Raw genomic sequence first — 72,089 nt, forward strand, 5'->3', positions numbered from 1 at the left:
CTTTCCTCAAATACCATCTATTTTGTGATTTTTTTTTTTAAGATTTATTTGACAGAGAGAAATCACAAGTAGATGGAGAGGCAGGCAGAGAGAGAGAGAGGGAAGCAGGCTCCCTGCCGAGCAGAGAGCCCGATGCAGGACTCTATCCCAGGACCCTGAGATCATGACCTGAGCCGAAGGCAGCGGCTTAACCCACTGAGCCACCCAGGCGCCCCATATTTTGTGATTTAAAAATATTTATAAAGCCCTAATTTGAAAATATATGAAACTCTGAAAATAATCACAGATTTTAAAAACTGACTTAAAACGTGAATTTCAAGCTGTATTTTCCACTGGAGACACATGATGGCAGCATTTTAGCTGCCTAACGGCTGTATTGCAACTCCTTTGTCAACATCCTGTGGATATGCTTATAAATTTGTGCATGTGCTTTGTGAGGACTACTGTAATATTATTTTAAAATTAATAGTATGCTAGTGTTAAAATTCTCTGCTATAACTTTGAAACAAATTTAGAGGTGCTAAAATTATTTATATATTGTGTTTTTATTATTCACTTTGTTATGGACTAAATCCATATTCATATGTTGATATTCTTCAGAATACGATTGTATTCGAAGATAATGTCTTTAAAGAGGTAATTGAGTTAGAATGAGGTTTTTAGGGTTGGCGCAAATCTAAAATGATGCGTGCTTATAAGAGGAGATTAGGACACAGACAAGTACAGAGGAAGACCATGTAAAGACAGAAGTAAACAATCAACGATTAGCCCTGGAGAGAGGCCCCAGGAGAAATCAACCCTGCTGACTCAAACCTTGATCTTGGACTACTAGACTCCAAATCTGTGAGAAAACAAGTTTCTGTCGTTTAAGCCACCCAGTGTATGGTACTTTGTTATGGCAGCCCTAGCACACCAATAAGCCTTTTGGATGTTTTAAAATACATGCATACAATAGACATAAATATGATAGTTGTGGATTGATAGAATATGTAAGGCTGTAATCTCCCTATTATAGTTATTTTTAAGGGGAAATTATTTTTGATTTATGTGAGTTTTTAATCCACGAACTCCTCAGAAATCCTTGCTTCAAGTAAAATGTCACCGTCTCAAAACCTGCGCATTTGCTTCTACTGATCATTAATGTAGCAGATCATATGTTTTTACTCATTTACCCTTGCTCAGCAGAATTTAATGGAATGGCTAAGGGTGCAGATTCTGGAGCCAGATTGCTTGGGCTCAAAGCCCACTTCATCACTAACTGTGTAGCTCCAGGCAGTTACTTAAAAAACCACATTTTCCTCAGATGTCTGTACAGAAATAGTTACAAGAGTACCTATCTTAGAGGGCTCTGTAAACAGGATTTAAAAAGTTGATAGACTGAAAGTGTGTAGAGCGGTACTGGGAACATAGTAAATGTAATTATGCTGTTCCTAATTCCTCTGCTTGGTTAGGCTCTAGTTATCTCTTTGAGAAAAACTTTTTATCCTTCAAGGACCAGAGGAAAATATATCTCTACTTTAAAATTTTAGAGACTCAAACTCCCCTTCTTCCCAAACTGAAAATGAAATAAACTTGTGCTGCTAAAGATGTTGCAGAGAGTTGAGCTTTGGTTTCAAATACAGATTTTTCTACTTAACTATTATATAATTTCAGACAACTTACTTAATTTCTTTGAATTTCTGTATCAAGTACAGTACCCTTAGGAATTCTCAGTGGTTATTTTTCTAATGAATACATATTACATCTGTAGGTTTGGGAATGTAGCATCAACTACATAAGATACAGCAGTGTTCCCAAAGGGTGGGACTTATGAAAATACCAAGATGCTTTTAGATGAGAATAGCCAATCATAAAGAGAAAATTCACCTTTTCTTTTTTTCTTTTTAATATTTTATTTATTTATTTGAGGTAGAGAGAGAACACAAGCCAGGTGCAGTAGGAGATGGAGAAGCAGGCTCCCTGCAGGGCAAGGAGCCCAACAAACTGGGGCTGGATACCAGGACCCTGGGGATCATGACCTGAGGAGAAGGTAGATAGATGCTTAATTGACTATGTCACCCAGTTGCCCCAAGAAAATTCTCCTTTCAATTTTATTTCAATACTACTAATTAGGTCAAGGAGAGAAACCTTTGTTTACTGCTATGTTTTTAACATAACATTTTTAATGTTTCTCTAATGTCTGCTGATCTACATTTGTTTGTTCTTGTTTTTTGCTTCTTCGTTTTGAGAAAGAGCATGCCCACAAGTAAGAGTCACGAGTTAGGGGAGAGGACCAGGGCCAGAGGGAGACAGAGACTCCTAAGCAGGCTCCAAGCCAGACATCTGACTGGAACACACCACCCGATTATGAAACCCCCACCCCAGTTGCTCAACTGACTGAGCACTCAGGAGTCCTGCTAATCTATATGTTTAATGAAGAGAGATTCAGAGCCTTTACTAGGTGAGATCTTAGCACTGAATCAATTTTTTAAACGAATTACACTTATTTTTACGGTTTTATTTTAATTCATGGCAGGTCACAATGCTTTTTTATTTATGGTAATGATACAAAATTTTTTTAAATAAATTAAGTATAAAAGGTAATTTGATTTAAGGAAAATATTAAGTATATAATAGCAGTATATATAGTGAAAGCAAAGAGAATAACATTCAAATTCTTGCACTTTGCAACTGATTTATATGCAACTGCTATGAATTATTGTGTTCATTATAATTCAAGGTAGCTGTTAAATTTACTCTTTAACAAAGGTGGTAGCAATTACTGTTGTATCAAGTATTGTTTTGATTTATAGTACTCCAACAATGAACTAGAACCAATACAACGGTGAACATCAACGCAGCTGTTGTCTCATTCCCCTGCACCAAACTTCAGATATTCCAGAAAAGCCCAAAAGAGAGAGTGGGAGACAGACACTGAACGTGCTACAGAGGTCTCATGATCTCTTATCATCACCCACGTTACTTGGCCAAAGACTTGCCCTCCGCAAGGTCAGTATTTGTTGAAACCGTAATTTGAAAATAATGGGAGACTTATGGCAGTTCAGGGTGTAACTCTTTTCCACCTTTTGTTCTGGTCCAAACTTTCCCAGGATACATTATTGGAATCAACTTTACCGCCCGTTTCCTTACAGAGGCAGTAAAATATTAGCCACATCAGTAACAGCAGGGGGAGTTTATTTCGACTTTCAAATTTTAAAATATTTGCTCTATTATTCTGGTATTTGGTAGGAACCTGAATCTCTACACGCTTTCAGACTACAACAAACACTAGGGCAGCGCTCGCCCCCACGTGACTTCCAAACCGCCTCTCGCGGAAGCGCGCTGACGTCATCCGGCCGTGCGACCTGCGGACGCCGACCCGCGGCGCTGCGTCTCGGGTGTCGCGCCGCCGGAAGCTCTAGTCGGGCCACGGCGGCCACAGTACTTTTTCTTCTCCCGCGGCGTAACGCTGGTTGCGTCTTTCTCTCTGGGCTCTTAGCGGCGGGCGTCTTTGCAAACTTGGGGCGCAGGCCATGGCGTCGAACGGTCCCGAGACCCTGTCCTGACGCCTCCGTAGCGCGGAGGGATGTGGACTCCTGTGGGTCGTGGCAGGTGGCACGGTCGCGCGCTCACGGTGTGGGCCGCCGCAGCTGCACATCGGGGGCTCCTGGAGCCTCGTCCCACGCCCACCCGTGAGGCTGCTGCCAAGTCCAGGACTCTCGACCGGCTCTACAGCTCTGCCGACCGCAAGGTGACCCCCATGAGTCTCTGATTAACCGTGTTTTAAAACTAGGGGGGGACGTTCCTTGCAAAAATGTAGGCTGGAGGGGCTTCCTAGACGGCGTGTGAATGCGGGTTGAGATTGCGTGGGGGAGGTAGAGCTAAGAGCGCGCCTCGCTCTCGGGTTTCTGGAGGCTCCACCGCTCCCCACGGTGACCTTGGGCAAGTCACTTCCCGAGTTCACTGCCTTGTAATGTCAGTAACTAATTTATTGGTTATGCGAGGCACTGATGCAGGGGTTTTGCGTGTTTTGAATTCTCCTACAAGCCTGCTGAAGAGGCTAGTGTAACCTCCATTTTCCTGCAGCTTACTAGCTCTGTGGCCTGGGGAAGCTACTTGAACGTCCTGTAACTTTTTTTCAGTGGTAAATGAATGAGATAAGAATAAAAGAATGGCTCTTCCTGAGGATGGTAACTACGTAAGGAATAAGACTTTTTAGTCCGATATCTAGAATGGAAGACGTGCTGGGTATGCTTTAGCTTCTGTTTCTTAGTTGATTTTAAGTGATCCAAAGCAAACTTTGTTTTCTGAGTGTTCGTTCTTGTGGTGGAGAAGGTGAGGAATTCAGCAACTTTTAAAAAAAGACACTGTTTATTTACTAGGAAAAGATACAGTTTAGGCAGGGAAGTAGAGTAATTGAACACAAGTTAGGAGTACCTGGAAAAAAACAAGACTTAAAGTATGATAATGCCCTCTTCTAACATGCTTGTGGAATGTAAAATGGATTTATCTTGCAATTCCAAGTTCTTAAAAGTGGTACAGTCCTGTGTATCTTTTTAATCGAATGGCAATCTTAAGGGCAGTGTGGGAAATACACCGGGCAAACAAATCAGGTTTAGTTTTTAATCAGAATTTCTTTCAAATGTAAGTTGCACTTTCATTGTTTGCTTTGTATTGGAACATTTATGAAAAGAAAACGTAAAGCCCCTGAGTATTCTGTATTTCATTATAGTTTTACTTTTTTTTTTCTTTTTAAGATTTTACTTATTATTTGACAGACACAGTGAGAGAGGGAACACAAGCTGGGGGAGTGGGAGAGGAATAAGCCGGCTTCCTGCTGAGCAGGGAGCCCAATGCCCAGCGCAGAGGCTGTTCCCAGGACCGCAGGACCCCAGGATCATTACATGACTGGAAGGCAGTCACTTAACAATTGAGCCACCCAGAAGCCCCAAGAATTTTACTTTTTTAATGCTGATTATAAGATGGATTTGCTTGAAAAAATAAAACGTTTAGAGTACCCAAAAAGATGGCATATTCTACTTGAATAACCATTTTTAGCAGTTTGCAATGAGTCTACATAAAACATTAAAGAAGATGTATATAACTAAAAATCGGGAGTTACATTTTAAAATATTTTAAAATTTTGAATGATAAGAGGATTTTTCCTTTTTTTTTTTTTGCTATCTTTTTTTCCCTCTCCAAAGAAGTTGCTAAATAGCATAATTGTATCTGATTAAACTTTTGAAGATTCTATTAGGAGCACAGATTTTAAAATAGATTTGACTGCTGACTAAATGTGTGATGACAAAGAATTTCCTTTTTTTCTTAAAACTTTTCTGTCGTTTTTTTTTGTTTGTTTGTTTGTTTGTTTGTTTTTGCTTCAAACAGTTTTATTAGACCAGGCACTCTAAGGCTGATCAGGAATTCTAGGTATCTTGTGTTCTTCTTTCATGAAAATAAATTCATTTCCTCATTGGCCCTCTAAGTGGTGGAAATATTTATAAAGGACTCTTCTTTAGCTTGGTTGTCACCTTGACTGTGAAACTGATACATTTGATAAGTGTGGTTTTAATCATTTGCTTGTAATTAGAGTTTAGCCATAAACCTTTTTATTGTCATAGGAATGTTATAACATGAAATGGTTTAGACTAAAGGAATAATCTTTGAATTAATATTCTTTTTTCATATAATGCAAAATGTATACTCATAAATGTTTTATTTTTCTTCCCTTTCTAGGAAAAAATTGACCTATCTAGATTCTCTGTTGAAAATATTAGAAATTTCAGTATAATTGCACATGTGGATCATGGCAAAAGTACTTTAGCTGACAGGCTCTTGGAACTAACAGGTATTTTCATTTTATGTTATATAGTTAATTGATGGCCATGAGTAATTAATCATCATTTTTACTATGATTTTTAAAATTTTGGTTTTAATTTTATATGTAATATTGTGTCTTTAAAAGCCCGTTGAAGTATCAATAAGTATTTCTCTTTATAGGCACAATTGATAAAACAAAAAATAATAAGCAGGTTCTTGATAAATTGCAAGTGGAACGAGAAAGAGGAATCACTGTTAAAGCCCAGACAGCATCTCTTTTCTATAATTGTGAAGGAAAGCAGTACCTTTTAAATCTCATTGATACACCAGTAAGTTTAATATTTTATCTCTCTTGTTAAGTCAGCCTTGTATGAATAGTGGGGAAAAATCCTTGTTCAGTTTTTGAACTGAACATAAACACTTTGCTCTTTGTTTTCTCAGTGTTCTTATGTTTGAGTAATTGTTTCACAAGTAGAGGCTAAAAAAAGAAATGACTAACTTTTTATCAAGGGGAGTCAGTAGATTTGCCATAATGCTCCTCCCTAAAAATATTACAGCTAACTTTAGAAATATCAATATTTTTTGTTTTGCAGGGCCATGTTGATTTTAGTTATGAAGTATCCAGATCACTCTCTGCTTGCCAGGGTGTTTTACTTGTGGTTGATGCAAACGAGGTAGGTACTTTTAATTTCATGTGGTGTGATACGCTCTAGGTTATTTCAGGATATTTTCCTTAAAATGTATTTTGGAAATAGAATTTTTGTGTTTGAAAATAATAAGATTTATTGTATTATTTAAGCCAAAGCACATGATTTAGTCCTGGTACTTTGAATTTTATTGCGCTAAAGCAGTCTGTGAAATTGACTAGTTCATATTTTAAACACTTTAAGCTGATCAGATGAATGAAGGGAATGTTGAAGTATATTATATTTACATTCATCCTACCAAATACTTGTTTTTTAGTAGTTCTTTATTGGGGGTTTTAATATTAATTTTTAGCAGAACTTGAAAATGAATCTATTTTGGAGGTTATTTTGGGTGATTTTAAGGTAATAATGTTTTAAGTTTAAAGAAACATGTCAGTAACATTACCAGGTTCTTGTTTGGTATAAAGAGAACCATAAAAACATATTTGTTGATGATGTAAGACCTATTATGTACTATTAAACTAAGCTTTTGATATAATTCAGTTTCTCACAAACTTTTCATTTAAAACCCAACATAATTGTTGTGTTAAACCTTTCTTGTTCCTGTCAGGGAAAGTTTATATCTAGCTTATACACATAGTACAGGGTTTTATAAACCATATCGTATGACTGTGCCTTTAGTAGGCTTTCATGACCTTGAGGTTCATGTTTCACTTTTTTTTTGTCTCCAGTAATGCTCCCCAAAGTGAAAGGAATTTTCACAAGGATTTAGCCAGATTCATAGATAGGACAGCTAGAAATTATTCTTGAAATCCAGTTGAAAGAACTAAGGTACAAAGGTTTTATCACTGTAAGATTACAGATCTAGTTAGCTAATGTGCCAGGACTAAAACACAAGTTTTCTGCAACTGATTATAATAGTATTTCTTGTTAGCCATTTTTCCTTTGTGGAAATACTTTATATATATTCATGGAAGTATAGACATTGTACTTTACTCTGTACCTCTGCTTTTGGTGAAGATGTATGGAGTAGCTTAAATTATAAGTTTTGTGATAAATGGTAGAATGGTCATATCAATATCTTCTGTCTTGATATTTTTAGGGTATTCAAGCGCAAACTGTAGCAAACTTCTTTCTTGCCTTTGAAGCACAGCTGTCGATAATTCCAGTTATAAACAAGGTAATTCTAGGGGTGCCTGGGTGGCTTAATGAGTTAAGCCTCTGCCTTCAGCTCAGGTCACGATCCCAGTGTCCTGTGATCGAGCCCCATATTGGGCTCCCTGCTTGGCGTGAATCCCACTTCCCCTGCTTGTATCCCTCTCTTGCTGTGACTCTCTGTCAAATAAATAAATAAAACCAAAAATAAATAAATAAATAAATAAACAAACAAGGTGATTCTAATGAAACAACAATAATGTTTATTATTTTATTTTCTAAAAGGTGTTTGACTATTTAAGTATACTATTTTTTATATGAGGAATCTTCAATTATATATTAAATGTATTGGTAGGATTTATTTCTTTAAATTGCACATGATAGAAGTGCAACTCAAACTCCTGTATCCTTACACGTAGTTGAGAAGGCTGTCTCCCTGAATTGACATGGAGTGATTGAAGACTGTTTCTTTAGGAAAGAAATATATGCACAGCAGCCAAAAAATTATGTTTATCACTCTAAAACATATATTGGAAAAGAAAAAGCACTTAAGATCTTGGGGAAAACAGTGTAACATATGAAACATAACAGTTAAGTACTAAGCTGAGTACTGTTGGTAAACCTTAGCTTTTATATTTTGAAATTAATAAAGAATCTTAATCTAAAAATCTTCATTATGGGGTGCCTGGGGGGCTCAGATAGTTAAGTGTCTGATTCTTGATCTCAGTTCAGTTGTGAGTTTAAGCCCTGCATTGGGCTCTGCTCAACATGGATCCTACTTTAAAAAACAAACCAAAAAAAAAACTGCATTGCATTCAGTTGAATTTTTTTATAATGGAGTTAAGTTTAAATGAGGCATAGTTGTTTATGGTAAGACAGTTTGTTGTCATAAGTTACATCTAACTTGTAAAATCAGTTTACCTGGTGTTGGTTGATACGTTGTTATTGAACTCTTCTGCCTTGAATTGCCTGCTTCCTAAAATTTTTGCATGCTCTGCTTTGCCTACCCTCTGTTTTTCGGTAGCCATACTTGTTAAAATTATATTGCCTATGAAAAATAGAGGTATCAGTTATCATAGGTATGCTTTTGATTGTCTGAATGCTATTAATATGTAATACATTTTGTTTTTACTGTGTTAAGACATAATGAATTTTTTTCTTAAGGTAGATCTGAAGAATGCTGATCCTGAAAGGGTTGAAAAGCAAATTGAAAAAGTGTTTGATATTCCAAGTGATGAATGTATTAAGGTAAAATACCCTTTTTCTTGAAGACATGCTTTAAAAAATGTCGGGTATTGGCCTAAGTGAAATTTCATAGTATTTGATAGCCCATCGATATATAAAGTTTTCATAGTTTTACAAAGTTCTTTTTACTAATATTTCATTTGATCTTCACCAAAAATCCTTATTACATGGTTAGGACAGATAGGAATTATTTTTACAATCCAGTTGAAAGAACTAAGGCACAAAGGTTTTATCACTTTCTTAAGATTACAGAGCTGGTTAGCTAATGTGCCAGGACTAAAATACAAGTCTTTGCACCTGATTACAGTAGTATTTCTTGTTAGTGTTTTGCCTCTGTGGAAATACTCTCTCTATATATTTATTTATTTAAAGGTCTGTTTATATTTATTTTACGGAGAGAGTATCAAGAGTGGGGGTGGCAGGTGGAGGGAGAGAGAATCCTCAAGTATACTCCCTACTGAGTGCAGAGCCTGACTCAGCGCTCAGTCCCAAGACCTTGAGATCATGACCTAAGCCAAAATCAGGAGTCAGAGGCTTAACTGGCTGTGCCACCCCAGCATGCCTGGAAATACTCTCTTTAAAGAACAGATTCAAATTAATTACAAGGCATTTGTATGTATTAGTTTTGGAATTGACAAAGCTTTTTTTAATAATAGAACTAGATATAGTAATAATCTTAAACAACAGATTTTATTTATATCAAAGTTGATACTACCTTTTTTTTAAAGATTTTCTTTATTCATGACAGACAGAGAGATAGAAGGAGGCAGAGGCAGAAGCAGGCTCCCCGCTGAGCAGAGAGCCCTATATGGGACTTGATCCCAGGACCGTGGGATCATGACCTGAGCCCAAGGCAGATGCTTAACCAACTGAGCCACCCAGGCACCCAAAGTTGATATTACTTCAAATTTGAATTTTTTTATTTACCTTTTAAATGATGACTAGGTGTTGAATAGCCATGGCCAGACTGTGCTGTGCTATGTTGTAAGTGTGTCAGTGCAACAGTATAGCATCAGCTTCCATTTCGGTCTCATTTGATTTTTTGAAAAAGCTAGTTTTAGATGATGAATTATTTTCTTTTGTTTAACACAGTGGAGGATTACATACAACATGGTATTAACTGAAAAACTGTTTTTTTTTCCCTGTGGAGATAGATACACACATAGAGAATTTAATAGTTTTTATTACAAAGAGGGACCTCATTATAAAGCAGTCCTGGAATTGTGGTGTCATAACTTGGGTTATGTTAAAGTATAATGAACTATTCTGATTTTAATACATCTTTACAAAATTTATTCAGATACTTATTTGGAATGTGCCAGCTAGGGGCACAGCTGTGAACAGGCTAGATAAGACTGTGATATCATTGTGTTATGTTTTCCTTAGGGAGGCCGTCATTAAATGAGTAAAGAAAGAAGTAAGTGAGTAAGTGTAGTAATTATTGAATAAGACAGGTATTATCAAGAAAATTCATTTAGCAGATTGTGTTGTTTCAGGTGGAGTATCATACTTAACTATAGAAAAGTAATTTTTTCTCAGATGCTATGATGCAGAGTAACTTAGGGCATCTCTGATGAACTGAGACTAAAGAAATGAATGTTGGGAGAAACTTCCAAGAGGAGGAAGGAGCAAGTGTATAGGCTTGGCATGTTTAGCAAGGTTTGGCATGTTTAAGGAACAGAGCAGAAGCACATTAGATGAGATGGCTTTGTAGGGATAGGCAGGAATCAGGTCATGCTGAGACTCTTGCTGTGCTGACGTTTGAAAATGATTCTATGATAAAGGATTTTAAGGTAAGTGAGGAAAATAAACTGATCTGGTTGCTTTATAGAGAGTTCATTAGAAAACAATAAGAGGTGAGGGGAAATTGGTTTGCTATAATAGCTAAAGTGCTTATACAGGTGGCTAAGTATGTGATGTTGATGTTGGAGAATTCGGCAGATTTGATGTTTATTTGGAGAGATAGGAAATAGATACTTGGATAGGAGAGATTTGGTGTGGGTTACATGTGAGGAAGTGGAATAAAGGGAAGAATCGGGTAGCTTTGGGTTTAAGCAAGTAGCTGCTACTAGATGAGGAGGAGTTGGAAAGGAAATGATATAGGAGAAAATAGAAAGCTTTGCTTTTTCTATTAGACATCCAAGTAGAGATACTGTGTAAATCTTTTTTTTTTTTTAAAGATTTTATTTATTTGACAGAGATCACAAGCAGGCAGAGAGGCAGGCAGAGAGAGAGAGAAGGAAGCAGGCTCCCGGCTGAGCAGAGAGCCCGATGCGGGGCTTGATCCCAGGACCCTGTGATCATGACCTGAGCTGAAGGCAGCGGCCTAACCCACTGAGCCACCCAGGCGCCCCAAGAGATACTGTATAAATCTTTAATTCAGGCATTCATGGAGATAATTGTGGTCAGAGATAGATACTTAGGAGTTGTTAACATGTATGTGGTAAACAAATAGGGTTTCATAGGGAAAAGTGTAGAGAAAAGATCCTAAGAGTCAAACTACATTGTTGTGAATTTGAGGGTGTTACAAGTAAGAACTAGAGAAGGATTTGAGTCGAATTCAGAATAAAAAGTATGGAAGGATTGAGTCTTCAGAGAAGGGGGAATAATTTCCAAATTATAGAAACTGCAAAGAGGTTGTGAGTATAGATACAGATAAATTCATATATTTTGGATAAGGAAGTTTGTGATATTTTCTGTTTCCTTAAAGAAAATAGCAGGCAGAGTCATCAACAAGAGTGAATTGGCCAGAGGGGAAAATGTGTAGATTGAAAAAGAAGGTAGTGTGAAACACCTTACTGAGTGGTAATGTGAATTTACTATGGGTTGCATCTTGGGAAGTTAGGAAGTTTAACTGCACGTTCAGATGTGTGGACATGAATTCAGAGAAACTTTCCAGACCAGTTACTTGATTTTTCTCCAGTAATGTTGAGCCCTTTGTATTATAGGCACAGAAAAGACACTTGCTGGGGCACCTGGGTGCCTCAGTCAGTTAAGTGTTTGACTTTGACTCAGGTCATGATCTTGGGGTCTTAGGATCCAACCCTGTGTTGGGCTCTATTCTCTGCAGGGGGTCTGCTGCTCCCTTTGTCCCTCCTCCTCCCGCTTGTGCTCATTCACTCGCTCTTTCTCAAATTAATAAAGTCTTAAAAAAAAAAGGTAAGACACAGTGTTGGAAGCAGTCACAGTTGAGTTTTACCAACCTTATGATAGGGAGAGAATCGGTAGTGGTTGAACAGTGATTGTAAATAGTGGACCTCGGAGTTTCCGCTGGGAAAGGAAGGGGCATGGGGCTAATAGTGAAAGGAGATAGTCCATTCAGTGGTTTAGAGATGGGAACTTGAAGGATTGTTGCAAAGAAGGTACTGGAGTCTAGAGCAGTGGTTCTCGTTAGGGGGTATTTTTTCCTTGTAGGAAACATTTGGCAATATCTGGAGGTGATTTTTGTTGTTATACTGGGGAGTAGGTGCTATGGTCATCTTGTGGGTAGGTGACATGCCATAGATTCTGTTAAAAATCCCTTAAGACAATTATCAGTCCAAACTGTCCTTAGTGCTGACTTGAGAAACTGATCCGGAGAGAGTTTAAAGGTTAAGAGGTGATGTTTAGGAAATGGGTTTTAAAATCAAGATTTCAGAGATAGTCCAGCTATTAGTTATGACAAAGTTGAGTCATACCTGTGTTTTTTGAGTCTTCAGGCTTGCGCTCTCAGTGCGAGAAAAATAGTAGTAATATCCCTTGTAACTGCATGTGTGTTATCCACATATATTGTTTATTCTCTTTACACAACAATCTTGAGATTTAGGAAAAACATGAATGTTCATTTATTAGATGGGGAACTTGAAGCTCAAATATGTATTGCTCAAGTCATACAGTCCATAGAGTCATAACTGTTACTCAGGTGTTTTTAAACTCTTAAGACCACTGCTCTTTCATTACCGTAATCAGAATGTTTTTGCAGTTTAATCCAAGAACCACAGACTCACCTAACTGTATTGGAAGGACATTTGTCAGTATAGTATATGCTTTGTGCTTCCTTTTATTACTGTCTTCAAATTCATAACTGTTAGAATTCTTTCTTTTTTCTAATTATAAAGCTCAGTCATCTGGATAGAAAAGTAGTCTTTAAATCCTTATTTTTTTAATATACTTTTTATTTTAGATATCTGCTAAACTTGGAACAAATGTTGAAAGAGTTCTTCAGGCAGTCATTGAAAGAATACCACCGTAAGTATTTTGCTATTTTTGTACTTTTTACTTATCTTTAATAGTACAAAGGCCATCAGTCTGATCTCTAATTTTAGATTAGACTATACATGTGGTGAGTGATAATACATTATTTTTAGTTGTACATAGAAATCAAGTCGAGTATAGAAAAAGAAAGCAAACAAGGGTGAATGAGTTCTCTTCTTAATAATCATTGTAATAGGGGTGCCTGAGTGGCTCAGTGGGTTAAAGCCTCTGCCTTTGGCTCAGGTCATGATCTCAGGGTGTTGGGATCCAGCCCCACATCCGGCTCTCTGCTCAGCGGGGAGCCTGTTTCCCCCTCTCTCTGTCTCTTCCTGCCTCTCTGCCAACTTGTGATCTCTGTCTGTCAAATAAATAAATAAAATCTTAAAAAAATAATAATAATCATTGTAATAGGGGCACCTGGATGGCTCAGTGGGTTGAGCCTCTGCCTTTGGCTCGGGTCATGGTCTCGGGTCCTGGGATCAAGCCCATGTTGGGCTCTCTGATCAGCGGGAGCCTGCTTCCCCCTCTCTGTTTGCCTCTCTTCCTACTTGTGATCTCTTTCTCCATCAAATAAATAAATAAAATCTTAAAAAAAAAATCATTGTAATAAAGAGACTTGAATAAATTAGCATTTATTGTGTTTTAATACTGAATAAATGTATTTCATCAGTTTCATAAATCATATTAAAACATTTAAACTCAAGGTTGAAATAAAATTAATATAAAAATAGGCATTATACTTTTTGGGAAGATATTTTTATTTTGGCTGTCACTTATTAGCCTTTCTTAGGTACTAGAATAAATTAAGCATAATAATATTTAAATAATAGTCATTAAGAGTTTAATTAATTATATGTACATTTTCTTTTTACTTATTTTAATAGTCCTAAAGTGCATCGCAAAAATCCCTTCAAAGCTTTGGTGTTTGATTCCACATTTGACCAGTATAGGGGTGTGATAGCCAATGTAGCGTTATTTGATGGAGTGGTTTCCAAAGGAGATAAAATTGTATCTGCACATACTAAAAAGACATATGAAGTTAATGAAGTAGGAGTTCTGAATCCTAATGAGCAGCCAGCACATAAACTGTAAGTAATCTGTAGTAGTAATTAAAATAGATTTGTATGTGTTGCAATTTCTGCTTTTCTCAGCTTGGTATGCTTAGAATGATCCCAGTATTGTAAGTCAGAGAAGAAAAACCCAAACTGATAATTTAATGCACCTAAATATTAAGTGCTCTTGCAAAAGGAATCTCATGTGTGAAGGACAGTATAAATTTGATATATTTTTATTCCTTTTTACTAGTCATAACAAATTTTATGATCTGCTGTATTTGATGAGCCAGTGAAAGAGATGGTTCTGTCACCATCCAAATCATACTGGGTATCAATTTTGATATTTAATTTTTTTGTAGTTAGATTTTTCAACACAAAAGTAGTGAAGACAATTTGGTAATTTTTTCCTTTTGTATGGAATTCATTGTAAAACTTTGTTTAAAATCCATGGCACATGGGGTTAGTAAGGTCATGTGTATTAGAAAAACTGAATTCTGAGTTCACTGACAAATACAGAGTGCCTGCTCCATCAGTACTGAAAGGTACTGATGAAATAAATCATCTGGCACATACCAGGAGCATTCTAAGGTCTTTGTTTCCTCATCTGTAAAAATTAAGGTAGTGGCCATATAGGTCACACTTGATAGTTTAATGCTTGTTTAAAACCAGCACTATTTTGCTCAATACATTTTTTATTTAATAGAGTCATAAAGTCTATTTTAATTTTACTCAAAAGATTTCTGAAGTCTGTATTCCATCATGTAGTGCATACATTGACCATTACTGTATCTTCACTTTAGATTCTGATACCTTATCCTAAATGTAAATTAGTTTATCATGTAGGAAATTTGCTTTAAAAAAAAAAAAAAGAAACTAAGCTAAAACTCTGAAATCTTGGGATATGCTCTTTTCATACAAGAGAAACATCAAATTGGTGCCAGATTTGTTTAGAGTTCACATTTTTCTGCTTGGTTTTAAAAATTTATTTTTTTAGAGCACATTAGTGACACAATTCATTAATAAAATAATGTTTTACACTTCAAGAAGTTATTTTGTGTTTCTGAGCTTAGTTTTACTTTGTTTACATTATATTTGGAAGCTGTTGTTTAATATGCAGAGGTGGGCAGAGACATGAGGAAGGCCATAGACTTGTGTTTTAGAGGTCCTTGATAATGGACTGTAAGGCATGGTATGTTCTTTTGCTGACAGTTTAGTGTTGAGAATTGATACGTAATACTTACTTTGAATTAGATGAGGTTTTCTTTGGAAAATATAATAATTTCCGGGAAGGGTAATTGTGAGTATGCACTTGAAACATTAAAGCAGTAAATATTTCCATATAATAATTTTATTTAGATATGCAGGACAGGTGGGCTATCTGATTGCTGGGATGAAAGATGTCACTGAAGCACAAATAGGAGATACATTATATTTACATAAACAACCAGTGGAGCCCTTGCCTGGGTTTAAATCAGCGAAACCAATGGTATTTGCAGGTGAGGAGCTCACAAATGCAGGATGAGGGCCAATTTATTATGTAAATTGAAATAAGAATTATTAGAAATACTCATTTTAAATAACAGCTAATTCCAAAATATTCTATTTCTTTTAGTTTTTTTGTGTGCTATTTATGTATCAGTTAATTTCGTATGTATAGTGCAACTTGATGTGGGAGATCATTTCCTACATATTTTTTTTATCACTTGTCAGAAAGTATAAGCTCTTAAATGAGTTCTCTGGTATTTAAAGAACATAGATTTTCTTTGTTTCACTAGAGAGTAAATCATTGCATTTGGAATATTTTTTTAGTTAGGATGTTTTCATTACTAATTGTCAGTGGACATTTACTGACTGCCTTTCTGTTAGTTGGACTTTGTTTAATATTGTACAGTACTGGTGTAGACATGGCAGAGGATAGTGTTACCTCTCATATGCACGACTTCACAACCTTTTACTACTCTGTGATGTTAAAGACATTTGGAAAAGGAAGGCTTGGTTGAAGGTCATCAAGTTACTCTGTGCTGGATATCTAGCACTGCTTTTCTCCCTTTCTTTGTGTCACTAGGAAGTGTGAAGTTTGTTTACTCCCACGTTAGGCAGAGTCAGTCATTTGAGTTTTGGAGGATGTGAGAGATGAGGATGATTAATTTTGATCCTGGAAGCTTTGCATATTTATTTTTAGGCAGATTTTCACATGTGATAATTAGACATCGTTGTGTCCTCAGGAATGTACCCTATAGACCAATCTGAATATAATAACCTGAAGAGTGCTGTAGAAAAGTTGACTATCAATGATTCCAGTGTGACAGTTCATCGGGATAGTAGCCTTGCCTTAGGTGCTGGCTGGAGGTAAGATTCTTTTCTCTGTAGGATCAAATTTTTATTGAAAAGTAAAGTTTGTTTTTTTTTTAAAGATTTTATTTATTTATTTGACAGAGAAAAATCACAAGTAGATGGAGAGGCAGGCAGAGAGAGAGAGAGGGAAGCAGGCTCCCTGCTGAGCAGAGAGCCCGATGCAGGCCTCGATCCCAGAACCCTGAGATCATGACCTGAGCCGAAGGCAGCGGCTTAACCCACTGAGCCACCCAGGCGCCCTGAAAAGTAAAGTTTAAGTGGTTCATTGGTCCTGAACATTTCATCTCTGAAGATAAATTCTTAATAGTGTAGAGTGAACCAACATAAACATCTGCCTATTTCACATTGTATTCATACTCTATGGGTAAACTTTATGGCAATTTTAAATAGAATTCCAATAGAAATTTTTTTTTGAAATTTTCAGTCCTATTTAATGAAGTTTTGTTAGCATTTTATTATGTGAATTGCTTGAATGACCTTTTTTTTTTTTGGATTGCCTTTTGATTCTACCCATCCCCCACAAAATAATATTCTATTATTTATAATTTTTTATAATACTATAATATATAAATATATAGTATATAAATAATATATGCATAATATAGTATTATAGTCTGTAACACTCTATTCGTCAAAGAAGCCAGAGCGCATGATGCATAAACATTTTGGAGTTTGCCTTTTTCTCCCCCAGGTTGGGATTTCTTGGACTTTTGCATATGGAAGTTTTCAACCAGCGACTGGAGCAAGAATATAATGCTTCTGTAATTTTGACAACCCCAACTGTTCCATATAAAGCTGTTCTTTCATCAGCAAAATTGATAAAGGTACTATTGTGAACCAGCATACAAGGGAAAACTAAATAAGTGTGTGTCTATATATGCAGAACGCAGGAGAAACTTTTTAGTACACCATTACCTGACTAGCTTTTACATGAAATATTTCTTGATTAGTAGCATTAAAAATTGAATTATTTTATGATTAATGCTGAAGAAGCCACTTGAGAACTAATTTATGCAGTATTTTTCTTAACCTGATAGAAATCTATGTATTATTGATACTATCCTGTTACTGAGAGTAAAACGCAGAATCATTGATTATCTGTCTAAATCCAGTACAGAAATTAAGAATATAATTTGGTCATAAGTAGTTTATCTTAATGAAAGGTGAAGTATTCATGGCTACCTGGCTATAGGAAATTTTAGACTTCAAGGTAGTGTTAGAGACAGTATTGTCTCTGAGTGATAGAGACAGTATTCTATCTGAATGGTAGTCTCTTCATTTTAAACAAATTTTAACTTTGGCATCTGTAAATATTTTCCAACAAAATGAACTTAGGAAACTAATGGTAATGCCTTATAAGGGCACTTTTACATCATATTTTTTCTAAGTGGTACATAAGATGTGCTTAGTAGATGTCAATGAGCGGGATACATTACTTACTAAAAATTGTTACTAAGGGGTTATGATTGGGTGGTTTTTAAAGTACAGAGCATGTTAGGGGTGCCTGGGTGGCTTAGTGGGGTAAAGCCTCTGCCTTCAGCTCAGGTCATCATTCCAGGGTTCTGGGATCGAGCCTTGCATTGGGCTCTCTGCTCAGCAGGGAGCCTGCTTCCCCCTCTCTCTCTGCCTGCCTCTCTGCCTACTTGTGATCTCTGTCAAATCTTTAAAAAAAAATAAAATACAATAAAATACAAAACCTGTTAAGATAATAGCTTAACCTTTAGGAATTCTTTTGATTTTATTAATTCAGCAAATGCAATTATAATAAATTCTAACATTTACTATAAATTAAAAGATTTTAAAGCGTGGTAATTAAGACTTATTTTTAGCTGTTGGTGATTTTTCTTATTTTTAGGAATACAGAGAAAAGGAAATTACAATCATCAATCCTGCACAATTCCCTGATAAATCAAAAGTAACAGAATATTTGGAACCAGTTGTTTTGGGTACAATTATCACACCAGATGAATACACTGGAAAAGTGATGATGCTTTGCCAGGTATAAGTGTGATACAGTTTAATATAAAAGTAAATTTTAGTCCTCTCTAACAGTGGTTTCCCACTTAGGTTTCTTCTGAAAGTTTTCTCTCTGTAGAGCACATTGAATTTGTAAGAACTTTTCATAAAGATCTATATCTAATGTGTATATATATACACATACTATGTATGTATATATATATGTATATGAGAGATGTAGGTATAGATATACTTCTGACTTGAAATATTAGCCCACAGGAAAGAGATTTGATGCTTATTTATACTTACTAGCTCAAAGAACAATTTCTTTTAGCCTTTATAGTACTTGAAAGTGAGGATAGTTTGAAAGATTACTGTAATACTTTACACTTTTGACTAAAGGGTGGGTATTCCCTATTTTGCCTTAGTTTTTGCCACAATGTAATAAAGGACTTAATCTATAAATCATAGTCCTCAAAAAAACTATTTGAAGTACTCTGACATATATTGGAAAGAACTCTCAAATGATTTCTAGTGGACTTGAATTTTAATTCTGTAATCACAAACTAGAAAACTTGGGTCAGTTGCTTAATTTCTTGGGACTAAGTTTATTTGTAAAACAAGAAATCAGAACTTTGATGTTATCTGTTGTTAATTTGGTTTATCATTAAGTACTCTATAATTTTAAAAAGATAAAATTGTTAGATAAAGACAAAGGATTAAAAGCTTTGGTAATAAATACAATTAAAATATGAAATAGTTGTCTCTGTATTAAAAGTGTTATTTGCAAGTTTGTTAAATATTCCTTCATTTTGTTCACTGTTTATTAGGGTTTGTAAGGAAATTTTAGGTTGGGATATTGACCTCTTTCTATAGTCATTGTAAATCATTTCGTCAATAGGTTATCATTAAACACATTTCTTTTTTCTTTTTTAGGCTCGAAGAGCAGTTCAAAAGAATATGATGTATATTGATCAAAATAGAGTTATGCTTAAATATCTCTTCCCTTTGAATGAAATTGTGGTGGATTTTTATGATTCTTTGAAATCCTTGTCTTCTGGATATGCTAGGTAAAACTTAAATTCAGATACCTGGATAATTCTTTTGAAATACTGACCAACATGAATATAGAAAGGCTTGAAGCAACCTTAAAAGTATTAGAGAGTACTCCTAATTTGCTTATGGAAGAATGAGTTCCTTTACTTCATAAAACTTTTAGCCTTCTTCTAATAAAAAAATTATAGTGTCCTCTTCATGAAGGAGTATACTCCTCTGTCCATTAAAAATTACATGTAATTTTTCAAAGCCACTGTGATCTTAGTGGCACATTTGTATGGTGGCACATTGGATTCCTGTGTTATATAATCCTAGGAGCACCTGTATATATTTGGAAAACAGAAGTACATATTTAGTCTGTAAAAAATGCTACATGTGTCCCCATACCTGTGGACACTTTATTAACTCGGTCTTCCAGAATAAGTGGTCCACATTATGAAAACCATTGTCTAATCTCCAGGAGTGTTTGGAGGAACAACCTGATAGAAGTGAAGGAAGATTTAATACTAAGTAACAAAGAACTCCATGCATAGCATTTTGGGAGTATTTTATGTTGGGGTAAATAAGTCTAGATGCCCTTAATACCCTGAGATCTTAAGTTATTGGATAACATATATTGGGATATTAAAGAAAGTATAAAGTACACTGGGAAAGTAGGGAAAATGAACATTCACATCTGTAAAATACACATGCACCTCCATGCATGTGCGGGCATATTTAATACTAACATTCAAAGAAAGATTCGTGTTCAAAGAACATGCTACAGTGATCTGGAAATTTAGCTTTATGAAATGAGTGTTAGATGAAAGAGTTATTATAATTGATACAAAGGAGTGTTCTTTTTTTTTTATGTATTGAGAAACTTTTTTATACCTTTTCAGCCAATTTTTTTCTTATGTGTCTTCTTTCAGACAAGAACATAAGCAAATAAGTGGCAGTGGGATTTAAAGTAGAACGAATTGAGGCAGCATGTCATTAAAACAGTTACTGTGGGGCGCCTGGGTGGCTCAGTCAGGTGGGCATCTGCTTTCAGCTCAGGTCATGATCACAGAGTCCTGGGATTGAGCCCTGAGTCAGGCTCCTTGCTAAGCGGGAAGGCTACTTCTCCCTCTGCCTCTGGCTGCTGTTCTCCCCCCTGCTGTGCTCTCTCTCTCTGACAAATAAATGAATAAGATCTTTAAACAAACAAAAATAAAAATTATTGTGGTTAAAAGAATAATTACTGAGCTGAGTGTTTATAAACATTTTTAATGAAGTCTGTCAATTGTAGTTTGCATTTAGATACTTCTTTATGAGTTAAGTGGTCTTAAAATCTTTTAGCTTAGAAACTTAAACGTACTTCAGATTAATGAAAAAACATATTTAATTTTGAACTATGTGAAAATAAAATAATGCCACCTTTCAGAATTAAGGTGATTCTTATGTTCGAGATGGATCTTTTTTACATGTAGTCAGTTCCTAAGAATAAAAATGCATCATAGTCTAAGTAGCCTAGCCATTGGCCTCTCCTGGACTTCGATAAGGAACAATTTCTCTTATACCAGGTGGCAAGAATCTTCTGCAGCTGGGTCAGAAGAAGAATTCCTTTGTTATTTGAGGACTGTCGTGAGGCTGCTTCTCATACTTAACTTGATGCAACTGTTTGTCCTTAAGCCTGCACGTAGCCTTTTTGAGTCCTAAATGTGTTCCTGCATCCAGGGGTACAGTTGAATGAATAATCGGTGTTTTGAATAGAGATTAGGTTTCCATTTGGCTGGCTTGGAAACAGAGACGTTTGCTTAATGGTTTCTTTTGGAAAAAAATGAATGAAGAAATTCTAAAATTTTGGAGCACAGAGAATTTTAAAGTTATAAACAGGTGAAATCGAGGGACTATGTCTAGATTTTATTTTTCTGCATATACTTAAGGTGATATCTTTCATATAGTAAATGCTTAATATTTATTGAAAGGATTTTAGCAAAACTTTAGGTAATATGGTTTTTATGGTTTTAGAGAGTATTAGTATCAACTTGTGACCTTTTTGCTTTAGAAACCAAAAATTAGCAGCTCTAGGCATTCGTTTGTTTTAAAATTAAGACAGTTTAGGACTATATATGTTCTTATCCATAGTTTAAAAGATATGTAAGCATAATGAAAGTTTCTTTCTCACTAAACTTCCGTTTTGAGAGTTAAACCTGTTTTGATTAGCATTGTAAGCTTTTACCATATTTTTTAATAGTAATAGCAGATGCTAATCAAGTGCTTTAAAAGTGCTAAGCTAGGCTCTGTTTTAAACACTGTTTTTGTATTAGGTACTGTTTCAGTGCTTTACACGGATTAACTCATTTCATCCTCAAAAAAGCCCTGTGAAGCTTTAAGCCGAAGAGTAGTGTAAGAAATCCAAAAATCTTATTTATAGTGACTATCAGTACCATAGCATTTATTTAACTGGTAATAGAAAGCTAAACAAATCCATACTTACTGAATCTTGGAGAATGACGTATTAATACATACTGTTGTCTACAGCCAGCCAGCTCTTGGGAGGAAACATTGGGAAGAAAGTGACATTTGCCTTCTGTGTCCCATTTTCCTAGACTGGCTTACAAGTTTATTTTCTTTTCCCCTGTGAAGCATGTTTCCCTTGCTTTTGCCTTTCATTTTGTAAATGTGAAAAGATGAGGGAGTTTGTTCCTCACTGTGGTCATATAGATCCTGTTTATGTGAAATGTATATTTACTATTTTGATAGATCTTTGGGTCAGGTGTAAGAGAGTGGGTAGAAAAAATGTTTTTTGTTTTTTTTTTTTTAAGATTTTTAAAAATTTATTTATTGGACAGACCGAGATCACAAGTGGGCAGAGAGGGAGGCAGAGAGAGAGAGGGGGAAGCAGGCTCCCTGCCGAACAGAGAGCCCAATGTGGGGCTCGATCCCAGGACCCTGGGATCACGACCTAAGCCAAAGGCAGAGGCTCTGACCCACTGAGCCACCCAGGTGCCCCTAGAAAAAATGTTTTGCAAAGAAAAATAATGCAGTCTTTTGGGAAGTATGTTTATCTATTACTTGGATGTTCTTTCTTGTTAGTTTTGATTACGAAGATGCGGGCTACCAGACTGCAGAACTTGTAAAAATGGATATTCTACTGAATGGAAATCCTGTAGAGGAGCTGGTAACTATTGTACACAAGTAAGTCGAATAGAAACTAATCATGGAATGTGAAAGTAACCACTTTTGACATGTTTTTATTTAATTATGGATTACTTATTTTTATTTGACAGCTATATTTTGAAAACTTACAAGTAATTAAATTTGCTTGTACTGGGGCACCTGGGTGGCTCAGTTGTTAAGCTGCTGCCTTCGGCTCACGTCATGATCCCAGGGTCCTGGGACTGAGCCCCGCATTGGGTTCCCTGCTTGGTGGGAAGCCTGCTTCTCCCTTTCCCACTCCCTCTGCTTGTGTTCCCCCTCTCGCTGCATCTTTCTCTGTCAAATAGATGAATAAAATCTTTAAAAAGAAAAAAATTTCCTTGTACTAGTTTCTCTTTCCATTCTTTTTCCATACTGTTAAATGCGAAAGAATAGAATTGCAATAGCTAAAAAGGAGAGTGTCTTGGAAAGAAGTATTTCCCTCACCAGAGTAATGTAGAAGAAACGGTTTTAAACTTTATGATAGATTTAAAATTGAGAACAAAAAGGTTTTCTTTTTAAGAACAAGACGTTTTTTATATTAATTTTATAATGAAAAATGAAATCTCCTACATGTTCAGCCCATTGATAAAAATAAATAGTGGAGCACCTCTTTAATAATCCTGTTAAGCTATTAAAATTATACTATGAAATAATCTTAAGTGACATAAAATGCCTATTAAATAAAAGGTTAGACATATATTCACTATGATTCAAACTATAAAATATCAAACATATACAGGAAAATAATGGAAGGATATATGTTTTTAACATAGACATTCTAAAATGTTTAACACTGGTTTTCTATAGATGAAGGGTATGGCATCAATAATGGTTTTGTTTTTTTGTTGTTTTTTTTTTTTTTTTAATTTTATTTATTTATTTGAGAGAGAGTTAGTGAGAGAGAGCATGAGAGAGGAGAAGGTCAGAGGGAGAAGCAGGCTCCCCAGGGAGCTGGGAGCCCGATGTGGGACTTGATCCTGGAAGTCCAGGGTCACGACCTGAGCCGAAGGCAGTTGCTCAACCAACTGAGCCACCCAGGCGCCCAATAATGGTTTTTATGTATGTTTTTCTACATTGCCTGTAATGGTCATAATGTTATTTTTGCAGTCAGAAAAGTCATATGATTCAGAGTAAGAGATGTTTATGACAGATGAATTCCATTTGAATCTTCTTGAGAACTCACCTTTACATTGATTATGCATATGGACTAGAAAGGTACTTGAAATGTTCATATTTATGATATGTAAATAGTTGCATTTTCTCTCTCAGAGACAAAGCACACTCTGTTGGCAAAGCCATATGTGAACGTCTTAAGGATTCTCTTCCTAGGCAGCTGTTTGAGATAGCAATTCAGGCTGCTGTTGGAAGTAAAATCATTGCAAGAGAAACGTGAGTTGAAATTCATTTTTGTTCTTGTTTTAGAAATGGCAAATGGTTAGAAATGATAGGATTGGAACTGTATTATGAAATAATATTGAAAAATTTAACTTCACATTGGCATAGACTTTGTTCCTACATGTAGAAATAAATACTAATCTGTTTTTAATTCCACTTAATTGATAATTGTTGATTTACTTAACATTTAGTGATATTATTTATAATAATATAGTGGGCATGGGTTTGAGGAATTGCTTTATTTCCACTCAATTTACTGAATGACTACTGAATTTCCTGGGTAAGGTATGGCTTATAAACTAATAGCAACTGAAACTTTTTAAGAAGTTCTGAGGGGAAAAAAAGGTTTTGGAGATACTCTTCCAAAAGATAAAACTAAATTATGGTTTTTACTTGAAGCACTTAATATCACTTTTCAGAACTACCCAATTTAGAGATTAGAGGGTTGACAGACAGAGGAATGCTAACATGTTGAGTTTTGTATTGTAGATTGATTATGAGATCTGTAGCAGACATTGAAGATAGACTAATTTATGTAGAGAATTGGTCTTTATGTATGAGAGATGTGATACACAAATCAGAACACAGAATAAGCTGCTCTACTAGTAACAGTAAGTGCAGGAAATATTGTGTAACATATTTCCTTGGTTTCTGGAAAATCAGAAGTGTCCCCTAGCTGGAAATTGCCAATCAGTTGTAGTTTAAACCCAAACCTACATGTATCAGTAGTGGTGAAATTACAGCCAACATTTTACATAGTCATGGGATAAATTTTATGCCTATATTTGCAGTGAGTTTCATTTCCTAAGGCAATTTAGTTTTAGTTAGTTGTTCTGAATTTCATGAGTACCCAGAGATTGGGCAGAACATAGTTAATAACTAGGGATTATCCTGGAAAGCACAATTTAAAATAGCAAATAATTCCAACATGTGTGTTGAGGTAGAAGATACCTTAGAGAGGGAAAAAAAAATAGGTTTTTATATCTTAAAAGAAATACATATAAATGGAACTTTTTAAAATTTCTAAATTTCTTAGAAACACTGTAGAAATACATTAGTTTGTATCTGTTTGGGTGGATATATTAAAATTATTTAGTTTGCCCTGAAAAGGGCTTTATAAAAGAAATAATTTTTTTATATTCCTAGTCACTCTTAACCCACATGTGGTAGAGTTAGTAATGTGATAACCATTTTTCAGTTTTTTGGAAGTAGTAGTGGTAAGAACAGTTTTAGGTTGAGCCAGAAATGATGTTAGGATGTTATACTTACTCTTGAATTTGGCCTAAATCAAGACTACCCACAAGCCCTGATGTTTTTTATTCTTAATAAAATTTATGTTAATGTTCATGTTGAATCCATTTTCTGTTTTATGTCAAATACATAAAAATAGATGCAAGAGCATTTGAGCTATTTGTTTATGGCAGTTTTACTTAGGTATGACATGATTATTTAAATCTGCAAAGAGGAGATTGCTTTTGAAAATAAAATTCTTATGAAGAGTATATTGAAATGATACAATTTTTATATAAAATTTCTTGTTTTACAGTGTGAAAGCTTATAGGAAAAACGTTTTGGCAAAATGTGTACGTATTTGCCTGTATTCTACTTTTTATTAATATATCTGTTTTCTTGAGTTTAAAGTAAGGGGGAGATATAAATATATTGGTTTCCATTGTTTTTATAATAACCATTTCATCTCTAGTTTTCTTCTTAAATAGTTATATCTCTGCTTGACTGTTAATATATTCATTTTGATAACATTCTTTCTTTTCCATCCGATTTATAAAAATTTCCTTTATATGAAGTATTTTTGTAATACTTATGATCAGGATAACATGTTTTATTGATCTAATTTATAAGGAGAAATTTTGAAGACAATGACTGTGTCTTACTCTGGGAAGAGTATGGCAATTTGAAATCCACCTCTCCTACATGGCTTTGCCGTTTGTGGTCTCCTCTATTAAAATTTCTTAACTCAGTTATGAGAAATAAATGGTTAATGCTTTTTTAAATCCTTAATGTGAGACTGGCCCAGTTATGCCTGTGTGAATTTATTAGACTACGGCTATATGATCCAGAATTTTAAGACTTGAATCAGTAAGAGGCTTGATAATTAATTCTTGACATGCATAACATAATGTTGGGTTTCCTTGGTGATCTTCATCTCCATCTAAAAAATATATAAACCCTTTATTATTCTTTGAGATGTTAAATTATGACCTGCTATGAAGGTGATTAGAAAAGTAACTTTGCGGATGTCTACCTCATGGGTAATAACTGTTAGGTTATTATAGTTCTGTTGATGTCTGTTTGTACTTGTATGATTTTCTGTGGAGTGATTTGAACTTTCAATTTTTAAAAATATTTTTCAGTATGGTGGTGATATTACCCGAAAGATGAAACTTTTGAAGAGACAAGCAGAAGGAAAAAAAAAACTGAGGAAAATTGGCAACATTGAAGTTCCAAAAGATGCTTTCATAAAAGTTCTAAAAACACAATGTGATAAGTAATTGGTGGAAAAAAATACAGTGAATTTTCATAAATTAAAACTTGTGTATCTTTTAATTTTTTTCATAATTTATATGTTGATGACAATGAAAACTATAAAATTTGCTAGGTGCTTTCTGGGTTTTTAGGTTTAAAGAACCTATTTGCTCTTTGAAAAGTAAGTAGTAGGTGGGTTAAGAACTTGGATTCTGAAGCCATATTGTCCGGTTTCACATTTCTGTTCCACCACTCACTAGAGCAAGGTAAATTATTACTTAACCTCTCTGTTTTACTCTTTAGTGAAGTCAGGATTATGCTGTTATTTACCTCCATAGGTTGTTGTGAAGATTGTATCATACAGTATGTTTAAAATACTCAGTGTATGACACAGTAATGTTTAGTGAATCTTAACTATTTTGTTTTCTTGAACATTTTTTCTTACACTGAATGACCCCATAATTAAGATTCTAATTCAAGTCTATGATATTTTCAGAATCACCTAAGTATCAGTTTGTTTAGCTGCATAAATTTAGATTTATAGCAGTCAGTTATTTAAAAAGTCAGTAGCATTCTAGCTGAACATGTGCTGTCTAGTTTTTGTTAAAATTTTTATAAATAGAAGTTTAATACACATCTAAATTAAAATAAGGGTAGGGGCTATTAACATGAACATGCATTGGGTGCAAAGCAGTAGGTGTTTGGTGTTAGCAGAGGCTGTTATTAATAGCAATTTTAGTAATTATTGTCTAGATTTCATAGTTGATGACACAAAGCTTTCGTTAACTTGATGTCACACAGCCAGTGAATGGCTGTCATGCTTCAAAGCATGTGTTCTTACCTCCACTGTTGGTGAACAAACCAGAGGGTAAATTAGATACTTTAGCCATTTAATTTTGTTCTGTACCTTGAATGAACTAAATGAAGTAAATGTCTTTTAGGGATAAGACTATCAATGTATTTTATACTAGGATTATTACATAATGAGGTAATTCTAACTATAAGATAGTGGGATTTACTTAAAATTGTGTATAGAAGTTAATTAACCTGTGACTTTGTCCTATTTACATCATCTGCTCAGGTATCTTCCCTGTCCTCTCTAGCTGTAATAGAACAGTTGAAATATGAGGTTCCATAATACTTGTATTTTGAGTAGTATATTTGAAACTAGAAGAGCATTTACATATAATTTCTAAATGTTCTGTTCTACCAGTATCAGGTGAAAGTTATAGGTTGGTACCTGGCACAAAGTATGCACCATGTGTCTACCATTTAATATTTGTGCTTTATTAGTATGTGTATAATTTAGATACATTTAGTTCTCTTCCTTTAAGCAGTATTAGTAGTAGTGATAAAAGTAGTTTTCAAATTTTTTAGTATAAGCTGAAGTTCTCTCCCCTGACCATTCTCCTAAACAGATGATTTTCATGATATGGAGTTGTGTGCCTTCTAAGTATATTCCCCAGAGGACCTTAACAATACTGACATTTTTGCAAACTTTACAATAATTTAAATATGTGTATTAGAATAGCCACCATTTATTGAGTATATGACAGCCATTGAGCTGAGCTCCGTAGGCATTTCCCCAGTCTATACAACAGTTGAGGTACAGGTACTATTACCACCTTATCATACAGGGCTGGCAGCTCAGACTTATTTGTGCTGGTGTCAGTAGTTGACAGAGCTGGAATTCAAACAGTGGTTTCTTTATCCAAACCCTACCATTTTTTAGCTGCCATGCTTTATTGCCTTGTGGAAATCTAATAGGCTTCTTTGTTCTTTAATAGCAGCTTAGCCTTTGAGTTACGGAGTTAGAGTGGCCAGATACCAGTGTGCTGAGGGTCTTGAGTACATGGGCTTGACTCAAACTAGTCCCCTAAAATCAAGGGCAGTGATGGAAAGATCTTCTAAATTGTGTTTTACCTAGCACATTTAAAGCACAGAAATAACAAGTTGAATCATGCACCAGAACAGTTATCTTTAGCATTTTCACTATAAAACTATCATTTTCTAAGATAGGGTGGTTTGTAGTAACACAGTACTTTAATTTATTACCGGATGTGTGACTGGAAGGTGATACAACTTACTAGTCATTTCAGGACCATGTGTATCACCCAAGGCAATTATAACTACATTATTTGGAATTTAAGGAACATATTTTATACAAACAGTTTTATTTACTTTTATTTATTTTTTATTTGCTGTTTATTTTTATTTTAAGGAACTGAATTATAAATACATCTCAGTCACATTTCTGTTAAGTTATGTAAGTAATGCTTCTCCGTGATGGGCTTATAATATGCAAAATATGCTGAAGAAATGGGAGAATTTTTTACTCCCCACTGAGCAACTACTAAATTATAGGTAGAATTATTGTCTTTTAACTTAAATCTCCTAAATGCCTGATGGCAACAAACAAAAAGTAAATGCAGAATCAATATTACTACTAATGTTGGAATATCTCAAATGCAAGTATTCAGTTTTACTTCTGGAAATAAAATTTAGATAACATTTATTTATTATAAGCTTTATTTGAGTTAAAGATAAAAAACAATATACTTTTATTTGCAATTTAATGATGCAAGTTAATGGCAATTTTAAGTTTACAGTAATTCCTTTATAAATATTTCATCATGTTATCCTTTTAGACATGTAAGTCAGGAATAAAGCTAATCATTTATGAATTTAACAATAATCAGAAAATGGTCTTCAAAAGAATTTCTTTAAGTGCGTTGCTAGGTATAAAGTTCATAATTGCCAAAATACTTATATTAAACGCATGAACCCAAGTCATTAAATAAAAATAAGAGCACATTTGTAAAAAAGTGCTATAGAAGGTGGTGCACAAAAATCATGCACTTATACATACTTTCCAAAAGGACGTAAACTGTACTTTTAGGCACTGGCATCTCTTCAGATTCTCTGTTCCAACAATATATAGCAGGACTTTTCATGTCCAAATGCTACTGCAGAAAGATGACTAAGGCAACCACGTGCAGAAAAGCTTGTGTGTAATGCACAGAAAATACAAAGATTACATTCCAAAAGTAAAGGTTTGCAATGATTGATACCTGAAAGGCTTGGAGTGTCTTTATGTGATTAAAAAATAAAACTCTGAGAATGCCACCAGATTCATATGAATAATATTTGATGTATAGACTCTTCAAATTTAAAATGACTTGAAACTTTTAAACAGACATGTCATTTCTAAGATGTTTTACAGAGTGGCTGTGTGGCTTCCATACTTTATAATAAACAGCTATTTTTGACAGCCAACTACTTCTAAACCTTAGTATAAAATGGACACACTCTAAATCTGGAATGTTTAACATACAGATATTGGACTTCAAAAATGACAATCTTCAAAAAATCCCCATGTTTTATCATATTGCATAGCTGAAAATTCATCTACTACTTAAAAAGTGTCCTGTTCATTCAAGTAGAATTTGCTTCAATCTCCTTCAATTTCCTTCTTTCATACTGTATAGTGGATCCACAAGTTTATTGTGCACATGCATTAAACCTTAAAAGAAAAAAAAGCACAGTTCTAGTTTTATTTTTAATTTTGAATTATCTCATTTACCTTAGAAAACAAGAATTTGTAAGATACCATAAGAATGCTGGTTCCCATCTGATACAAAATAGTTAAGTTTTACTGAAAAATGTATTTTAAATAGAAATGTTTCATAAGGTTTGGTTGTACTACCTAGCAAATAGCAATTTACAATTATTTATGGAGCTGTAGATATAAAATGAGTACAAATTCCTTTGGAGTAGCAGTAGTTCTTGCTTCCAAAGCTTCAATATGGCAAAATAACAAATCTCAATACTGACTTGGTTAATACATTTTGATTTTATCCTATAAAGCTGTTGAATTTGATCCTCTGGCACTTCTCTACCAGACTTCAGCCCAGGAACTCAGAGAACTTGTTTAACTGGCATAGCTAAGTTCTCCGAAGTATTATCCTATCCATTCATCTGGCAAATTATTTGCCACGATTTTGACATGTGTTTACAATTGGGGTGATAACAAACTACTGAAGGAGGTTAATCAGAAAATCCAAGGTGCCATTAAAAAGTTGAGGACTCCAGGGACGCCTGGGTGGCTCAGTTGGTTGAGCAGCTGCCTTCGGCTCAGGTCATGATCCCAGCGTCCTGGGATGGAGTCCCACATCAGGCTCCTTGCTCAGCAGGGAGCCTGCTTCTCCCTCTGCCTGCCATTCTGTCTGCCTGTGCTCACTCTCTCCCCCTCTCTCTCTCTGATAAAAAAAAAAAAAAAAAAAAGTTGAGGACTCCATACTTAAAACCAAAGTTTTAAACTTCAAATGTGAAAAATGTAGAGCAGTCAATACTGAATCGTTTCTGACTCCCAAACTGATGACACCTGGAAGCTGTCCACCTGGCAGAAATCAAGTACAGCCCAACCGTAGGATATAATAGAGCTAGAGAAGGTTCAAGGAGTCTTTGACTCTCCCATGTTAATATACAAATTTGTGTCTGCAAGTGTGTGTGCATGTGCAGGTTTTTTCCTGAGGGCCGTCTCTTCACCAGATTATCATAGTGGCCCGTGACCCAAAAGAGGTGAACCCTGGTTTTCCTTTTCGCTCTTAACCTCTACATTCCCGTTTGCTTTCAAAGTATAATCTAGCCCAGGGTCTCCTGGCTGGCTAAGCTGAAAAGCATGTGACTTGATTTTGGGTTTGTAAATTCAAGCCCCGTGTTGTGTGTAGAGATTACTAAGCATACATACATACGTACAATCTAGTCCCATTTTATCAATATACTTTAACTGTTCTCTAGTCTATTAATGGGAACTTGTTCTGCTCCTGTGTTAGCTCTTCCTTGTATCTGTGCTGTTGGAAATTATGCTGTTTCCTCCCAATCTGAGAGCTACTACCCATTTTCTAGGGCTTTCCACTCTATCAACTCAAAAGTTTTCTCAACTACTATTGAACTCCTGCTCTTTATTTAACATCCTTTGGGCTTCATAGGGTGACTTACATCACTTAATGCTTAGACGGCGGTAGTTTCACAGACTTGTGTTCTCCCATCCATCTACCTGTCCAACTACCCACCCACAATTTATCAAATGCCCCCATGTACCAGGCGCACTTCCAGATGCTGAAATAATGCAGTGAACAAAATCTAAGTCCCTACCTTTGTGGAGCTTTAATTTTAATGAAATATATTACATTTTATTTTCTCAAATCACTTAATGTGCCAATTTTTTATGATGGTGAGTCAACTACTTTCAGAAACAGATACTTCTTATACTTTTTTTTTTTTTAAACTAACACCATGCAAGAGATTATGTACTTAAAAGCATTTTGGCCTGTTTTCTTGGCTGATGACACTAACTGGAAAATATAATTTGTATTTACCAAAATTATACATTAAAGGGTAATTTTTATAGTGCAGAAGTAGTATTTGGTAATGAAAACTATTTACCAGATGGTTATCTCTAAACAGAACCAAGCCTATTTAAAGCAGGATTTAACTGAGAAGTTTAATCCATTTCAACAACCAGAATGTAAAGAGCAGTAAAATAGGAACTGGAGATCAACTCAGGAGGAGAGGGGACAACAAAAACAGTGGTAATTTTAGCCACTCAGTTTAGAAGATGTAACCTCTTACAGAGAAGCAGCTGCAATTAATAGGATCATTCTACTTGATACAATTCATCTATCACTTACAGCTTTAGTCATGGAAATAATACATCAGAGCTTGAAAACACAAAATATCAGAATAAACATTAAAAATTCAACTCTAAAGTTTAACTATACATTGGCTGTAACTTTTACATATAAGGCTGTTTCCAAACTAGAAATGTATTTTGGATGATACATAAAGAATTTATTATGATTTAAGGCAAAACTGACAAATTTTTATACAAGATTTTGATAGAAACAAATTATGGCTACTTAAATCATTAACAGAAAAAAATAAATTCTGAGTACTAAAATGTACAGACTTCCTAACAAGCTGCCAGAAGTTGTTAAATGTTATAGATTCTGAATGTCAATTTTATGGTTTTTGACTCAATCTGAACTCATTCAATCAAGCTACTGAGGAGGGCTTACAAAGGTTGAAACAAACAAAAATGTTCACCATAATGATGAGGTCTTGAAAATATATTCTCAAGGACATAAAGGCTTTATATAAAATCAAAAACAAAAAAAATTAGAAAAAAAACATTGAATACTGGACTGTTTTCCTGTGATTTACTTGTATCTTCCAAAAGGTATATACTGAAATGAACTTCTACTTGCTAATGGTTTTTATTGTTTTCGATGCAGTTGACCTAGATTTTCTTTAGGACCTAAATAATTAGAGCCCCTTTATGTACATTTTAGTGATGGCAGAAGAAAGGGTAGTAATGTGACAGAAATCTGAATTACAAAAGATAACTACAGGAGACATATTCTTTAGTACATCTTGAAGTGATAAAATAACTCGAGAATATGGCAAAATATAAAACTATACTTATAATACATGTAAGTTTATGAATATTCACTTCTACCCTGTATTAAAATACCTTACTGTAAAATGAGGTCTGCATACAGCCCAGAATAATATCTCAATTCCAGCCCAGAATAATATCTCCATTCCATTTATTTCCATATTGATGGGAGGCACTCTGAGGCTGATACCCTGAACCTCTCCAAAAATATATACAGATCCATAGTAGAAAATATAATGTCCTCAAAAGAGCAGTGCAGCGATTCTCTCATCAATAGTCTATAATTCAAAATGTTTCAGAAAAGTTTAGAATCTGGATAGATGAATTAAAGAACAAAATACATGTAATCACCTACGTCTCTTGTGTTTTAAAAGCTCTTTAACCTATGTCTATACCTTTTTGGAAGCAATAATTATGGTATGAAAGCAACGCAACAAACAGAAATATAATAAAGATAGCCAGAGTTTTACTCCTCTTCTGTGAAACAGTATAAACAGTGGACAAAAGCCCAGATGCCACATAAGCCTGATTTCACTTACCCAGCTCTGCCCACATACGAGCTCTATGACTTTGGGTGACTTAACATCTCTATTAAGCCTGTTAGCTCATCTGTAAATGGGATTTTAAGAATACCCACTTCACTGAATTGTGAGAATTAAGTAAATCAAGTATAATGCATTTTGAGTAATGCCTGGTCGTACAAGTACTGGCTATTATTAAGTATCTTCTTAAATATTTATTTCACTAAAATGTAAATATTACAAACGTAACTGACAACATCTGATAAGCACAAGGGTTTACCTGAGGATTGCTGGTACCAGGACATGGCAATGTTAAATAAATCTCTGGCATTAAAATATGTGGATAATAGGGATTCCTTCTATTATTTTTTTCAAGGAATCTAGTATTTGTAATAAAATGAAAGACTACATGGAAATATATGGGTAAAAACTTCATACAAGGGCTCTTATTCACAACTCATCACAGATCTTTCTCTTTTACCTGCCAACTTATTTAAAAACTTGACAATATTTCAGTTTGATACTTTTTTGACTTGGTAAAAAATAATTTTTGATAAAAATATAAATGACTGGAAATAATCTAAGCATTTAACAGTAAGGAATGATTTAAATAAATTATAATACATCTACTCGTAAAGCCATTAAAATGCTTTTGAAGGGGCACGTGGGTGGCTCAGTGGGTTAAAGCCTCTGCCTTTGGCTCAGGTCATGATCCCAGGGTCCTCGGATCGAGCCCCGCATCAGGCTTTCTGCTCAGCGGGGAGCCTGCTTCCTTTCCTCTCTCTCTGCCTGCCTCTCTGCCTACTTGTGATCTCTTGTCTGTCAAATAAATAAATAAAATCTTTAAAAAAAAAAAGCTTTTGAAGAACAGGGGAACAGGAAAGTGCTCACAACAGCTAAGTGCAAATAAAGAACTATAAGCAGGATCAAAATTTTGATTGTTCACAATTCATTAAACTTCATTTGTGATTCATCTTCAAGATTTTTGCCACATTCACACCATTTACATGAACTATAAGTTAAAGATTTCCTTTAAATTAACTTATAAGTTAAAATCATATACTATTATTTCATGAATGAAACGCTGAAGACTGTAAGACACATTATTTTACATACCATTAAGAAAAAAATGCTACCAGGTAACTGATAATGACCAATTTTAAACACATCCCAATTTCAGTCAAGAGTGATCTGAAAAAAGATGTGTCTCAGAGAAAGTAAAGTATGGTACCTTCTTTATCTCTGTCAATACTGATACTCATGGAATATAGGTTTGATCAGTTTAGTGTATTTTTTTCTAATACATGTTAAATAAACACCTAGTAACTAGAGTAAAAAGATTAAAAATACATATTCATGTAATATTAACAGTACACATACTACACACACTATGAATTACGGATATATAAATGTATATATACATACATATATATATATATATATATATATATGACCAGTTATATAATATTTCCATATCAGCTATATGAAATACAAGTACTTTATAAAGAGCACCTATTTATACAGGTTGTTATGTGTGTGTATCTATATGTGGAATTCACTCTTAAGCAGGGAATGGTTTCTAAATAGTCAAATTTTCCTTAAAAATCTCTTAAATCACCCATTACATCAAGCACATGTGGTTTCAAATATACAACCTGGTATGGTAAGGCTCGAGAATTACTGAACTAGACTGCAGGAAGAGTCAAAAGGACAAGCTACATACAGAAGTGTGGGCAGTCAAACCCCCGCTTACTTGCAGAGTTCATTCCATACTGCTCTGACACTGAACTGTTATTAACTGGTGTATGGGAATAATTTGAAATTGTGGGTGACCTAATTTATAAGCTGATTAGACTAAACCATAGCTTGGTGAGGAAGGTTGGACTGAGAAACAAAGAAAAGAACATTGTAACATGTATTTCCTCTTGGATTATTTCATCTTATATATACAATATGAAAGTAAAATATTTTATATTTTATTAAATTTTGGATTTCAAGAAAAAAATAGGAAACCATTGCTACTATTATTTGAGGTGAGATTTTTCTTTTCCTTAAAAAGAACTGGCTACTGTGTTGGCAAAATGCTGGTTTCAATAGGCACAGAGCAGGATGTAACTCCACAGTCTACTAAGATTTAATTGTCATCTACAATTGGACATTCTCACAGTCTGCTTCTGAAATTTCAATGCTCACCTTTAAAATATTTCACAGTTTTAACTCTTAATTCTAAAGTAGCATCTTCATCACACACAAAAATAGTTCGAGGATGCTGCTGGAAAGCAGAAACAGTCCACATGTGATTTACTCCTTCTTCTATCGCTTTGTAGAGAGCAAATGCCTTGTGTGCACCTGTTATGAGGATCATTACCTGAAAAATCATGACCATGACATGTTAATTAATTCTTAAAATTTGTTTCAAATGACTAAAAAAGCTCTTTTTTTTTAAAGAAAGATGTTAGCATGAATATTCATAAAATATAAATAGCTACATATTTCTTCACAGTTCGAGGTATTTTTGTTCCTCAAGGTAAAAGGCAAGCATAAAGTAATTCTCTTCTGGTTTAAGAAAATAAAATAGTATCTTCTTATGAAGTGTTACTGAATAAACCATAATGCAGGTACTTATTAATACATTAGATACTGATTAGATACTGATAGAAGTGACCAGGAAAATGAAGAAAAAAGAAAGAAAAGAGCTGTTTTGCAAAAGCAGAACTGAGGGTCAACAAAGAATTTACATAACCAGGAATGATATACCAAACTGCTCTAATCCAATCAACACAGCAGATACTACTTTGAAAGTTAGAGAAAGAAGCCTGGAGACTATTTTATGAAACAGATGTTGTCAAAGTTGTCTTGACACAAAACCTAGATTTAAAGAAGGGTTAGGGATCTATTTACATGTAAGAACAGCCCTTTAAGCACACAAGACAAAGAATACCCTCAGGAACTAATAGAAAATCCAAGCTCTGGGTCCCAAATGCCTAAAAGCCTGCAATTCAGAGAACATGCGCAAATCTAAGTGTATATATATCAGAATGAATCTTTATCATTTTTGTGATTGAGAAGGAGTTTGCAATAATCCTTGAAAAAAATGGATATATAGACTTAGTAGGCAGTAGTGATGGAGGGTAGGATCCTTATTTACCTCTAAGTTATCTGTTAAATGGTTGGGATTTGGTGACTAATGAGATATAAAGAAACCGAGAATGGACACGTGTTTCAAGCTCAGATAATTTTCATGGGGAGTGTTGCTATTCAGCAAGGCAGGGAATATTCAGAAGAAAGACAAATTTCATGGAAGGATACATTTAATTTTTGGACAGCTTAAATATAAGGCATCTAAATATCGAGATGTCAGCTGGAAGTTGGAAATACAAAACAGCAGCTTCAGAAGGAGTACAAGATAAAGATACATTATTATCACTGTATTAAGAGTACTTTACATTTTTGGAAGAGTGATAAAACTTAAAAAAAAAAAAAGTCATGCCCCCAAAGCATGCAGAGTGAATATGCAGCTCCAGAATGAAACCCTAGGGAACAGCAATATTCAAAAGGGAGATGAAGAAGAAAAGCTTGAGAAGGAGATTGAGAAGAAATGCTCAGAAAGTAAGAGGACTAATGGCAGAATTTTATGATGGGAGGCATAGTCAACAGCAGTAGGTGATGAAGAGACCCAGTAGGGTAAGACCTACAGAGAAGATGCCAGTGTTAGCAATGAAGAAATCATTACTGACCTTGGTGATTTTCAGTAAGGTAGCAAAATCAAAAGCAGATTTTAAAATTTTTTGGTTTTTCCTATGTCACATTAAGAATAAATATCCGAAGTATTATATGTAACAATTATAAAGATGTTGCAATATTGGAAAATTTTGCAACATCTTGTTTTCTCTTGAAATTACCTTTAAAATATATGATATTATGTTTAAATATACCTCCGTAAAAACAAATTTCAATCCTTTGAAGGTAGATTTAGACTTTGGCAAAGAGCCAAAAGTCAACAAAAATCAGATTTGATGGTTCAAGTAAATGACGAAGTTGTCGATAGAACTTTGTCTGACATGAATTATGAATATAATTCATTCACACTATTCCCAATGGTTATTAAATACCTATTATATGACAGGCAGTGTAAGGTGCTAGATATACATGACCTATAAACTCACAGAGATTGTAAATTAATGAGAAAAAAGAGACTAAACCAGAAAACATACAAGAAAAATCAGAAATTATGAAAAGTGCTACAAAGGAAAATAACAGAGTGGTCTAAGAGAAAATGTAAGTAACTTTGACTATAAGAATTATGGTCAAGAAAGGGAGTTCTGAAAGTTGAAAACTGAAAAGTGCCATTTTAGCTAAACAAAGTCTGGAAAAGTAGAGCATTTCACACATACCATCAGCGTAAAAAGCCTCAAGCCCAGGAAAGAGTGATAAAATAGTGATCGGTGTGGTTCCTTATCTAGCTGGTAATTCCCAAGTCTTAAGGGAACCTATAATGACTTCCAGGGTGTCACTTCCAAGGTGTGTACAGAAGGTCCTTCACTGCTGCCAGACAGTGAAGCTCTTTCTGATGCACTAACCATTTAGAAATTTATTTTACCATTCATATGTACTTTTCATCTAACAATAGCATTTTCCCCACACACTGATTCAAAATTTTATTAAATGTATTTGCTCTTAATGAAACTAAAATTGAAGAACAGCCCACATCACGGTTCAAATCACTGGCAAATGAAAATCTGTATACATTAAGCTCCTTACAATGAAAGATAGGAAAATCACTAAGTATGATGACATGATACTTGTTTCCAAAGAATGACATAAAAGAGCACACTAAGGCCCCTGAGAAAATAATTAAGTCCTAAAATAGTTTTGCCATAATTTTCTCTGTAATCATGCTGCGAGTGAGTACTGTGAGATGAGTGGCATCATAAACTTTTGTTGGAAAAACCAAAAGGAAAAAAAAAATTCAGTATCTTAAGAACTCTCTCTTCACTCTAAGAATTAGCTTGTTACAACTTAAATCTTGTTAAATGTAAGAAATCTATTTATAGGGGCGCCTGGGTGGCTCAGTGGGTTAAGCCGCTGCCTTCGGCTCGGGTCATGATCTCAGGGTCCTGGGATCGAGTCCCGCATCCGGCTCTCTGCTCAGCAGGGAGCCTGCTTCCTTCTCTCTCTCTCTCTGCCTGCCTCTCTGCCTGCTTGTGATCTCTCTCTGTCAAATAAATAAATAAAATCTTTAAAAAAAAAAAAAAAAGAAATCTATTTATATAACTTTGTTTCGTATTTTAGAAATACAATTGCTCTAAAATCTTTCTCAATTACTACAAATTTCAACTCGTGAAAGGGCTTTCTTCACATACTGATGGTTTTTAGATGAAAAAGCACATTCTGAATGACAGTTCTATTTGTATGTTCAAGTCTAGTCATATTTACATTAAGATCCATTTCTTATTCATCACAACTTGTCTGTGTGCTTTCCTCTGAACCTCTCCCATCTTGTTAACCGGAAGGGAGTTTCCATGTAACTACCACTGATAATCATTTCTCAGGGAAGGAAATGAAAGCCCAATTAAAAATTTAAAAATTAGGCCGGGTCTATTCAGACTATTTGCCTTCTTATGTATCCCAAATTTGGAACAGATTCAGTCTTTGATGGGTTCTTTTTCTGCTGGAAACTAACTGACTATCTTCCCATAGTCAAGAAGTACTTGACACTAAATTATCCTGAGCCTCCAAAAATACTTTAGTGTTAACCAGCATTGCATCTTTGTTACAACAGACCTTTCACCAGACTATTTCACTTAATAACAGACCATTTGAGCAGTATGATTTTAGAAACTCAAACTGTGAAGAAGCAAACAATGTAGCAGTATTCCAGAAGGGGTGGTGCCTGATTCTTAGTTTACATAAGCTCCAGAAGACTTGACTTACTTGGATTCTCAACATGGCAATGACACTGACAGAAGTCACTGAAAGCCAAATAACAGTTTATATAGTGAATAGGATGTAACCAAAATTATCTGGTGCCATAATTCCTCCAAAATCTACAGACATCAAAGAACATTGAATTCTTACTTCTCTTGCATCCATCACTGTCCCCACACCAACTGTTAGAGCCATAGTTGGCACCTTCGACAAATCTCCATCAAAATATTTAGCATTTGCCAAAATGGTGTCCATTGCTAGAGTCTTTAATCTTGTCCTTGATACTAAACTGGATCCTGGCTCATTGAAAGCGATATGACCATCTGGACCAATTCCTTTTAAAAGAAGTATACACACACATAGACACATAAAGTAAGATTTCTCAACGTTCAACTTGTTTTTAAGAGAAAACAGTCATAAACAGGCTCACCTTGTTTTATAGGGTAGCTGAATTTCTAATGCTGCATTAAAATATTTGTTCCTGTATTTGACTCAACAAGTATTTCAATATATTCCATACACCTAGCACAGACAGAGCTAGCATTATTGTAACAACAGTAGAATTTAGCATATTAGCTTGTATTAGCACACTTCACAGTTTACATAGTATTTTCACATCTCAGCACATATATTTAACAATCTGATGAGATAATCTTATTAGGAATATCTATTTCCCTCCTCTCCTCAAGCCTTCTTTGAGCTCAAAAGGAAACTCAGACATGCATGAAAAATACATGACTGCTCAAGGTAACAATTTAGTAAATACTGCGACAAAACTCAAATCCAAATCTTCTGATGCCTAACCCAGTGGTTTCTATGGTTAACCCTTTAACCTGCCTGGTTCTAGTCTAGATGGTGCGATTAACTACTGGACTTCCCTGTAGTAGTTTCCTCACTTACAAAAATGTCTAGATTGGACCATATAGGGCAGTAGTTTTCTTCAGACATGTTGACTACAGCCTACTAGAAGAAATCTATTTGACACTGTAATCTAGCATACATATACACACATGCAAATGTAATTAAGAACAAGAACTGCATGAAAACAATACTTACCCTGCTAGGAGTCATTCTATTTCATTAGCAAAACGTACAAAAGAGAAATGCAGAAAGTAAATGACTCTATTTCATGGCCTAATAATGGGTGACCACCAGAACCTGAAAACACTCCTTTAAAGAGACATACTGTCAGCTCTAATATTCTAGGACTGCCTCTAAAATGTAGATAAAAATATGATATTCCTTATTTGAATGAAACTGGAAGTTAATCTTTTTTTAAAAATGAAGAATCTTTCCATGGCATGAATAAATCAAGTTTTACGTATGTGTACCCTACTAACTAGTCAGAGTTCTCACAACCTCCATGAAAAAATAAACCCACAAGTTCTGAGTCGAAATACCTCTTACATTTATACTCTACATCTTATTTTATTGATATGTGAATTTTATTGACTCTTAGCCTAAAATTCAAACCAATTTCTCCCAGATTACAACAAAGTAAAATACGACAAAGAATAACCTGGTTTTGATGGAACAAAGAAGAATGAAAATCTTAGGGAACAAATATAAGCTACCAAAGCACCACATTCTAGGAATTTTTAATGTGGTGACATAATGTCTGACCTACATATAGTTAATATACATGGATCTTTTCATTAGCATACATATACCTGCCTATAAATATGTTTTAAATTACAGAAATGCCATTTCTCTCTAGATTTGTAAAACTATAGTTTCTCCTCCTAAAGTATACATCTGTAAATATTTGTATTTCTCTATGTGTATATAAGGAGAAAAGGCTGGAACCAGGAAAATAAAAGTTCCAGAAAAAATAGGAAGTCCTTAAGGATCAACATTAGTGTTCTAACTAGTATTGTGGGTCATACAAAAGAGTACAGTAAGACTGAATTATCAGCAGTGGTTCATGGTAATATATTTCCTTACTGACTATAAGTAGCTATTAGAAATTTGAGCTTTCTGATATAAATGTTCTAAAAGCATTCAGAATGTTTCACAAAGCTTTACAAAACTTAAAAAAAAATAATCATGAGATCTAAAAACCACGCCACATTCTCATTCAGGCTTTAAGTCTAAACTAATATATTTACACCTTTATGAAACATCTCTAAAACCTGAGTCTGGATTACAGGACTTCTCTGTCTTCCTACAGTTCTGTGGGGTAGAATATAAATTTCATTGCAATAAGGACTTGCTCTTAGTTACTATACCCTTACCTCTTAGAAAAATACATCAGATAGGAGGCCCTCAATAAATAATGGCTGAAAAAGGAATAGATGGTTACTATTCTTTGTTATGCTCAGTATAGTTTCTCTCTCTTCCTTCTACCTTGGTGTGCCCCTCTCACAATGTGGGGGGAGCTTTATCTACTCCGTATCTCCCTGAGTCAAAGTGATTGTGGTCTACTACAAAATACTCGTCCCAAGCTGAAACAATTTCTCTCAAGAAATTCTGAACCTTGAGCAAGGGTGCAGAAAAGAAGGAAGGCATTTACAGCTGAGGTATCTGATGAGAGCATTGCAGGAGAGTATCTGTGAGCTCCTGCTTTGGAAATTTGAAGCTCCTTGGTTCTTGTTCTTCCACAGACTTGGCTGTTTCAACTCTTCTAACAATTCTGCAAGTTAGCCCACAGTCATTCCAGTTAATTCACTTTTGGTCCCAAAGTAGATTACAGTTACTTGCAGACCAAAGATTCTAATCATGTACCCAAAGGAAAGGGTTAAAAATAGTACCTTAAGAAATTTTAAAGTTAGTAATATCTTTAGATTTTATCTACAAAATTTTGTATTTGTGTATTTTATTGCTGGAGGTGGGTCAGGGATTGCATGACACACTTTACTCATAACAACTTTTGGCAGTATATATTTCCTTTCTCTTTTCTATATAGGAAAGGGAATTCCTGTTCTATTTCCCAGGAGTAAGACGCGGGGGATTCAGAGTCTTGAGGTCCTCATTCTACTATTCCCAGTTTAGAGGGGAAGGATAGGAAACTCCATTTTGGCCTCAAGCCCAACCTGAAACCTCTAATCCAACTTTACCTTTAATAAGGCTGATATTTTGATCCCATTTGGCTCAGTTCTTAGTGTTTTTATTAACCAACAAACCCTGGAACAAAAGAAGGGTAAGTGGTAAGACCCAAATACCAAGCCTCATCTTGAAAATCTAATAACAAACCTAGATCAACAAAGGCAAAGAATCAAATGAGATTCTTTCATGAATATACATCCAATAATAGAGTACCCCAAATAGGAAAAAGTTCAAAGATAATGCAATAAGCTAACCCTTCTCCCCACTATCTACAGAGTAATTATGTCCTTTGGATGGTAAATATAAAATGGCAGACCGTGGATCATGACATGACTACAGTGAAGATACTAATGGAAGAGGTAAGGAAATCTTATTTATTAACTGATTAACTGGTTGGTTGGTCCGAAGAGAATGTCTACAGGAAGCTTAAGACAAAAATTGGTTAGAAAACAAAGTAAAGTTCTTTCTAGTAAGAAGAGTCAGTGATACACATACATAAGTAAAATTTATGCTCCATCTGTTTCAAAGGGAAAAAAGACCTATAGTGAGGAAATATACCAAAAAACTTAAGCTAAAAAGAAATGAGAAGTGACTTAAAGCTATAGGAAAAGAAGAAAGTTCTATGAGAAATCTTTGAGAAGGGATATTCAGGCTTAAACACATTATTTAGCTGTAAGTACTTTCTAGAAAGCAGACAAAGGGAGAAAATGGAGTTAAGAGTTTTTAGGATATTCAAATGAAGAAGTAAAAAATATATTTTTCATTAAGTCATTTTTAATAATGAAACTCTATTAGCTCCATGCCTTTTTGTATAATGGTAAAGGAGTGAAAATATTTCTTGATATAACTAAAATACAGATACATTAGGTATAATTACATTACAGTAATTAGGTATACATTATAGTAATTCTACTTGATTCTGGTATGGAGAAAACCTGAAGAATGCACGGGTAGTTCATTTCTTAAACATTCTCAAATACGGATTGCCATAGCCTTGATATTGGCAACTACAAATTGTAATTATTTCAAAATTAAACAATATCGACAAAACTGGAATACAAATGTTTTCCAGGAATACTGAAGCACTATTAGCAAATTTCATTTCAAACACAGGGAAATTTCTATTATGAAAAGCAAAATAATCTAGCTTGGATTCTTAGATAAAACCATCTCACCTACGAAAGAAAATAAATGACACTGGCTCTGTTAGGCAGAGAAAAGAATTTCCTCAAAGAAAAAATCTTAATCTCACTGGATACCTTTAGAGGTAATTCAGTAAAAAAGCAGTAAATTTAATGAACTAAGGAACAATTAAGAGAAGACTGAAGTAACACTTAATGGAGTACCAACTACACACCAAGCATTTTACATGTTCTAACATGGCTAATTCTTCCAAGTTTTGGAATGGTTAATAGTCATGCCTGTTTTACAAATAACTTAGTTTTACTGAGTTTTAATAAACTTCCCAAGGTCATACACGTAATAACTGACCAAAACAGAATGCATAATCATGTCTGACTGTAATACCCAATCTTCCCTAGTGGCAATCAACCACTGCAACCATACCTGGTCACTTAAACCATCAGTCAGCCTCAATTCAGCACTAGTGAAGATCTAATTCATATACTTTTAAGCAGTCTTTTAATAAATTAAATATAAGATATATGTGGTGAACTAAATTTAGAGCTTTAGCACATTTAGTTGAATACTAAAAGCTTTAGCAAAAAGCATTTTGGTTTCAGTTTAGTTGATGTTATATTTTTATGGTAATTAATTAGCTGTCTCAGGCTTCATAACGACAACAGAAAACCATGTTGTCATTACAAAGAAACTTCCTATTTTCAATGGTACATTATGAACACACACATGCATGTAGATGTATATACACATTTTAAGTGGAATTTAGCCAATTAAGCATTTATTCATGTGGAGTTTACAAAGACAGTTCTACAGCTTAGTTCACATTAACTAAAGGGTGATGGTAAAGTCTTACTTCTTAACTGATTTTTTTTAGTGAACTGAAGCAATTTAAGCAATCAATACAGAAATGCTAAAATCCATGTGTTCCACATGCAAACTTCTGTCAGAGATTTAACTTTGTAATCTGGTAAGAAAGTGGGGTTGGAAATTTAAAGAAAGCATAAAAGATAAGAATTATCATTTAGGAAAAAAACATCACTCATTTTGTAAGATGTGGTAAACCGTTAATTCTAAAGACATAAAAGTTTAGCAGGTATTGGAACTTATTTCTTAAGACATAATTTAAACAATTCTAACTTGCAACCTTAATATTATCTTTTGATGAAAATAAAGTAAAAACCAGTGGCTGAATAAATGGGTATTATAAACAGTTACAGGTGTTCCCTACATTACACAAAGGTAAGATAAAGGACAAAATGTTTTACTTACCTCCAACAAAAAGGTCAATTCCTCCGGCTTCTTTTATTTTCTTTTCAAAAGCATCACATTCTGCTTGTAAATCTGCAGCATTCCCATCAAGGATATGAGCATTCTTAGGATCTATATCAATATGCTTAAAAAAGTTATTCCACATATAAGAATGGTAGCTTTCAGGATGATTTCTGGGAAGTCCTAAATAAAATATTAATAAATATAAATGTAAGTACTTCCAGGAATAAATCAAAGTTCACTTTTCTGATTAGACCATAAATGCTATTTAAAATATATAACCTTCTTATTGCATATCCAATGGATATCCAAATTAAATCCAATTTAAAGACTTAAAAAAAAAAAAAGATTTTATTTATTTATTTGACAGACAGATCACAAGTAGGCAGAGAGAGAGGAGGAAGCAGGCTCCCCTGCCAAGCAGAGAGCCCGATGTGCAGCTCGATCCCAGAACCCTGGGATCATGACCTGGGCCAAAAAAAAAAAAAAAAAAAAAAAAAAAAAAAAAAAAGGCAGAGGCTTTAATCCACTGAGCCACCCAGGAGCCCCTAAAGAGAAATTTTTATGTGAAATACGTGTTCATTACATGCCAGATGTTATTTTAATCACCTTACATGTATGTATTAATTCAAATAATTTACAGAACATCTATGGAATTACTTTTATCATTCTCAGCTTATAAATAACAAAAGCACAGAAATGTTAACTTACCCAAGATCACCTAGCTCATAGAAAGACAGGAATTCAAACAAAGAAGTCTAGTTCACATGCATTTAATCATTGTCCTCCATTTCTCAAGCGCACTAACTTCCACCAATGGAACTGATTTATGTGTTAATTTCAACATAAATTAATTGGCCATACATCTGAAATGTTGGTCAATGTTTCTCACCTATTTCTCCTATATGCATGCAAAGTATTTCAAATCACAATTCTTTGGCTATCACTTAGGTTACCACTAAAAATGTATTCCTGGGGTGCTTGGGTGGCTCAGTGCGTTAAGGCTCTGCCTGCAACTCAGGTCATGATCTCAGGGTCCTGGGATCAAGCCCCACATTGGACTCTCTGCTCAGCAGGGAGCCTGCTTCCCCCTCTCTTTCTCTGCCTGCTATTCTGCTTATTTGTGATCTGTCAAATAAATAAAATCTTAAAAAAAAAAAAGGATTCCTATGTTCAAAGTTTAAACCAAGAGTTTATTCACATCATACATCTTACCTGTTAAGCAAGTTAACAATCAATATAACAAAAGCTTCATAGCCACACTTATAAATATGCTTATATTTGAAAAATCTTTATTTTACTAATTACTTTAACATATGTGGTACTCTATTCCCACAACACTGGTTTTAACTTTGCCTTAAGGGAAAAAAAAAAAGAAAGAACTGAGGGACTGGCTCAAAGTTGCAGAATTGGTAAGTGGCAGAGCCCAAGAATGAAAACAGATCTTCTGATTTCTAGTCCCATATTCCTCCAGGATATTGTGTTGGCATCATAAAAATATAGTGTTCTTAAAAATATAAACTCCCAACCTCATCACAAGGCAGTGCATTATCTTCTAGAAATAATCATATTACATTCAAAACATAAATGCAAATAATATACTAATTCTTAGACAATACTCATTTTATTTAAAATATAACACATCCAAATAATATATTCAAGTAATACAGCTTACCTACATATTCATCCATGTTAAAGGTCTTCACATATTTAAAAGAAAGGTCTCCATTTTTGTGATATTCTATTAGTTTTTTATAACATCCTAAAGGTGTACTCCCTAAAAAGAAATAAATTCCATTTTCTAACATAACATGAATAATCTATTTTTTAAAAGGTTATATTTACTTTACTCTCTTAATGATATTCTCTATCTTTAATTTACGAGGGAAACAATAATTTAAATACACATTCAATTAACAAATGTATTTTGAATCATATATACATTTGCAAAGTACCCTGAAATCCTAGTAAATTAGAATTTGCTGAATAAAACTGGAAATCTGTCAAGAGAAATTATAGTTAGAAAATTATTCTAGAGTTGTTCACTATTTGGAATTAATGTTCTATATTCCAAGCTTAGAAACTTATAGAAAGCACATTTGAATTAAAAGAAAAATAAACACCTCACCTTTTGAGAAAAAGCTTTTTTTCAGGATTTGTATCATATAAACAAATATCAAAAGGTCAAATTGACCATTTAATGCAATCAAAAGGGAAACCAGAGCTAAATTTAAATATTGCCTCTACTTTCAAAATAGACTCAGAAATTGGCAAGGACTCTTTGATGAACATTAGCCTTTATGATTTTAACTGGAGGCTCTGTTTCCTATTTTGTGTTATCTTCAGCCTGTATCAGCTAAAATATATAAAGTAAAATGACCTCTGGGAAATGGGATTTTGGCTTTGGATCCTTCATCTGAATTCTTGATTTTAATTGTTTTATAAATGTGATTCTTTTACATGTTTTATGAAACTAAAATAAGTTTGATAGTACCTCTTGACATAGCACAAAAAAGATTAATAAATTTATCCACTTGAAGACAGCTTCCATTTTCAAATCTGTTGTATTTTTTCATTTTAACTAAAAACTGGAAGGTTAGCTTGACTGCATTCTTAACAAGTGATCTGGCCCTCCCAGTGCTAACATCTGCACACAAAATTTCTACTCAAGTGGCAGACAGAAGTATGACAGAACTAAATAGTCTTTGGTTAAAAAAAAAAAAAAAAAAAAAAAACACAGGAAATTCCATGGTAGTAAAAAGATTGCCTTTTATCTGAGATAAAAGAATAATACAAGTGGTTACAAATACTAAATATAGGTTCAGAGAAGATTAAAAGAGTTTCTTAAAGCTAATGCAAACATACTGTTTTAAATTGTAATCAATAATTTATACAAATTTTACAATTCCATCTCAAAGAACTATAGCCCACTATTATGTGTATGTTTACCATCTGCTAGATCCTATATACCAGTATTTTTATACATCAGCTCATGTAAATCTCACAACCCTGGGAAACTGGTATTATCTTTCCCATTTTGAGAATGAAGAACTGGGTCAAAAAGATTAAGGAATTTGCCAAATCATATGGTGCCAAATCATACGGTAATGCAGGCAGAGATTCAAGAGATTCTGTCTGGTTCCACAGCTCATGTAGTTTTCATTATATAACATACTAGCAACATGAGTGAAAGTAAAGCCACCAAGGCCAGGCCTATTCTTTGAACTACAAGTAGTCTACTCTTCCTATCATGACTCAGAGTAAGAGAATTAGGGAGTAAGTCTGGGAGACAAGAAGCTCACAGGCCCTTACATGTGAAGCTTGTTAAGATCACATCAATAAGCACTGAAAAGATTGCCCAGAAACTGTGCTTGGTGGAGGGATGATTACAATATGGGAGGCTATACACAATTACAGAAATCTATGTTCAAACTTCAAAAGCAAGGAGGAGAGAGCATGATTAATACTATCAATGGTCAATGAAGGAAGGAAGTGGAAAATGTCAACAAAGGTTTTCCAAGGTATGTCACTGGCAGGTGTATTACTAGCAGTTAAATTATCCCAAAATAAGCCAAACCTGTAAATTTAAACACACGAATAAATGTTTAGAACTGCCTGAATTCATGACTTTGAAGACTTTCTGCCCCCAAGCTAATATTGTTTATTTCTACTTCATATTTAAGACAGCGTGATCAAAGCAGCTAGCCAGCTGCAGCCCAGGTATGCAGTATGCAGACTGATACAGAGGCCATGTCCAACCACTTGGGTTCATGTATCAAAAATGTGGGTGCTGAGGGTGCCAGTCTGGTGTATGCAATTTTTAAAAATCCCTCTTTGTCATTTTCACAAGATTGACTGCCCTAGACCAAAAGACAAAAAGCAAGATAATAACTTAAGCTAAACAAAACCTTTCATGGAAATTAGGTGGAAAAAACTATGATTGTAGCTTTTACATAGTTAGCACATATGGTGCTTGGAGCAGAAGGAAAAAAATACTGTTTAAATAAGACACACTTATGGGAAGTTTAAATTTATATGGTATTTACACTATACAAGGGAGTGGCATAAACACTGCCTTACTGAGCCTCAAACTGCATTATCGGCCATTATTATCCTTATCTTTCTTAAAGTAAGGAAATCAAAGATTAGGGAGGTGGAATAAATGCCTGGCAGTCACCAAGAAAATGGTAGCTCTGATTCCATGTCCAATAATCTTTCCTGTGGAAGTCAACAATATCAAGGTAAGTGCCATGAGATCAAAGACACCACTTGGTTAATTTTTAAGAAGCACCTCAACTAAATACAATAAAATATGTAATTCATATTTGTGTTTACTCTGTCATGATGACATACCAGTCTTCAATTTTTCAGTCATAATACTTCTATAATAAAAAGAAAATAAACACAGAAATTATAAAAGGTTAATAAGGTAATAAAGTGTACGAGGCAAGGGAGGTGAAACCAAGAGGCAAGAGTACATACATCTGGCATTAGAAAGGCTAATCTACTAATTGATTGTATAAATAATGAAAGTAACATCCTTAATAAAACAAAAAAGATGACTAGATAAAGGTACAAAAATATTATGACCATCAATTAAGTCAGGATATTTCCTTTTTCATTTTGGAGTGGTAAGTGATATATAATTTTAATACAAAAGAAACAGTAATGAAACACAGATACCAGATAGTTATATATGTGTTTCTGGCTTTATATACTAAAATGTTCAATAAGTGATATGGCAAGAAATAAAGGGGAAACATATTTTACTAAAGGAAACTCTTCCATCCCATGATTTTAAGTATCTAAAATGGAACAAAAATGGCATCTTACCTGTTGGTAAACCCAATGTAAAGTATCTGTCCTGTCCAGGTTTGAACTGAATGATGCGATTACAGATATATTTGGCTGCCCATTCACTAGCCAAGTCATAGTTATCAAGAATTACAAGCCTCATTATGGTGATGCACAGGTTCCAGGACAAGAATTCAAACCTGAGAAAATTCCATTGTAGAGCACTTTAAGTAATTTACAGACATGCAAACATATGTGTATTAAAACTGATGACTTTAAAAAGGACATTATTTAAGAAAGACAAACTTATATACAGATACAAGTTATACTTTTAAAATAGTAATAGCCTTTCTTGTTTGAACAGACCCTGAGTTCTGAGCAGTGGCTTATGTAATTTAAGTACATACAACAATCTTCTGAAGTAAATATAACACCCACTTTTAGATGAGGAGAAGTCACATAATTTGATCACACAGTTACTAAATGACAAAGCCAGAAATGACATCAAGGCAAACTTGAAGTTTTTATAAGACACCATAGTACACTGTCTTGACAGGGATGTTATATAAAGCAACATAAAACAAACCTAAAGGCAAACAAAGCAGTACTCATTTCTTGAATGCAAGTTAAAAGTAGTAAAGAATACTTAGCATCCTTTGGGTTACTTGCTAAAAATCCAGAACTCTCCCTATAAATACTGTAAAAACCAAACCTCCCTTTTGTTAAATGTTTTTGACACTTTTTATAAATTTCTTTCAGTATAGAAAGGTATTAGAGAAAAAAAAAATCAACCCAAATACTACACTCAGAAATAAAAACTATTACTATTAGTAAACAACATTCTAGAAGTCTATCTAATGTGCACACATATAAGTAGAATGTATAGAAATTTTCAACAGTGAGATCACACTAAATATGCTGTTTCATAATAAAAAGCATAACATGTAATTCTTCCTGAATTTAACAAAAGAAAAAGTGAACTAAAACTGCTGATCTCTGAAGAAAAAGAAAAATTCTTCATAAAAAGCAATTTTGGTTCCTAAAAGAGTACTTTAAGGTTAAGACAAAATATTTCACAAATATTAAGAAATCAGAGTCATTTAAAAACTATAATTCCATTTTACACAATGTGGATTGACCTACTACCACGACTCACAACCCCTGATTTCTGTAGAATGTATTATTTTTATACTGACAAGATTTATAACATTTACACTGTATTCTAGAACCATAATTTCCATATTTTAATTCTTAGTTTCATATTTAGATGCATCTATCACCCATACCAATCCTTGTAAAATGGCTTCAGCAGTCCCGAATTCCCAGACACTTTACATACAAAATTAAGTCAAATTCTTGAAATTAATGGGAATTAATGGGAATAAGTCTTATTACAATGAATATATGAAACCCGAATGCTATCCTTATAAGTCTTATTACAATGAATATATGAAACCCAAATGATATCCTTAAAACACAATGATTTAGAATTCTGGCATAACAAGAAATTATGATCACCATAATTTAAAATTCTGGCACAGTAACAAGAAACAAATAGCTTTTACAGACAATAAGTTACATAGTAAGTCATAAATTCACTCCAACATAAATGGACTTGACCTCTATTTAAATTCATTAATGAACTAATGCCAGAAACAATTTCAAAATTACACTAAGAATCAGGAACATTTCCTGGTCATAAAGAAACAGACTTAATTCTAATAAGTATGGCCAACAAGAGATATACTTACTTATAACAAGAATATTCACCAAACTGATTATTCATTAAAACACACACACACACACACACACACACACACACACAAAACTGTAAGTTAAGGAGGAAGAGGACTAGAATTTTCCAAGTGCCTTCTGTCTTCTGGGCACGCTCTTTTTCTCAATTCAACACACTTTTGAGGGCCTATTAAATGCCAAGCACTAAGTTCTGTAGTCACAAAAATGATTAAGATTGGGGGATTGGGGCCTTTTTAGTAAGGGCTTAGAATTCTCGAATACTCTCTGGGGCAGAAATTAACATCTTCAGGGGCACCTGGGTAGCTCAGCAGGTTAAAGCCTCTGCCTTCTGCTCAGGTCATGATCCCCAGGTCCTAGGACCCAGCCCCACATCTGGCTCTCTGCTCCACGGGGAGCCTGCTTCCTCCTCTCTCTCTCTGCCTGCCTCTCTGCCTACTTGTGATCTGTCAAATAAATAAATAAAATCTAAAACAAAAACAAAAACAAAAACAAACAAAAAAACTAACTCTTCATTTGTCAAATATAGAAAACTGCAACTCAGGACTTTACTGCTAAACTTATAAAGCTATTAATGGTAGAGGGTCTACCAGACTGAAAGACCTATGCTCCACAGGTGCCTTAAAAGAAGCACCTAGGACGCCTGCTAAAGACAGAGATTCCCAGGCCCCTCTCATTGGACATCAAGTCTTTCAACAGACGTGAAATGGGATCCAAGGAATCTGCCCTTTCATAAATAGCTTAGATGATTATTACAATCCGGTTAAATTCCGAAAACACCACCACAGGAAGAGATCTCGCTGCAAAGAAGTTAAGTCTCTCAGATCAGGTACAGACAAGTTTTGTTTATTCTAAACGCAGAGAACTCAGACTTGGTTACGAAAAGTCTCAGATGAATCATCCCAGGCAAAGTTAAGCAGAATGTTTTGGTCACACTTATGCAGATTAAAAAAACGTGTTTCTGCTAATCCTCATGGATTCAAAGTGGGGGTGGCTCTGGGCAGTTCTCTGGCATCACAACCAAAGAGCACTCACAAAAAATGACATTGCTCACCCCCCCCCCCCGCCGCCGCCCCTAACCCCCCGTCCCAATTCGCTCAATTCCCTCTCCTTCCTCTGCTGCTGATTCACTCTGAATGTGCACGAACTTGGTGAACCGGGCTGCTGAACACCAATCTCAGAACTCTGGAGCAGGATGGGAACCTGCACACGACTTAGCTTGCAGCTATTCTATAATCGACACTGGCTTCTGAACTTCAGAATCCCTGCTCTGAGCCTTTTTTCTACACCAGACCCGAAAATGTCTCTGAAGGGCAGGGCAGGGGAGCCGCATCTCTGCGAGCCGCGAGAAGCCGCGGAGAAAGCCTGTGGTCCCTGCCCAGGAGGCCAGGGCTGCAAACCCCCCTCAGCTCCGTGAGCTGCTGGCCCCAGTCCCTCCGCAAACCACAACGAACTACAACAAATGCGGACGACCGTTCCTGATTTTTAACAAACGTCAGGAGAACGCCTCCAAAGCAGAGGAAGGAACAGGCACCCGCTCCCTGAGGCCCCGTTTCGAAGGGCAGCAGCAGCCGCGCGTCACCCTTCGCCCCGCCTCGAAGCTCCCAGGACCCCAGTCGGCCCCAGCCGCACGTCCCCATTTCGGCACAAAGGCCACCCTAGAGGGCAATACCCTATCCGTTCCCCGCCCGACTCCCCTGCTTGGTCCCCTCCCCGGACTCACCTGCCGACCCAACGACACTGCCGATGTTGGAACAGCGGAAGTAACAAGAACCCAGCAACCCCGAGCGACCCCAGCCGGCGCGCGGCGCGTGAAGCCCAAAGACCCGGATGTAAACCCAAGGCGCTGCAGGGACGGCGGCGCAGCCCGCGGGTACTGCGCGTGCGCACACCCCTAGCGCTCTAGGGATGGGCTGTGCGGAGATTCTTAGAACACATCTCTTGCCTACACCGGAGGTTCCAGTTCCTGGGCCATCACCTTGCCGCTACTCTTTTTATCAACTCTCAAAGGTTGAATTGAGGTAGATTCTCTGGGCTTATGGAATGTAGTAGGTAGGACTGCCATGCTCATACATAAGCATTACTTAAATTGTTCCTTAAAATAGCAGTACGAATTCATCTGTATCTCTAAGCTATTGAACGTTTACTCGGCGCGCGCAGCTATTCAGTGTTTCCTAAGAGCCTTTTATCAATAAGCTCATCAAAGTTAAGTTTGTTACGTGCTGCAGAAAAGCGAAGTGTAAACCCTGGGAAGCCTTGGAGTGGCTCACTAGGAATAAACCTAGAAGGACACTGTAGGGCAGAATTCTTCCTCTAGCCCTCACCGTCTTCCAGCTGGCCTGAGAATTCAATTTTCATGACCTAGATTAACAGGAGGAAAAAAAAAAAACATAGTTTTGTTTTGTTTTGTTTTTATCCATGCATAGAAAACCAATAACATATTCAGACACACAAAAAATGACCAAGTCAGGTAGCTTTCACACATTTAAACAGTAAATTTGTGAGGAATTTAAGGAAAACAGGCCTTTGGGAGTTTACTAAGGGGAATTTAGGCTGAGGCTGTAGATTAGTAAAAATGTAACAAGGTTTATTTCTACAGCTTTCTCAACTTTAAAGTCACTTTCTGGTGATAAGAATGCCCCACCCTTTTTTTTTTTAAAGAGCATGGACACCTGCACCAGAGGTAGGAAGCAGGGCAGAGCTAGAGGGAGAGAATCCCATGCTGACTGGTGCTGAGCTCAGAGCCCTTGGTGGGACTACATTTCAGGACCTGGAAATCATCACCTGGATGGAAATTAAGAGTAGGAGGCTTCATTCACTGAGCTACCCAAGTGCCCCTGGAATCTTTTTTTCTTAGTACAGGTAGGGTATTTTTTTTTTTTTTTTTTTTAAAGATTTTATTTATTTATTTGACAGAGAGAGATCACAAGTAGGCAGAGAGGCAGGCAGAGAGAGAGAGGAGGAAACAGGCTCCCCGCCGAGCAGAGAGCCCGATGCGGGACTCGATCCCAGGACCCTGAGACCATGACCCGAGCCGAAGGCAGTGGCCTAACCCACTGAACCACCCAGGCGCCCGTAGGGTATTTTTCATGCAGGTTGGTTTTCTGCTTTTGAGGTGACAGGAGGGTCTCGGTTTCCTTGCACAGGTTTTTCCTCGGGTTTAATTCAAAATAATCAATACGCCATTATGGTACATTTCAGAGCCGCTTGCGCTGAGCTCAGGATTTTAATAGGATATGGACTTGTGCTGAACCATTCTAAGAAGAAGTAGAGGAAGCAGAATCAGCTGCAAACTGGTATCACAGATCTTTGTTCAGGATGGAGAAGGAAGGAAGCAGGGATAGAGAAAATATTGTTAAAACAGCAGTCACTCAGAAGAAGGGTCGTATGGCCTCACTGATGTTCCCATTAGAAACACTGTTTTGGGTTCTATTAGGAACAATATAATCTGACTAACACCATGAGGTGACAAGCGGACTCAACGTACTATTTCATTGAACGTGACGAGGTTAAGATAAATGAAAAATGCTAGGTCCTTAAAGTCTTTGTCCGAACTTCTGTACATGGGTTGTAAATCCTTTCTCAGGGTCAAATTCTACAGTTCTTCAGGCAAGAGTAGGAGGTTCCTTCTCAATGATAAGACTTCACACAGCAAAGTTTCTCCTGAACTGATTAGAGGACAACATTTGTTAGCACTATAGACATGAGTTCATTTTACTACAGCAATTTTTAACACCTTTCCAGTACTATTACTTACGATCTAACAAAAATCTATTATACATCTACTGTAGTTGAAAAGACCTGCAACTTAATAAAAAAAGAGCTTTGCAGGGAATATTACTGGAGCATAGAAGGATATTTGTGTTATGCATTCTTTCCCCATGGTTTTACTTCTTTCTGTGTTTCTGACACTAGAAATGTAAGTTCTGCCCCTACTGTAGGTACTGACTATGGTTAATCTGCCTTGATTGCCCTATGTAATATCCTGTCTTCCTTTTCTCTCAAGTTGATGTTTCTCACCTCTTGCAACCTATATGCCATTCTCTTTGTATCAAGATTAAAGTAAGGGGTTACCACCATTAAAAGAAAAATACCTGAGGCACCTGGGTAGCTCAGTTGGTTAAGTGTCTGCCTTTGGCTCAGGTCATGATCCCAGAGTTGTGGGATCGAGCTCTATGCTGGGCACCTTGCTCAGCAAGGAGCCTGCTTCTTCCTCTCCCTCTCCTCCTGCTTGTGGTGTCCCTTTCTCTCTACTCTCAAATAAATAAATAAAATCTTTAAAAAAATAAAAATACCCACTGCTAATCGGAAAAATTGTTTTTGACAAAAGTAGAGACATTTGAGTTATTCATTTGTCCATTCAAAAAACACTTGCCAAGCTCATATTATGTGCTAAACATGAGTAAAACACACAGTCTTTGCCTGGAGTAAAGTAAGTCTTGTGGGGATATAGAAGTCACCCAGCAAATCCAAAAAAAGGCTAAGTGTTCTCGATCATGAGACTTCAATTAAGGTTTTAACTTTATATTTATATTTAGACATGGCTTGAGCAAGAAAGGACCTGTCTCTTGTTCTCCAAATGAATCCCCAAGGAATGGCGGGATTAACAGAAAGGTCCCTAGAACCAAAGTTTTGGATGGAGAGTTTGAAAGAAAAATTTTAATAGGCTGTCACTCAGAATATGACAGATTTACAGTGCCAAAGGAGCGCTTCAGTGGAGGTGGCTATGTAGGCGACAGGAAAATATGTCTGGTGACAACCCTGGTTGACTCCAGGGCACGGAGAGAAGCATCAGACAGCAGTCATACCCTGTAATCCTCAGTAGCTGACATACAGCTTAAGTTGGCTGACAGAGAACGTGAAGCAGTGTTTTAGTCAACATAGATCATGCAAATGGAGGCCAACGGCAAAAAATGTTTCAGCAGATACCAACAGGGATAGAAGTCAAAGACTAAAAATACACAGGAAAAGATAACTATCATTTTAGTGGATAGCGGAGAAGAGAAAATGACACCAGTAGAGATGCCTCCACTGATATAAATACCAGTAGTAGTGTCTCTACCTTAGATTGCATTCTGAGTCAAATGTAGGGAAGGGGGGATACTCAGAAAATAAGGAATGTATACACACACACACACGCACACATATGTGTATATATATTTTTAAAGATTTTGTTTATCTGAGAGAGAGCAAGTGCGCGTGAGCAGGGGGGAGGGGCAGAGGGAGAGGGAGAAGCAGACTCTGCATTGAGCAGGGAGCCCTATGTGGCACTCCAACCCAGGACACCAGGATCCTGACCTGAGCCTAAAGTAGAAGCTTAACTGAGCCACCCAGGACAGAATTCATGTTTGAGATGACTAAGAAAACACTAAAACAGTTTGATGAACCTGAAAATAATTGACTTAAGCTTCCCACTCTCATGAGAAGGGGGCCTGAGGGAAAGATTTAAGTAAAAGCTATATTAAGGATGTAGACTATATAGAGCTATTAAAGAAAAATAAGAATGACATATTGGAATTTGTGACCTCTGAGATTTCTTTATGCTCCAAAATGTTTTAATAGGGTAAACCATGATCCAATTTGTATGTAAGGGGAAAAAAAAAAAGAAGAAGAAGAAGAACAGATTGAAGCTAGGTCAGGAGTAGATCAGGGTCAGCTGGATTTTTTTTTTCAGAAAGAGAATACAGAAGCTTTTGATTTTGATGAAGTCCCAAAAGTTTATTTTCGCTTTTGTTTCCTTTGCCTTTGGAGACATATCTTGAAAGAAGTTGCTGTGGCTGATATCGAAGAGGTTACTGCCTATGTTCTCCTCTAGGATTCTGATCGATTCCTGTCTCACGTTGAGGTCTTTTATCCATTTTGAGTTTATCTTTGTCTGCGGTGTAAGAGAATGGTTGAGTTTCATTCTTCTACATATAGCTGTCCAGTTTTCCCAGCACCATTTATTGAAGAGACTGTCTTTTTTCCACTGTATATTTTTTCCTGTTTTGTTGAAGATTAATTGACCAGAGTTGAGGGTCCATATCTGGGCTCTCTACTCTGTTCCACTGGTCTACGTGTCTGTTTTTATGCCAGTACCATGCTGTCTTAGTGATCACAGCTTTGTAATAAAGCTTGAATCAGGTAATGTGATGCCCCCAGTTTTATTTCTGTTTTTCAACATTTCCTTAGCGATTCGGGGTCCCTTCTGATTCCATACAAATTTTTGGATTATTTGCTCCAGCTCTTTGAAGAATACCGGTGGAATTTTTATCGGAATGGCATTAAAAGTATAGATTGCTCTAGGCAGTATAGACATTTTAACAATGTTCATTCTTCCAATCCAAGAGCATGGAATGGTCTTCCATCTTTTTGTATCTTCTTCAATTTCTTTCATGAGTGTTCTGTAGTTCCTCGAGTATAGATCCTTTACCTCTTTGGTTAGGTTTATTCCAGGTATCTTATGGTTCTTGGTGCTATAGTAAATAGAGTCGATTCTCTAATTTCCCTTTATGTATTTTCATTGTTAGTGTATAAGAAAGCCACTGATTTCTGTACATTGACTTTGTATCCTGCCACATTGCTGAATTGCTGTATGAGTTCTAGTAGTTTGGGGGTGGAGTCTTTTGGGTTTTCCATATAAAGAATCATGTCATCTGCGAAGGGAGAGAGTTTGTTCTTCATTGCCAATTTGGATACCTTTTATTTCTCTTTGTTGTCTGAGTGCTGTTGCTAGGATTTCTAATACTATGTTGAACAAGAGTGGTGAAAGTGAGCATCCTTGTCGTGTTCCTGATCTCAACGGGAAGGCTGCAAGCTTTTTCCCATTGAGGATGATAGAAAGACCCTCTAAGCCCAGGAAATAGCTTGCACAAAGTATGTAGCCAAGAAAGGAAAAAGCATATGTATAGAATTCTGAACAACTCTCATGGAGCTAGGAGTAGATTATATTTGAAAAACTAGCAGAAGTTGAATCTGGAGAGAGAGGTGAAATGAAGTACCTTGTAGACTATGCATTGAACTTAGATTTTTATTGTAAACAATGGGGAGCCTCTTAAACTTCATGAATGAGTAAGAGACTAGCAGATTATATTTTAGGAAGGAGGTAGAATGGGTGGGGATTGTATTGTAGAAGCAAATTTCCAGATTCAGAAAGACTCTAAGCCCAGCCCTATTATTAGACATTTCACTGATGGCTGATAGTGTTTATTATTTTTTTAATTTATTTTTTATTTATTTTCAGCATAACAGTATTCATTATTTTTGCACCACACCCAGTGCTGCATGCAATCCATGCCCTCTCTAATACCCACTACCTGGTTACCCCAACCTCCCACCCCCGCCACTTCAAACCCCTCAGGTTGTTTTCCAGAATCCATAGTCTCTCATGGTTTACCTCCCCTTCCAGTTTCCCCCTACTCCCTTTAATTAAGAATGGACATAGGTTTTATCAAATATTCCCTGCGTCATTTATAGTATGGTTTAGTGAATCACAGTAATTGATTTTTGAATGTTAAATACAACTTGCATTGCTGAGACAAACCTGACTTGGACACGGTTTTTCTTGGTCATGGTCTTTCAAACAGAAGCAACTGAACACTTGACTGTGATGTTTTTGACAAATGTTTCTTTCCCCTGGGACTGGCTCTAGCACAAGATGAAAGTTCTGAGTTTGATAAAGTAAAAGACAAGCCTTTTGGCTGCTTCTTCCAAGGCATGTCCAGTATTTTCACAGTAAGCATCTTTTCCACAGACCTGCCAAAAGCATTTTCACTAAATATTTAATTGGCCATAAGGCAATTTTTCAATAAAAGACAAACAATAACAATGACAAAACTGGTTGGCAGTGTGGTTTTATCAACTGGTTGAAGTTTGGTTTCATTTGTCTTTTAGCACAGTACTCCCATTTTTATATTACAGAAATCTTAGCCCTCATAATTGTTTGTGTAGTGACAGTGTTGAACTCCCATTTTCCATAGACCTTTGGAACATCAATCAATGGACATGTGATAATAGCCCAAAACCAAACAGTGGCATTGAAGGCTTTCACAGTGTAATGTAAAACGCAGTTACAAATATTCATTCTAGCATTTGGAAACTGATACCTCTCTTAATGAAGGAAGAAATTTGAGCAAAAAAAAAAAAAAAAAAAGAAAGGGTGTGATGCTTAATGAGGAGATAAATTAGCAAGCCAAAAATAATGTTTCATACTATGAATGAAAGACTTTGGAGACAAGTGCTTAGTTACAGTTCACAAAAATAAAACCAATTGTTTGCACAGCATTGACATGAATCTACACACATTTTAAGTATATTCAAATATTTCATACTTCACAAGAGTCTTTTTAATTTTGTTATTCCTTTTTTGTGTTTGTCTTTTTTAATGAATGCCTTTTTATCTTTTCTGATTTTATCTTGTATAGCAAAATTGCCTTGTGCCAATTATGTGGTGAAAATGCTTTCAAACAAAATTACCTGGAATGTGTGAATTGACCACTTTATCATTATGAAAGGATTTTCTTTATCCACAGTAATGTTCTTTGCTCTGTTATCTCTTTGGTATTATTATCACCAATCTTTCTTTTGATTAGTGTTCAAATGGCATATATTTTTACTCTTTTACTTTTAACCTATCCATGTCTTTGTTTTGAGTTTATTTCTTAAAAAAATAGATTGAAGTATCATTGATATACAAAAACTGCACATATTTAATGTATACAATTTTATAAGTTTGCACCTATGCATACACCCAAGAAAATCACAATCCAGGAAATAAACTTTCCCATCACCTCCAAAAGTTTCTTCCCTGCCTCCTTCTTTTTTGTGTGGTTAGAACAGTTAACATGAGATCTACCCTTTTAACAAAATATTTATGTGTATAGTACGGTTTTGTTAACATAATAGACAATACATTACCCAGTAAATTTCCAGAACCTGTTTATCTTGCATGACTGAAACCTTATATACATTAAACAACAAATTGCTATTTTCTCCTATCCCCATCCTTTGGCAAGCAACAAAGTATTGCCCACTACAATAGTTTGGCTATGTTTAGATACCACATATAGAGTAGAATCATGCAATTTTTGCCCTTCTGTCACTGGCTTATTGTTAAAGGAAAAAGGAAATTATCTGCAGATGAATGCAAGACTTAACAATATTAAGTCTTCCAATCCAATCCGTTAACATGAGATGTCTTTCCATTTATTTTTGTCTTTAATTTCTTTCCTCAGTGTTTTCTAGTTCAAATGTATGTCTTTCACCTGCATGGTTAACTTTTTATAACATTGTGAATGGGATTGTTTTCTTAATTTCTTAATTTCCCTTTTTGGATAGTTCTTTGTTAATATAAAGAAATGCAACTATTATTATATATTGATTGGTATTATATCCTGCAACTTTACTGAATTCATTTATTAAATCTAACAGTTTATGGAGTTTTTAGAATTTTCTTTTTCTTTTTTTTTTTTAAAGATTTTATTTATTTATTTGACAGAGAGGGGTCACAAATAGGCAGAGAGACAGGCAGAGAGAGAGAGAGAGAGGAGGAGGAAGCAGGCTCCCCACTGAGCAGAAAGCCCAATGCGGGACTCAATTCCAGGACCCCAGGATCATGACCTGAGCCGAAGGCAGAGGCTTTAACCCACTGAGCCACCCAGGCGCACCGTTTTTAGGGTTTTCTGCATATAAAATGCAGTCATCGGCAAACAGATAACTTCCTTTCTCCTTTAAAATTTGGATACCTTTTATTTCTTTTTCTTGCCTAATTGCTCTTGCAAGGACTTTCAGTATTCTGTTTAGAAGTGGTGAGAGTGGGCATCTTTTTTTTTTTTTCTGATCTTAGAAAAAAAAGCTTCCAGTTTTTTTACAATTGAATGTGATGTTAGCTTTGGGCTTATCATATATGACCTTTATTGTGTTCAAGTAAATTCTTTCTATATCTAGTTTGTTGAGAGTTTTTATTGTGAAAGGGTTTAGAATGTCATCAATTTTTTTTTCTGTATCTATTGAGATGATCACAATTTTCACCCTCTATTTTATTAATGTGATCTATTACATTGATTGATTTATGTTATACCGTCCTTGAATCTAGGAATAAATCCCAGTTGGTCATGGGGTATGATCCTTCTAATATGTTGTTAAATTTGTTTTGCTGGCATTTTTTTTTAATAAACATATATTTTTATCCCCAGGGGTACATGTCTGTGAATCACCAGGTTTACACACTTCACAGCACTCACCAAAGCACATACCCTCCCCAGTGTCCATCATAATCCCACCCCCTGTCCCAAACCCCCTCCCCCCAGCAACCCTCAGTTTGTTTTGTGAGATTAAGAGTCACTTATGGTTTGTCTCCCTCCCATCCCCTCTTGTTTCATTGATTCTTCTCCTACCCACTTAAGCCCCCATGTTGCATCACCACTTCCTCATATCAGGGAGATCATATGATAGTTGTCTTTCTCTGCTTGACTTATTTCACTAAGCATGATACGCTCTAGTTCCATCCATGTTGTCACAAATGGCAAGATTTCATTTCTTTTGATGGCTGCATAGTATTCCATTGTGTATATATACCACATCTTCTGGATCCATTCATCTATTGATGGACATCTAGGTTCTTTCCATAGTTTGGTTATTGTGGACATTGCTGCTATAAACATTCGGGTGCACGTGCCCCTTTGGATCACTACGTTTGTATCTTTAGGGTAAATACCCAATAGTGCAATTGCTGGGTCATAGGGCAGTTCTATTTTCAACATTTTGAGGAACCTCCATGCTGTTTTCCAGAGTGGCTGCACCAGCTTGCATTCCCACCAACAGTGTAGGAGGGTTCCCCTTTCTCCGCATCCTCACCAGCATCTGTCATTTCCTGACTTGTTTATTTTAGCCATTCTGACTGGTGTGAGGTGATATCTCATTGTGGTTTTGATTTGTATTTCCCTGATGCCGAGTGATATGGAGCACTTTTTCATGTGTCTGTTGGCCATCTGGATGTCTTCTTTGCAGAAATATCTGTTCATGTCCTCTGCCCATTTCTTGATTGGATTATTTGTTCTTTGGGTGTTGAGTTTGCTAAGTTCTTTATAGATTCTGGACACAAGTCCTTTATCTGATATGTCGTTTGCAAATATCTTCTCCCATTCTGTCAGTAGTCTTTTGATTTTGTAAACTGTTTCCTTTGCTGTGCAAAAGCTTTTGATCTTGATGAAATCCCAATAGTTCATTTTTGCCCTTGCTTCCCTTGCCTTTGGCATTGTTCCTAGGAAGATGTTGCTGCGGCTGAGGTCGAAGAGGTTGCTGCCTGTGTTCTCCTCAAGGATTTTGATGGATTCCTGCTCACATTGAGGTCCTTCAACCATTTTGAGTCTATTTTTGTGTGTGGTGTAAGGAAATGGTCCAATTTCATTTTTCTGCATGTGGCTGTCCAATTTTCCCAGCACCATTTATTGAAGAGGCTGTCTTTTTTATATTGGACATTCTTTCCTGCTTTGTCGAAGATGAGTTGACCATAGAGTTGAGGGTCTATTTCTGGGCTCTCTATTCTGTTCCATTGATCTATGTGCCTGTTTTTGTGCCAGTACCATGCTGTCTTGATGATGAGAGCTTTGTAATAGAGCTTGAAGTCCGGAATTGTGATGCCACTAACGTTGGCTTTCTTTTTCAATATCCCTTTGGCTATTCGAGGTCTTTTCTGGTTCCATATAAATTTTAGAATTATTTGTTCCATTTCTTTGAAAAAGATGGATGGTACTTTGATAGGAATTGCATTAAATATGTAGATTGCTTTAGGTAGCATAGACATTTTCACAATATTTATTCTTCCAATCCAGGAGCATGGAACATTTTTCCATTTCTTTGTGTCTTCCTCAATTTCTTTCATGAGTACTTTATAGTTTTCTGAGTATAGATTCTGTGCCTCTTTGGTTAGGTTTATTCCTAGGTATCTTATGGTTTTGCGTGCAATTGTAAATGGGATTGACTCCTTAATTTCTCTTTCTTCTGTCTTGCTGTTGGTGTAGAGAAATGCAACTGATTTCTGTGCATTGATTTTATATCCTGACACTTTACTGAATTCCTGTACAAGTTCTAGCAGTTTTGGAGTGGAGTCTTTTGGGTTTTCCACATATAGTATCATATCATCTGCGAAGAGTGATAATTTGACTTCTTCTTTGCCGATTTGGATGCCTTTAATTTCCTTTTGTTGTCTGATTGCTGAGGCTAGGACCTCTAGTACTATGTTGAATAGCAGTGGTGATAATGGACATCCCTGCCGTGTTCCTGACCTTAGCGGAAAAGATTTCAGTTTTTCTCCATTGAGAATGATATTTGCGGTGGGTTTTTCATAGATGGCTTTGATGATATTGAGGTATGTGCCCTCTATCCCTACACTTTGAAGAGTTTTGATCAGGAAGGGATGCTGTACTTTGTCAAATGCTTTTTCAGCATCTATTGAGAGTATCATATGGTTCTTGTTCTTTCTTTTATTGATGTGTTGTATCACATTGACTGATTTGCGGATGTTGAACCAACCTTGCAGCCCTGGAATAAATCCCACTTGGTCGTGGTGAATAATCCTTTTAATGTACTGTTGAATCCTATTGGCTAGTATTTTGTTGAGTATTTTCGCATCTGTGTTCATCAAGGATATTGGTCTATAGCTCTCTTTTTTGATAGGATCCTTGTCTGGTTTTGGAATCAAGGTGATGCTGACCTCATAAAATGAGTTTGGAAGTTTTCCTTCCATTGCTATTTTTTGGAACAGTTTCAGTAGAATAGGAATTAGTTCTTCTTTAAATGTTTGGTAGAATTCCCCCGGGAAGCCGTCTGGCCCTGGGCTTTTGTTTGTTTGGAGATTTTTAATGACTGTTTCAATCTCCTTACTGGTTATGGGTCTGTTCGGGCTTTCTATTTCTTCCTGGTTCAGTTGTGGTAGTTTATATGTTTCTAGGAATGCATCCATTTCTTCCAGATTGTCAAATTTGTTGGTGTAGAGTTGCTCATAGTATGTTCTTATAATAGTTTGTATTTCTTTGGTGTTAGTTGTGATATCTCCTCTTTCATTCATGGTTTTATTTATTTGGGTCCTTTCTCTTTTCTTTTTGATAAGTCTGGCCAGGGGTTTATCAATTTTATTAATTCTTTCAAAGAACCAGCTCCTAGTTTCGTTGATTTGCTCTATTGTCTTTTTGTTTTCTATTTCATTGATTTCTGCTCTGATCTTTATGATTTCTCTTCTCCTGCTTGGCTTAGGGTTTCTTTCTTGTTCTTTCTCCAGCTGCTTTAGGTGTAGGGTTAGGTTGTGTACCTGAGACCTTTCTTGTTTCTTGAGAAAGGCTTGTACCGCTATATATTTTCCTCTCAGGACTGCCTTTGTTGTGTCCCACAGATTTTGAACTGTTGTATTTTCATTATCATTTGTTTCCATGATTTTTTTCAATTCTTCTTTAATTTCCCGGTTGACCCATTCATTCTTTAGAAGGACGCTGTTTAGTCTCCATGTATTTGGGTTCTTTCCAAACTTCCTTTTGTGGTTGAGTTCTAGCTTTAGAGCATTGTGGTCTGAAAATATGCAATCTTTTGACACCGGTTGAGTCCTGATTTAGGACCGAGGATGTGATCTATTCTGGAGAATGTTCCATGTGCACTAGAGAAGAATGTGTATTCTGTTGCTTTGGGATGAAATGTTCTGAATATATCTGTGATGTCCATCTGGTCCAGTGTGTCGTTTAAGGCCTTTATTTCCTTGCTGATCTTTTGCTTGGATGATCTGTCCATTTCAGTGAGGGGAGTGTTAAAGTCCCCTACTATTATTGTATTATTGTTGATGTGTTTCTTTGATTTTGTTATTAATTGGTTTATATAGTTGGCTGCTCCCACGTTGGGGGCATAGATATTTAAAATTGTTAAATCTTCTTATTGGACAGACCCTTTGAGTATGATATAGTGTCCTTCCTCATCTCTTATTATAGTCTTTGGCTTAAAATCTAATTGATCTGATATAAGGATTGCCACTCCTGCTTTCTTCTGATGTCCATTAGCATGGTAAATTCTTTTCCACCCCCTCACTTTAAATCTGGAGGTGTCTTCGGGCTTAAAATGAGTTTCTTGGAGGCAACATATAGATGGGTTTTGTTTTTTTATCCATTCTGATAGCCTGTGTCTTTTGACAGGGGCATTTAGCCCATTCACATTCAGGGTAACTATTGAGAGATATGAATTTAGTGCCATTGTATTGCCTGTAAGGTGACTGTTACTGTATATGGTCTCTGTTCCTTTCTGATCTACCACTTGTAGGCTCTCTCTTTGCTTAGAGGACCCCTTTCAAGAGTTCCTGTAGAGCTGGTTTGGTGTTTGCAAATTCTTTCAGTTTTTGTTTGTCCTGGAAGCTTTTAATCTCTCCTTCTATTTTCAATGAGAGCATAGCTGGATATAGTATTCTTGGCTGCATGTTTTTCTAGTTTAGTGCTCTGAAAATATCATGCCAGCTCTTTCTGGCCTGCCAGGTCTCTGTGGATAAGTCAGCTGCCAATCTAATATTTTTACCATTTTATGTTACTGACTTCTTTTCCCGGGCTGCTTTCAGGATTTTCTCTTTGTCACTGAGACTTGTAAATTTTACTATTAGGTGATGGGGTGTGGGCCTATTCTTATTGATTTTGAGGGGCGTTCTCTGAACCTCCTGAATTTTGATGCTCGTTCCCTTTGCCATATTGGGGAAATTCTCCCCAATAATTCTCTCCAGTATACCTTCTGCTCCCCTCTCTCTTTCTTCTTATTCTGGAATCCCAATTATTCTAATGCTGTTTCGTCTTATGGTGTCACTTATCTCTCGAATTCTCCCCTCGTGGTCCAGTAGCTGTTTGTCCCTCTTTTGCTCAGCTTCTTTATTCTCTGTCATTTGGTCTTCTATATCACTAATTCTTTCTTCTGCCCCATTTATCCTAGCAGTGAGAGCCTCCATTTTTGATTGTACCTCATTAATAGCTTTTTTGATTTCAACTTGGTTAGATTTTAGTTCTTTTATTTCTCCAGAAAGGGCTTTTGAGAGGGTTTCTCTAATATCTTCCATGCCTTTTTCGAGCCTGGCTAGAACCTTGAGAATTGTCATTCTGAACTCTAGATCTGACATATTACCAATGTCTGTATTGATTAGGTCCCTAGCCTTCGGTACTGCCTCTTGTTCTATTTTTTGCGTTGAATTTTTCCGTCTTGTCATTTTGTCCAGATAAGAGTATATGAAGGAGCAAGTAAAATACTAAAAGGGTGGCAACAACCCCAGGAAAATATGCTTTAACCAAATTAGTAGAGATCCCAAATCGTTAGGGGGGAGAAAGGGGATAAAAAGAGGTTCAATAAGGAAGAAAGAAAAAAAATAAGAAAAAAGAAAAAAAAAGAAAAGAAAAGAATTAAAAAAAGAAAACAAATAAGAAAAATATAAAAAAGAAAAAATATATATATATTCGATAAACTAGTTAAAAATCGTTAAAAAAGAAAAAGGTAAAAGTTAAAAAAAAATTTTACCAGAAGGCGAGAAAAAAAACAAAAAATGAAAAAGAAAAAGATTAAATTAACTGCAAGACTAAAAAAAATCACAGGGAAAAAGCCATGAGTTCCGTGCTTTGCTTTCTCCTCCTCTGGAATTCTGCTGCTCTCCTTGGTATTGAAACTGCACTCCTTGGTAGGTGAACTTGGTCTCCGCTGGATTTCTTGTTGATCTTCTGGGGGAGGGGCCTGGTGTAGTGATTCTCAAGTGTCTTTGCCCCAGGCAGAATTGCACCGCCCTTAGCAGGGGCCGGGGTGAGTAATCAGCTCGGGTTTGCTTTCAGGAGCTTTTGTTCCCTGAGCCCTTTCCGTAGAGTTCCGGAGGACGGGAATACAAATGGCGGCCTGCTGGTCTCCGGCCCGGAGGAGCCGAGAGCCCAGGACCCCACTCCCCAGTGCGCCCTCAGAGAACAGGGCTCAGTCACTCCCGTCTGTCCGACCTCCGGCCGTGCTCCGAGCTCACCGAGCCTGTGACCGGTTCAAGGTCACCCCGAGCTGCGAGCTTACTGTCGGCTCTGTCTCTGTAGCTGGCTTTCCCGTTCCAATACCCGCAAGCTCTGCGACACTCAGACACCCCCGATCCTTCTGTGACCCTGCGGGACCTGAGGCCACGCTGACCCCTGGGTAGCCTCTGGAGTGATGTCCCTCAGCGGAACAGACTTTTAAAAGTCCTGATTTTGTGCGTGGTTGCTCCACCGCTTGCAGGGAGCTGGCCCCTCCCCCCGGGGTCTATCTTCCCGTCGCTTTGGATTCACTTCTCCGCTGGTCCTACCTTTCAGAAAGTGGTTGTTTTTCTGTTTTCAGAATTGTGTTCTTCTCTTCGATCTGCCGATGGATTTCAGGTGTTTGCAATCTTTAGATAAGCTATCTAGCTGATCTCCGGCTAGCTGAAGTAGTCTCAGCCTGCTACGTCTCCGCCATCTTGACTCCTCCCTCTTGCTAGCATTTTTTTGAGGGGTTTTGCATCTATGTTCATCAGAGATACCTGAAGTTTTCTGTTGTCTATTTTGATTATTTCTGCTCTAATATTTATTATTTCCTTCCCTCAGCTAACTTTGTGCTTGATTTTTCTGCTTTTCCTATTTCCTTGAGGTATAAAATTAGGTTGTTTATTTGAGACCTTTCTTCTTTTCTAATGTTGGCATTTATGGCTATAAACTTCCTTCTTAGAACTGTTTTTGTTGAATCCCATTTAGGTTGATATGTTGTTTTCATTTTCATTTGTCTCAAGATATTTTCTGATTTCTCTTTTCATTTCTTCTTTGACCTCTTTGTTATTCAGGAAGGTGTTGTTTAAAGCCCGCGTATTTGTGTATTTTCCTTCTGTTATGATTTCTAGTGCTATCTTATTCTGGTTAGAAAAGATACTTGATATATTTTCAGCCATCTTAAATCTGTTGACCTGTATTGTGACCTAACAAAATACAGGGTATTTTCCATTGTAGACAGTGTAGTTTTCATCCCTAAACAATTTATAAGTAGTTTGAGTTTTTTATGATGTCCATGTTTCTATCTAACATCTCTAGTCTTTCCTTTCACTCCTTGAACATAAGGCATATAAGTATGATAACTGCTTTAATTTCATTGTCTAAGTTTATCACTCATGTTACATCTGGTGCTCTTTCAGTTGATTGATTTTTCTCCTTATTATGATTCATATTTTCCTGCTTATTTGCATTCCTGGTAATTTTTATTTGACTTTCACATCATGAATTTTATTTTCTTGTGTGCTGGATATTGCTGTTTTCTAAAAATGTCCTTGAGAATTGTTCTGGGACATGGTTAAGCTCCTTATAAATAGTTTGCTCCCTTTGGGTCTTGCTCTTAAGCTTTTTAATGTGGGAATAGAGCAGGGATTTTTCTAGAGTTAATTTCCCCTGTTTGGAAAACAAGAACCTTATTGTTAATATAAAAACCTTGTGTCATGAATTATGACTTTTCTATTCTAGTTGTGGGAACAGGAACTATGTCTGTTCTTATATGTGCCTCAGACACGGTTCCCTCTAATGCTTTCTGGTGGTTCTCAGTCTCAGGCAATTTCCTTATATGTTTGTGCTGATGGGTACTTAGCTGAATACCTCAGGGAAACATTCATTAGATCTTTCAAGTTCTCTATCTGTGATCTTGTGGCTCTCTGGTACCATGGCCTCCTTGGACTCCCAAATATCTTCCCTCAACACAGAGAGACTATGGGTCTCCGCCAGAGTTGATTCCTCTGTGCTACATTGTGCGAAATTTTTCTAGGCATTAAGCTGGTGTAAAACATAGGGCTCACTTTTCATTTCCCATTACCAGGGATCACAGTCCTTTGTTGCCTAATGTACAGTGTCTTGAGAGTTGTTGTTTCATATATTTTGTCCAGTTTTTTATTTGTTTAAGCCAGAAAGGTGAATTAGATCTGACTCCATCTCAGCTAGATTTAAAGCTGAGTTGGAGTTGGTGCCTCAAATACCATTTAATGAAATTTTACTACCCCAATTCTCTCTAATGCTGAGAATTGAGTTGCTGTGGTTATTGAAAAAGTAATATTTTCTTCTGTCAGTGTTACAACCCATTTGCTTCCTACAAAAGTGGCTATTAAACTTTCAGAGACTTCTTCATTAAAAAGTCATTTTCAAGGATTACTTATAGCCATGTGAAGCATAAAACTTAAGAGAAAAACATGTTATATTTATGAAATCAGGTTTAAATTCCTCAGCCAATAAAAATAAAAAAAGATTTTATTTAGAAGGTTTGTACAAATTAAAACTTAATATCTTTCTTAATGTTTTATATTTCATTTTTCTTTTCTGAATTATCTAATATGAAGAAGTCAATACAACTTTCCACTGTCCTGGTATAGATGCCCTCTAAACTCCACTAGTTTACTTCACTGTAAACTATATATTATCTATTTTTTTTTAATGTGTCCCATTACATGAATACATTTGTAAGCCCTTACATGAAAAGTGAGTCTAAATCTTGAATGACATTTTTCTATAAGTAGCAACTGTACAGATAGGGAAGAGCATGACTGAGCTCATGAGTGTTGGTGAGGGCGGGACTCAAAATTTGTGTGTGCATGCATGTGTGTTTTAATTGTAGAGTTTATAGTAAAAGCAAAGGAAAGTCTGATTTTATTTGCAAAGGAGATAATTTTATAGTCATTATTACTGGATATCTTGTGGCATACTGATTGCAGAAATGGCTTTAATTCTCTACCTTTCCTTATATCTACACCCTTTCTAATATGATTGGATTTGGTGGTGGCTCATTTCACATCATTGTTATAGCAACTGCTAAGTGATGCACATCTGTTGTAGAGCATTAGAGAAAGAATGTGATCATGTATGGAACCCTCCACACTCAAACATGAGTTCATACAGATGTTGGAAATGTCTGGTGAGGTGGGTTTCACGACTCCTAAACAAAGATGTTGCCTTACATTTTGGATCAGGCATGAGTAAATGTTAGTCAGATTAGGTTCTTGCTTCATTACTTAGGCCTCCATAAACAAGGTAGGTATTACAGGAACATTACAATTTGACAAGTTTTCATTCATAATTTTAGCCATATATTTAAATATATACAATAAGATGGGGCAAAGCATTCCTAGGGGAAAGTGGGAAATGATTATATCATTCATTACTTAAAATGTAATATACAGTCTGAGAGGGCGATGAGGGCACTTAGACTTTTAATACAAGTGGGCTTTCGAGTCCGTCGTTTAGGTGTAATGAGGGACTGGGGAACTTGATTTGAAGCTACATTTCCATAGCTGACTCAGTGTTTTAAATTAGAATTTAGGTTTATTTGGGGTCTTTGGGGTTTAATATACTTAGAGGAAGAGTTAAAGTCACCACTCTTACGACTTAACTAGATAGTCCCCCCAAACACTGAGGTAGTATAAGAGAGCACTCTTACAATAAGAATAAGAGGGATTGGGCAGGTGATTTTTTTTCCATTTTATTTTATTTCTTATCAGTGTTCCAAAATTCATTCTTTATGCACTGTACTCAGTGCTCCATGCAATATGAGCCATCCACCAGGCTCGCCCAAACCCCACTTCCCATCCCTCTGAAACCCTCAGTTTGTTTGGCAGAGTCCACAACCTCTCATGGTTTGTCTCCCCCTCCAAATTCCCCAATCTCACTTCTCCTCTCCATTTCCCCATGTCCTCGGTGTTATTCCTTATGCTCTATATGTAAGTGAAACCATATGATACTTGACTCTCTCTGCTTGACTTATTTCACTCAGCATAAACTCTTTCAGTCCCATCCATGTTGATACAAAAGTTGGGTATTAATCTTTTCTGACGGAGGCATAATACTCCATTGTATATATGGACCATATCTTCTTTATCCATTTGTCTGTTGAAGGGTATTTTGGTCCTTTCCACAGTTTGACAACTGTGGCCATTGCTGCTATGAACATTGGGGTACAGATGGCCCTTCTTTTCACTGCCTCTGTATCTTTGGGGTAAATACCCAGTAGTGCAATTGCAGGATCATAGGGAAGCTCTATTTTTAATTTCTTAAGGAATCTCCAAACTGTTTTCCAAAGTGGCTGCACCAACTTGCATTCCCACCAACAGTGGAAGAGGGTTCCCTTTTCTCCACATCCTCTCCAACACTTGCTGTATACTGTCTTGTTAATTTGGGCCATTCTAATTGGTGTAAGGTGGTATCTCAATGTGGTTTTGATTTGAATCCCCCTGATGCCTAATGATGATGAACATTTTTTCATGTGTCTATTAGCCATTTGTATGTCTTCATTGGAGAAGTGTCTGTTCATGTCTTCTGCCCAGTTTTTGACATGATTATCTGTTTTGTGTGTGTTGAGTTTGAGGAGCTCTTTATAGATCTTGCATATCAGTCCTTTGTCAGTAGTGTCATTTGCAAATATCTTCTCCCATTCCAAGGGTTGCCTCTTTATTTTATTGACTGTTTCCTTTGCTGTATAGAAGCTTTTGATCTTGATAAAGTGGGATTGGGCAATTGATTAAATAAGAAATGCTCAGTGGGTCTTGATACTTAGGAGTGATGGCACAATCTCCTGATACAGAGATACGATGATCTGTTAAGAGTGAAACAGTAGTCCTTGTGTAATTAAAAGCTAGAATGGATGAGTATTG

General features: G+C 35.9%; 2 protein-coding genes across 5 annotated transcripts; one reads left to right on the forward strand and one right to left on the reverse strand.

Moving 5' to 3' along the window:
- Positions 1 to 3,344: 3,344 nt before the first annotated feature.
- Positions 3,345 to 26,610, forward strand: GUF1 (GTP binding elongation factor GUF1). Of its 4 annotated transcripts, none has more exons than XM_004764904.3 (17): positions 3,347 to 3,730; positions 5,716 to 5,827; positions 5,980 to 6,128; positions 6,393 to 6,473; positions 7,549 to 7,626; positions 8,766 to 8,849; positions 13,009 to 13,073; positions 13,964 to 14,167; positions 15,491 to 15,630; positions 16,360 to 16,483; positions 17,181 to 17,313; positions 18,345 to 18,488; positions 19,382 to 19,515; positions 22,562 to 22,663; positions 23,936 to 24,055; positions 25,608 to 25,644; positions 26,434 to 26,610. In XM_004764904.3, the coding sequence occupies exons 1-17, from the start codon at positions 3,566 to 3,568 to the stop codon at positions 26,569 to 26,571; spliced, it is 2,010 nt and encodes a 669-aa protein (XP_004764961.1). In that variant the 5' UTR covers positions 3,347 to 3,565; the 3' UTR covers positions 26,572 to 26,610. The 4 variants fall into 4 exon arrangements, 3 of the variants coding, with proteins under 3 accessions (XP_004764961.1, XP_044935638.1, XP_044935637.1); XM_045079702.1 differs by having other exon boundaries at positions 3,349 to 3,739; XM_045079703.1 differs by lacking the exon at positions 22,562 to 22,663 and having other exon boundaries at positions 3,347 to 3,739.
- Positions 26,611 to 29,056: 2,446 nt separating this feature from the next.
- On the reverse strand, positions 29,057 to 53,341 carry GNPDA2 (glucosamine-6-phosphate deaminase 2). The gene is made up of 7 exons (XM_004764905.3): positions 53,178 to 53,341; positions 49,742 to 49,902; positions 46,584 to 46,685; positions 44,909 to 45,091; positions 39,605 to 39,789; positions 35,720 to 35,894; positions 29,057 to 30,068 (listed from the first exon to the last, which is right to left on the reverse strand). The coding sequence occupies exons 2-7, from the start codon at positions 49,863 to 49,865 to the stop codon at positions 30,007 to 30,009; spliced, it is 831 nt and encodes a 276-aa protein (XP_004764962.1). The 5' UTR covers positions 49,866 to 49,902; positions 53,178 to 53,341; the 3' UTR covers positions 29,057 to 30,006.
- Positions 53,342 to 72,089: the final 18,748 nt, after the last annotated feature.

The sequence above is a fragment of the Mustela putorius genome, unplaced genomic scaffold (genome assembly GCF_011764305.1).
Source record: "Mustela putorius furo isolate JIRA1106 unplaced genomic scaffold, ASM1176430v1.1 tig00000430_pilon_pilon_pilon, whole genome shotgun sequence".
Classification (NCBI taxonomy): domain Eukaryota; kingdom Metazoa; phylum Chordata; class Mammalia; order Carnivora; family Mustelidae; genus Mustela; species Mustela putorius.

Coding starts and splice junctions, on each gene's coding strand:
- GUF1 (XM_045079702.1), top strand. CDS start 3,566: ATGTGGACTCCTGTGGGTCGTGGCAGGTGGCACGGTCGCGCGCTCACG. Junction 3,740..5,715: donor CCGACCGCAAGGTGACCCCC/ATGAGTCTCTGA, acceptor TTCCCTTTCTAG/GAAAAAATTGACCTATCTAG. Junction 14,168..15,490: donor GAGCAGCCAGCACATAAACT/GTAAGTAATCTG, acceptor AATTTTATTTAG/ATATGCAGGACAGGTGGGCT.
- GNPDA2 (XM_004764905.3), bottom strand. CDS start 49,865: ATGAGGCTTGTAATTCTTGATAACTATGACTTGGCTAGTGAATGGGCA. Junction 39,790..44,908: donor AATTGACCTTTTTGTTGGAG/GTAAGTAAAACA, acceptor TTCTTTTAAAAG/GAATTGGTCCAGATGGTCAT. Junction 35,895..39,604: donor CAGTGATGGATGCAAGAGAA/GTAAGAATTCAA, acceptor ATGATTTTTCAG/GTAATGATCCTCATAACAGG.